Consider the following 72,089-nt stretch of genomic DNA (forward strand, 5'->3'; position numbering starts at 1 on the left):
ACGCAGACTCCGCACAGAAAGGCCACTGGGCGGAGTCCAACCCAGGACCTTCTTGCTGTGAGGCGACAGTGCTAACCACCACACAACCGTGCTGCCCCCATCTTCATATAGATTTAAATATTTGTACATTTCTGATTGTCACCGCCTCATACAATCCCACTTAAAACGATCCAAACAAACCTTTATTAATATATCCAAGCTTTGTAATGAAAGTAACTTTGTGTCCAGGGGTTCTTTTCCTGCTTTCTTTTCCTGTTGTCCTTTCTACGTGAGTCAATTTCCCCAACTTCATGAAATACAAGGTGGGTTTCTCCTGCTCTGAGGTGGGGGTCTATACAAAATAAAGTGAACTGAACTGAATATAATGATGAATATAACTATATAACATTGGTACCATAAAGGGACACCAAAACTCAGCAGAAGAATTCTAATAGGATTCACCAATATAAATAGTTGAAATCAATAATTGTTGAAATCAAAGTATTCAAAGTAAAAATCAAAGTATTTCCGTCACAAAGAATCAATCACTCTTGAAAATAAAGAGTAAAATTCACTGCAGCTGCAGGAGCTGATCTAACCCTGCCCACTGACTCTTCACGCTGTCAATTCAAAGGTTAAAAAACGACTTTGTGTTTGTCCTCACACAGCTCATGTGTGTGCTTAAGTGTCTGAATCCTAAATGAGGGTTCATGGTGGTGGGCGGGGGCGGGCTGTGTGAGTGTATTAGCTCATGTACTGTTTGTTTAGACTCTAAAGCTCTACGAGGGAAGCAAGGTAGCGGCACACTGGGTTTAGATTGTTTGTCATTTGGCATCTCAAGTGGAACTAACAAGCCTATAAAACGGTAACGAGTGGAAGACGCAAAGAGGCGGAGGGCAAACTAGGAGAGGGACATTAATGACATGGATGCGTAGAGACAACAAGTACGAGACAAAATGAGGGCTTTACGTATGAGAGATAGGTAGAGGTTGAGAGAGAGATTCCATGTGAAACTGTGATTTGGTGACAACGTTGAGGTTATTTCATGCTCACGTGGATGTGCATCCACTGCTCTGTGAATATTCTTTGAGTATGCTTGTTAAAGCAAACACTGAAAGGGTCAATGAGCTTTTACCGTGAAACAAACACCTTCATTTCTTGCTATAGCGTGAACTCAATCAATTTTCTTTTATCAAACAAAGGTTCCCCACACCCATGTTGATTTTTGTACTTTCTTACGAAGAAAAGTGTTCTCCAAAGCTACCCAAAACTTATATATGAGTAATACAGGCCCATGTCCGTTCCAATGCCCGACGGTGGGGGGGTGGCGCTGACGATCCGACCGGAGAGCGGTACGGTCGACGGGGGCGTGCCGTCAATTTATCAAATTGTGTGTGTGTTCTGTTAGTTTTCTCCGCTGGACACAGAAGTCGCCTTTGCTCAAGATGCCACTTTATTAATCACTGACACAAAGACTGATACCGTCAATATCGTCCCGAGGGACGCAATTGGCCCGTGGGCCGCGAGTTTGAGACCCCTGCTTTAGAAGATAGTAGAGGTTTCGATGTTCCAGCATGGGGAGGGGAGGTGTGCAGCATCCTTAGTCAGGGTCTGTCTACACTTAAAACAATTTCACCATAAATTAAAAGGTAATTTACCGGCCGTAATTTACCGTTATTTTACAGATTACAGTATGTTACCGTGCATTCTAACCAACTTTTTTCCATAAATTAAAGGTAACTGACGACAGCAAGGATGCCAGTAACTTGTTTTCTTTACAACATGTTACCCTACTTTGGATTACAGTATGTTTGTGTAGGATAACTGCTTTTGTGTAGTAATTTTACAGTATATGACAGACTATTACCGTTTTTTTTTACAAAAGTGTAATACAACCCAATACTTTTGCATTTAATTCCCCACAAATAAAACAAAAGACAGGAAAACAATTTCAACACATAACTGTTGCTGTTTATTAAATGACTTCAAAGCAAATATATCCAAGAACAAAAAAACTCCCATTAAATCCGTAGGAACTGGCCAAAGTTAATAAACCTTCAAATGACCACACAAAAACAGTTATCCCACAGTCATTGTGAAATAGCAGTAAAGTACTGGCGTCCCTGCTGCTAATAAGTTACCGTTCATTTACAGTGAAATTGTGTTATTGTACCAGAGCAAAACATTTTTTTAACGTAGCTTGTGTAGCAGGTACGAGATATACATATATTGTTTTCCTCTTTATCTATAATACTAATTTCCCATCCGTGCAGTCAGCAGCCAATCAGCAGGTTGGAATACAGGTGATGGGGAGACGAGAAAGAACGTGAGGTGCAGCTGCCTGACTCTGCAGAATTGGAGTGGGAACAAAATATAGCTTAAAATTAGCGACACAAAGTGATTGCCTTTTTGCCTTTGGAGACGGTAGCGAGGCACAGTGCACCGGCCAGAGGAAGAAGTTAGAATCGCGTTGGTTTGTGTTCGCTGTCCTTAGATCCTTGCCGCCGCTGAGGTATATAGGAATATACATGGGCGTTATGTTTTAATGATAATTTCCATTTAAATAGCTGAATATAAGCTCACACATTACATACAGGGCTGTAGTGGAGGGTAAACGCACGTAAATGCCGTTAACGCACCTCTAGAATTTTGGAAATAGCGTTTATGCACCTCTAAGTGGCGTTTACGCACCTCAAAGTTCCCTGCGCCTTGTATTCTTCCGTTGGAATAATCCGAAATAAATTTGGTGTAATTTTAAAACAGCTAAGACTACGTTTGCTATTGTTGAACATATAAACGCCGTAGTCTGAATCATTTTCATCTGCGCTGTATTACGGTCTGCAATACGCTCCTCTGTCTAAGGCAGGACCTGACATGGAGGACAAGGAGGCCCTCTGGGCACTACTGTAAAAAGGAGATTCCGTATGTAGATAGTTCTTAATCTGCAATTGTGTTGTTGTGTTGACATACTTTTCTTTACTGTTTTCTTAAATTTAATAAACTACAAACTACAAACACATTTATCCATTGTCATTGATTGTATATGACTTTTACTGATAACATAATGCAATATAGCCAGGACAGCCTTACAGAGTCACGACACTTTGTGTTGCGTTGCTTCGCATCGCGACGAGGTCTGTATGATCACAAAATTCAGAGTTTACCCACCTCTAATTTTACCACTACAGCACTGATTACATACATTGTCTTTCAGTAATCCGGCTGACAGCTCATATGTTAGAATTATCACTTTGATGTCACATTTCCCCATTGAGGCTTGTTAAGGGGCAGCATCACCAGAACAACGTGCCAGCCCAGCTAATTGTTCTCTTTCCATCCAAGTCAAATGTGGTTGTTTTTACTGTTGCTTCCATTACGCAGGCCCCAGCTCCTACCCTTTATGATGGGTGTGATGGGACCAACGGTGTGTCAGCACCAGCCGGAAAGATGAACAGGTTAACATGTGTACACATGGAAAAGAGGTAATGGAAGGTTAAGTGGAGGGCAGGCAACAGTTGCGTAGGCAGACACATTCAGTCAAACTTTATCTGATGTCTCATTCCATAGTGAGATGATGACATCAAGGCCTTGTGCTTTTGCACTTGAAATAAACCCATACAAAGAGAGAGGTAGTATTTAGTCAAGAAGTCTCCATGCATCGCTTTCATTTACGTTATCATCTCAGTAATTATCTGACGTTCAGAACCAACACCATGCTGTGATTGGTCAGCCGTGTGGAGGTGAGAAAGTGGCCAGGGTTTGAACTGTCTCTAACTCTTTTTTTACAGTCCACTATTTCTGTCACTTTTTAAAAAATAGGTCTGTGATAAAATTACTCTACTTCCCTCATCTCTAAATTCAAGTCTTCTTCAATACAGCATGATGTTCATTTAGCCAATGATGGTGCATAGGACATTAAGTAGGGTAGGATTTGGGAAAATATTATAATGTGATTCAGTTCATTAAGTCAATCGTAACAGTTCAGTTGTGTGTTGGTTGTGCTTACGGCTGGGCGGTATACCGGTTCAAACGGGATACCGGTATAAAATTTTCGTACAGTATGAATTTTTCACGTACTGTTCATTCCGGTGTTACATTACGCCGTAACGACTGACGTTGCTCTTCAGCAGGCGGCAGAATTTTTTTTTACACGTCATCCCGGAGCACCCCGCGGTCGCAGCTACTTCTTACGTTGAGAGTCACGGTAATAACTTTATAACAACAACGAATAACCCACAATAAACACTCTAACGGTAAAACAACACGACACAACTGCTCGTGACACAAACTATTTGTTAAACTAATAATTATCAATAATAATAATTATAAAAATGAGCCCGCAGTACTGCATGCTGGGTACAGCTCACAACAAGAAACTAACTAACATGAAAACATGGAAAAGAGCAACAACGAGAAATATGCACCAACACAACGTGTGCCAATTGAGGAGCTGTGTCTGAAAGGTTTTTGGTTTTGGGAAATTCAACGTAAGTTACAATAGATCAGAAATCGATTCACTGCAAAGTCTGTCAAGCCTCTGGTGGCAACACAAGCAGCCACAACAAGCTAACTAGCTAACTAGCTAACTCACCGGCCAGTTAAGAGCAAGTTGGCCAGCTAGCGGCGAGCAGCTGTTCGATTAGCCGGCGGTCCTTTTTGGGGTCAATGAATTAAGATGTTTACTTGAAAAAGCTCTACTGTCATACCATACCATCAGAATCTTTCTAAATAACGTGATATGGATTTTTGGCCATACCGCACAGCCTTAGTTGTGCTTTTCTCCGTCCTCTTGTGTGACTTATGAGGCAAAAAACAAAACTGCAATGGCAAATAACCAATACAGCCACCAATGGGTTTACCCGGTAGCAAAATTCACACCTTACAGCCTCCCTTTTGTTTTAAGTTTTAAAACATTTGTCAGATTTGCCTTTTCTGTTAATAATGAGTGTGTTCTTCTAATGCATGCTTGTAATTGCGTTTGTTAAGATATTATAAGGACTATTATTCCAAACTATTTATTCTTCACCAGTGCCATTTGCAGGAGGACCGTGAAATCTTGTCACCAGTCAAAGCCGCGCTCACCGGCTTTCCAGGCAGCTAAATATAACATTTGTTGAAGACAGCAACATCATCAGCATTTATAAATATGTACAAATCCATTAAAATAATTGCATTAAAATGATTGCAGATGATTGCATCCTCCGTGTCAGTGGTTTCTTTGTTGCACTGTGAATATTAGTCAAGAAAAGTACATTGCAAGGTCATTACAAAGACCATTAGCATGAGGTAACACTGGCACATTGACACTGATTGTTGATTGAATTCCAGCAAAAACTTGATCTCAGACAAGTCAGTTTAAAATTGCCAAATAGCCAAATTAAATTACCAATTTAGAAATAATTCCACTTATGCCATGAAGTGTAACTATAAAAAATCACCCACCCTGTGCCCTCAAATGCAGCGCCTAAAAATAGATAATGGTTTTCAAAACGTTTTCTTTTCCCCTCTCTTAATTAATAATGTTGCAAAAAACGATGAATGGCTGAATGTTAGAGAGCTAGAAGGAGAATCAGTGTATCGGAGCAACACTACTAGGAAATAGCTGTAGTTGCATGAGCATTCACACTAAAATGTTACTAAGGCCAGGTGTAGATAGAAAACAGGCTAAAGTCAGGTTCTGCTCATATCTGTACCAACCTCATGAAACACCTTGTTCTTTTTAGACTACTGTTGTCACGCCCCGGCCGCGCTTCCTGTTCTCTCCCCACTTGTGTTTTCTGTGTCTGTAGCTGGGTCTCATATAGCCGGCTGCATCCTCATGAGGACCCAGCTTTCTTGGTCTACGTGGTGTTGATAATGGCCTCACACGGGGCATTATTTTGTACGGGCAAGGTGTTGGTTAATAGCTAGTGTAAAATTAAATCATTGACATCAATAGAATTATTAATAATCGCTAAGATAATTCACAAAATGAATAAATAAATAAACGGAGCACCACCCTAAAACGGGACTAATAACCAAAATATAAATCAAGTCTCATAATTGATATTCAAGGAATTGAAAGTTTGAATTCGTACACTGGCTATGATTCCAACCAGCACTACAGTACACATATGCACAGAGAAATCACAGAAAACTGCTCCTTAAAGTATAACAGGGTTCATTAACTTACAACAATACCAATCTGGTCAATGCCACTTGAAATAAAAAAAAAACTATTATACATAGTATATATATATATATAATATCCTAATATCTAAACAACAAATAAAAACATTAATTTATGCATGTGGAGAGGAAGGTGTGTGTGTGTGTGTGTGTCTGTCAGGCAAGGAGGGGAGCTAGCTGGAAGCTAAACTACTGACCACATGGCTGAGCTGTTGCTAGCAGGCTGTGTTTGTACACCACGTGTGTTCCTCACATAGTTAAACCTCTGTCTGTTGGTAACTCTATATGTGTGGAGGGACAGGTGTAGTTGTTAGTAACTTAGAAATCAAAGAACAAGGGAAAGACTAAAAGCAAAGGAGAGCTTATTCGGAACAGTGAGACACAATAGCAGTTCATAAACATACACAATCTCTCATTAAACCATATAGTAAACAGTAAAACAAAAAAAAGACTCATGCTAATCTAACTTCTGCCCAGATTTAGCCTTACTGTGCACTGATAGGGTTTTCTGTGTTTGCTGGAGTCTCGTTTAACTTCCTGTTTGCGTCGTCAGCTTTTCCCTCGCTGCTGTGCTTGACAGTGAAAGCCTTATAACTTAGTAAATTCAGATATAGATTGTAATTTCATTATTTAATTTAGGAAGATAGGTTTAACCTCCAAAGCAGGATAGGAGCGCAGCGGCTCCGGGTAACGTGAACTTTTTATACATTTTAGAAACTAAGATGCAATGTTATATCGTATATTGTGATGTCTATGGGCATACATTCCAGTAAATTCCAGTACTTACATTTAAAAGTGAATTCCCACTTTCCAAGCTGCCGATTCTCCAGACAGAAGGACAAATTATCTTTCACAAGCCTGACAAACAAAATTAAGTCTGGGCTCAAGAAGGGCTACTCAGAGACTGAAATCAGAGAGGCTGTGATTAAAGCAGTAAGCCCTGGCCTGAACCATACTGACATGCTATTACAGAGTAGGCTCAGCATCTGATATGCTTCATAGACTTATTAAAATATTCCAAGACACCAAAGGAATGCGCAAGGGTTTTATTCAGGGCAATAGAGCTAAGAGAGAAACCGCTCTGGAAGTGTGGTGTCGAGGGTGAAGGGGAACAGTCCAGCCCAGATTTAATCCAGCGTAAATTCTTGCGCTCATAAGAGACTGTTTTGCTAGATGACCCAGTGACGTTTCAGTTGAAACCTCACCTTAGCAAAATATGCTGTGTCTGTCTCCACAAAAAAAAAAAAAAAGAAAACTAGGGCAGGGTAAAATCCCTGATCCTGAAACTGTTAAGCTTTATCAATGCCTCCGGGCTGATGTTCTTTAAATGAACAAAATGTTCGATAGAACAATAGAAGCAGCAAAGCCAAGGCCAAGTGTAGATCACCAGCAGCAAGACTGTCTAGACTCTAGAGGATGCCAGGTATGCAGAGAGGCTCACGTCGGTGACACATGTAAACACTGCTATTGCTGTGGGCAGGAACATACATTTGAAAAGTTGTTAAAAACAGAATTTATAATGTGGAAATGAATATAAAAAAAAAAATGCGACAGCAGCGGCGCAACTGTCTGCTTTGTGGGTGGGCGCACGCCTGAGGTCGGGGACACGTCACAGTGTGGCACAGCATTACTGCATTGACTTGCGTGGAAGATGGCAGAAAGTGCAGAAACCAAGCTTGACCGCCGCAGGGAAAGTGTTTGTAACCCCCAAAAAGAGTGATATCTGGAAAATATTTTGGATTTTGGTCAGTTGATGGTAAATTTATTGAGCCCACAGCTAAAGTAGTGTGTAAGCTGTGTATGCTAGAGTTAGCTTACACAATGGCTGCCACGGTGCTTCGGTGCGCTTCGTTTTTTGTTGTTTTTGTTGTTAATTTCTTTCTGAGGCAGCTGAAGAATATGAACCTGCCAAAGACGATGATGGTGCACTTTTACACGGCCATCATCGAGTCCATCCTCTGCTCCTCCATCACCGTCTGGTACGCTGCAGCCACAGCCAAGGACAAGGGCAGGCTGCAGCGTGTCAACCGCTCTGCAGAGAGGGTGATCGGCTGCAATCTGCCGTCCCTGCAGGACTTGTTCGCTTCCAGGTCTCTGAAGCGAGCTAAAAAGATCGTAGCCGACCCCTCTCACCCAGGACAAAACCGGTTTGTGCCGCTTCCATCTGGCAGGAGGCTGAGGTCCATCAGGACGAAAACCTCCTGCCACACGAACAGTTTCTTCCCGTCGGCAGTCGGGCTCATCAACAGAGCCCGGTCCCCCACTGTCTGACTCTGACATTCCACGGGTCACTTTCTTTCATTCTGCATATGTCACTTTAACTGTCATTTTTCACTCGTCACTTTTGTCACATGTTCGCTAGTGCATTTTATTTTTTCATTTCTTTAAATATTTTTAATTTTTAACTTTAACTTTATTCTCTTATTTTAAACTAACACACAGCCTTTCTACTAACCCATAGCATTAGCATTTCATTTTATTTTATTACTTGTGCACTGTTGTCTATTGTTATACTGTCTACTGTTATGCACCAACCGCCAAGTCAAATTACTTGTATGCATGACATATTTTGGCAATAAATGTTTCCTGATCCTCCTGATTCCTGATTCAACAACCAGCAACTTAAGGCTGTATCTCCAGAATGTGCACCCAAGTGAACATGGCATAATATGCGAAACAGCCTTTTTTATACAAGCGCCAAGAATGTAAGTAGCCTCTTTCATTTTTAATAGCCCTCTTTTTTTTTTTAATGAACATTCTCGGAATTGTGTGCCTCATTTTATTTAACGTTAATAGAATCATTACTAGTGTGGGCTAGTTGCTACTGCAATGAGTGTATAATGCATGAATAAGACTAGGCTACAACAGCTTCATGCACTAGTGTGATTATTTGCCATTTCATGCAAAGGAAAAGTTCCACGTTTACAGCTCGCTCGGAGCGTTCAATGTCGGTTATATACTGTAAAACTTCAATTAATGTATTTGTTTAAATATTTGTTTCAATCACTGAATGAAGAATTGCAACCTTAAATTGCTTGCGCAAAACTCTTGATCATATGACTCCTGTCTTTTAATAAACTTTAAACCTAAAGTGGATTATAACTCATTTGAAAGCTTGGTTTTCAGTCTTTCGCAACCAACCTGTAAAATAATCCAGCCGGTTCTCTTTGTAATAGTGTACAGGGCCCCAGGTCCTTATTCAGTGGATGTCGACAACGGCAGCCTTAGTACTGCATTTCTTTCATTGTTAGATTCAATTGGTTTCTGTCAGTGTGTAAATAAACCAACTCACTGTTTTAACCACACTCTCGACTTTGTATGGGATTGTGATTGAACATTTAACAATTTCTCCACAGAACCCTCTCCTGTCGGACCATTGTCTGATAACCTTTGAATTTCTACTATCGGAACCACCTCCTCCTGCCAAGGGTTTCTACAGTCGACGCTTATCGGATACCGCTGTAACCTCATTTAAAGAAGCCATTCCTTCTGCTCTAAGTTCAGTGCCCTGCCTCAAGATACAAGAAGACTCCTGTGTCATATTGTCGATGCTGCTACAGAGCATTTGAGAGTGGCGGTGGACGCTATTGCTCCTCTGAAAAGAAGAATAGCAACAAGAAGGAAGTCTGCTCTTTGGTATAACCCTCAAACCCGGAAACTAAAGCAAACTGTTCGGAAACTTGAACGAATATGGCGTTCCACCTTATCAGAAGGATCTAAGCTAGTTTGGCAAGACAGCCGTAAAACATATAAAAAGGCTCTCTGTAAGGCAAGAGCATCTTATTACTCATCATTAATAGAGAAAAATAAAAACAACTCCAGGTTTCTCTTCAGCACTGTAGCCATACAGAGAGACAGTCACAGCTCTGTCAAGCCGTGTATTCCTTTGGACCTCACTAGTAACGACTTCATGCATTTCTTAAATTGTAAGATTCTGACTATCAAAGAGAAAGTTGATGGTCTCCTGCCTTCAACCAGTGCCGACCTGTCCTCAGATGTAGGAACCTTGGATGCAGCAGCAGTGGGCCCTGATGCCTGCTTGGATGCCTTCTCTTCAATCAACCTTGATCGACTGACTTCTATAATTTCGAAGTCTAAATCTTCTACTTGAAGTCTCTTGGATCCGATTCCGACCAAGCTGCTTAAGGAAGTTTTCCTTTAGTTAGCACATCTTTACTAGATATTATGAATCTGTCTTTGTTGACTGGACATGTACCGCAGTCCTTCAAGGTAGCTGTAATTAAACCTCTTCTTAAGAAACCTACTCTTGCTCCAGAGGTGTTGGCTAACTATAGACCTCTAATCTTCCCTTCCTCTCTCAGATCCTTGAGAAATTCGTCGCAAATCAATTATGTGACTTTCTACAAAACAATGTTTTGTTCGAGGATTTCCAGTCAGGATTTTGAGTGCATCATAGCACAGAAACAGCACTGGTGAAAATAACGAATGATCTTCTACTTTCATCGGACCAAGGACTCATTTGTTTTCTTGTCTTGCTGGACCTCAGTGCCGCATTTGATACCATAGACCAGTGGTTCTTAACCTGGGTTCGATCGAACCCCAGGGGTTCGGTGAGTCAGTCTCAGGGGTTCGGCGGAGGTCAAGACACACACCCGACTCATATGATTCGTGATTACACGCCCCCAATATGAATTCACATGTATAACGGAACGTGATGGGAGTCAGCGTCCTAACTGCATGATTTGCAATGCCAAGTTGAGCAAGTCTAGCACCGGCAAAACTAAGAGAACACTTCCTTAAGCTGCATGGAGATGGACAATACAAGAACACAACGCTCGCTGAATTCAAGGTGAAGAGAGCCAGATTCGATGAAAAGGCTACTCTGCCTGTTCTCGGCTTTGTACCCATCAACAAACCGATCCTCACAGCATCGTACGAAGTTGCTTACCTGATCGCAAAGCAGGGCAAACCACACACCATTGGTGAAACACTCATAAAACCAGCTGTGTTGAAGATGGCGAATATCATGCTGGGAAAAGCGGCTGAAGTTAAGTTATCCCAAATTCCTCTTTCAAATGACACAATTAGCGACAGAATAGAGGACATGAGCAAAGACATCTTGGCTCAAGTAGTTGCAGATCTGATTTCAAGCCCGGCAAAATTCAGCCTTCAACTGGACGAGACCACAGACGTTTCCAATCTAAGCCAGCTTGCTGTATTTGTGCGCTATGTGAAAGACAACGTGATAAAGGAAGATTTTTTATTTTGTAAGCCTCTTACGACAACAACTAAGGCAGCCGATGTGAAGAAACTTGTGGATGACTTCTTCAAAGACAACAATCTTTCGTGGGATATGGTTTCTGTAGTTTGTTCGGACGGAGCTCCAGTCATGCTGGGAAGAAAGTCTGGTTTTGGTGCGCTAGTGAAAGCCGATGCACCACACATCATTGTTACTCATTGTATTCTGCACAGGCATGCGTTGGCAACAAAAATCCTGCCTCCAAAACTGGCAGAAGTATTAAAAATTGTTTTAATGGTTTTGTTCTTTGAACACTGATGTTGATGAACGGTTCATTTTGTGCACCAGTAAAATATATACCTATGTTTTGAATTGTATTTTTCCAATTAAGAAGGGTTCGGTGAATGCGCATATGAAACTGGTGGGGGTCAGTACCTCCAAGAAGGTTAAGAACCACTGCCATAGACCATTGTATCCTGTTGCAGAGACTAGAACATTTGATTGGTATCAAAGGAACTGCACTCTTTATTTAACTTTAAATCTTACTTATCGGATGGATCCCAGTTTGTGCTTGTAAACGGTGAATCCTCGAAGACCACCAATGTTGGTCACGGAGTCCCACAAGGTTCTGTACTTGGACTGATTTTATTTACCCTCTACATGCTTTCTTTGGGCGATCTTATCAGGAAACACTGCATAAACTTCCATTGTTATGCAGACAATACTCAACTGTATCTGTCAATCAAACCAGAAGAGACCGACCAGCTTGTTAGACTTCAAGAATGTCTTGGAGACATCAAAACTTGGATGATTGGCAACTTCCTGATGCTAAACTCAGTAAAAACAGTAAAAAGTTATCTTGATAGGCCCAGAGCACCTTCGAAGTCAGCTGTCACGTGATACACTTTTTATGGATGGAATTGCTCTGGTACCCAGCAGCACCGTCAAGAATCTTGGCGCTCTCTTTGACCAGGATATGTCCTTCAACTCTAATGTAAAGAAAACTTCAAGGTTCGAGTCCAGGCTGCCCCATGTTCCATGTCGAAGTGTCCCTGAGCAAGACACCTAACCCCTAATTGCTCCCCAGGCAAAATGTGAAAAAGCCATGGGTTTAAAGTGTAATGTAAGTCGCTTTGGATAAAAGCGTCTGCTAAATGACCTGTAATGTAATGTAAATCTCTTCAGCCTCTCCAGTTGATTCAGAATGCTGCAGCACGTGTATTAACAAGAACTCAGAAAAGGGATCATATTACTCCTGTATTAACTTCTCTGCACTGGCTCCCTCCCCGGGTGGACCTTGGCGATGGTCCGGTCAACTGAGGGTTGCGCAACTTTCCGCGCCCGTGGACCCCGCCCCTCCCCCCGCATGACTTAAAGGTGGACACTATGTGGCCCCCTGCCTAAAATAAGTTTGACACCCCTGTTCTATAATAAGAGCTAATTCATCCCGACTTGCCAGCTTTTATTGCCGCGGCGTGAATTACCGTAAATATTGTAATGTTCAGTCATCAAGTCTGATGTGTAGAATGAACATTTAGATTTACATTTAACATTTAGATTTAACATTCAACTATTAGATTTATATTTACATTTAACAACTTTGTGTTACTGCCAAACATTATTCTTGAAAAAGTTATTGCATGAATTTACATGAATTCCTCTCTAAATGGTTTGAAAAAGTGACATATGGATATGGTCGTGCTTTTTTGTTCATATGATAATGCTAAACGTAGCAAAACTGCGCAGGATTTTAGACTGTGCAACATTTTACAAATGGCGCCCCATATCAACCAGCCTCCACTTCCAAACACAGTCAAGCCCGCGGTGCGCATATTTATGCCGTTAGCACGTAGCTAAATCAATGTATTTTAGGACGCTAAAATTATAATGTCACTCATTTATCTTTATCAGTACTGATAAAGATAAATGAGTGACATTATAATTAATCCACATTATAATTTGTTTGGCTAACTGCTTCTTAGACTCTCCCCCATTGGGAGAGGATGTGCATGAAAAGCATACATTTTGCGCAGATATCTTAATTTACAAATATTACCGGGTATATAATCCAAGTTTCACAAACACATATACACAAATATTGACTTTCACGAAAAATACCGATCATGAACGAGAAACTCAGATCATGGAAGTCACATCATCACCAGCAGACTAACATCACTGACATGCGTCTCCCATCGCATCATAACTACAGCGGAGTACGCGGATGTCTTTCCCTATCTCCCCATGAATTCTACTAACCATCTATCCTTGACCCGTGACTTTCCACAGAGGTCAAGGATTAGTGTTTATGAATTGCCGTTAGGAGGTATTTTTTACCAGACAGCCAGACAGTCGAGAGATGGAAGTGGAGATTAATTTGACTGCCATCTGATATCCACAGAATAAACTCATCTGGAATGCTGTTGTTTTTATTGACTGTATTGACGGATTTCCTCTGCCTTAAGATTGCAATATTTTTATTATTTAGCTAAAAGTTCAGGGCTTAAGTGGTTTGAGTTATGAAGCTTCATATACTGTAAAACTTAAAGCTACGTTTTTTCGGCTTTTAAGGCTTTTACTATCTAGCTCAGCAGGTTGCTAGGCAACAGAGCAGCAAAGGAAACGCCAATGATGCAAGCAGGAATCCCCCTCTAACCCCCCCGTAGAACGGACCATTCCATTTCAGGGGTGGAGAACCTGTTGGGAGGACCCAGCCGAGGCTTGGTCCTCATGAGAACTTACAGTATCATTCAGTTTGCGAAATGTTACATATATATTTCAAATGTCTTATGAGATAACTTCTCCAAGTATCCTCAATACTACTTCATTGTAGCAGGTTCGAGCTACCACCTTTGGGGTTCGCGTAAGGTTGCACGGAGACACGATTCTTCGGAGCAATATGTTTTATTTTATTTCCTTGCAGCGAGCAGGTTTTGCGTGGTTGTCCTCGTCGGCTCTGCTCCGCTCCTCGGCCTTGCCCCTGAGCGCCTGCTGCAGAGTCTTTTACTCTCCAGGTCCTGCTCACTGCTTTTCAAGAGACACACAATCAGTTCTGATCATTTCCACCTGTGCTCCTTACTCTCCTGCCGGCACCCTCCCCTGAACCACTCCCCCGCTCTCCCCCCTGCAGCTGAGCTAACCACACCCCGCCACCACAATCATATTTCATCATCTATCTTTTATGCAGTGTTTAGGTGTATTTCTCTTGTTGCCGAGCTCGCTTGATTTTTGTTCAACATATTGTACCCTTCATACTTCATACAACTGAACCCAACATGTTATCTCTTCTCCTTGCCAGCCTGCTGTCCCTCTATTCCTTGCAAAAAACAAAAATCCATATATCCATCTATAACACACAACAGATTGAATTGATGCTGCAGCAACGGTTGGTTTAGTCAGGAACTTCGTTTCATGGGGATTCTTGTTTTTTTTTTCAAAAAAAGTCGCTGGCATATTAAAAACATTGTTTCTAACTTAAGCCCTGGATGCCTGACAGTGACGATGCCACAGCAGTGCGGAACATACATGTGTACTCTCCTCTAACCTTATGGTCGTATAGACCAAACAGCAGAAGATCTCCATAGTGGAGCCAGATGTGGTGACAAAGAAATCCATGGCGCCTCTGCAATGCCTTTATTGTGATGTCACAGTATTTGTTATTCGCTGTGATGTCACAACGCTGCTCGCCATATGTCTCTCCCTGGAGAGATGAAGCTCTCCTCTGATTAACAGAGCAGCTTGTTGCCCAACAGGCCATGAGGTTGAATGACCTTTGGGGGTTGATCAGAGAGCCATGTAATTTCCTTGATGGGACAAGGTTGAAACACCTCTGTGTGTGTGTGTGTGTGTGTGTGTGTGTGTGCGTGCGTGCGAGTACATATGTTCGTGCATGATGCCATTAAAAAGGACTTGCTGATTGCAGTGTGGGATTTGTAAGTGGCACTGAAAAAGATGTCAATGCAGGAGGGTCTGTCCTCGTCGCTGTTCCCTCTGTGTTGGAATGTTGTCAATACAGTGTGCGGATCTCGTGCTCATGATTCTGTGTAAAAGAAAACCAAAACAATCTGGTTGAAAAAAATGTTCTATTATGGGGTTTTCCCTTTTGTAAGTGAGACTAATCTGAGACACTCTTTGAAGATGCTTGCCCATAAAACTGTGCGCTATCTCCACTGCTTCCCCCGCTAGTTATAGACGCTGGCATGCAAGGAAATTTAAAAACATGATGGTACACTGTGTGTAACCATGTGTAATTGTTATATATGCAGTATGTATGTGTTTTTGTGACTGCTATTTATGGTCGGCAAGCCTTAAAATGTCTCCTTTGCCCCTTCCCTCCCTAATTGTTACAATCATCTAGTTCGGCAGTGCACCCGACAACTTACACCACAGCAGTGTGCACGAGGAACACGCCACCATTTACACTCCCAGCACTGAAGACAACTGAAGAGCTATAGACACAAAAAAAGCATCTCTTATACCTGTATATTTCCTCAATCTTGAGAATAAATGACAAAAATACCTGAGCCATTTCAAAATTTTCAAATAAGGATAGTCTCTTATGATGAATGACATTGTATTTGCATCAGTCAATTTGGAGCCATGCAGTGAAAACACGGATAACAGAACGTGTTACTTTAGTTGAAATGACTTATCTTGCTTTTTAGAATCCTGGAGCAGATGCTTAAGGGACTTCATAAAAGACGGAGACATGACACTATGCCATCATTCACCCATTCGTACACTGATGACAGGAGCTAACATATAAGGGGCCACCTGCCCATCGGGATTCAAACTAACCATTCATACTCATTGATACAGTATCAATGAGTATGATTGGGCTGTTTGGGCTTAAGTGTCTTGCCCAAGGACACATTTACATGGACTGGCATAGCCAGGGATTAAACTGCGAGTCATTTAATTGATATCCCTGACAGTACTGAGCCACAAACCCGGGCTAAAATCTTCAAAATGAACGTGTTTTTGCTGTATTTCTTCTATGATTTTCCATAAGGAAAAATAATGTAATCTTAAATACACTGAATGAAATCACATCTTGTCACAAGAAAACACATTCAACCAAAAACACAAAAATATATTTGAGAATGTTGCAAGCGCTGTCTGTGATCCACTGTGCTGGGCTGTCCTTTGACATCAGTAATTGGAGCTTAACGCTAACTTTCAATCGAGCATCCTTGTTAACAAAACCAATTACTTATTTTGTATCTTTGTTTAATTGAAGAAGGTTTTGGCACATCCAGTTGGTGATTTGTTCAATGATTTTATCCAGTCCTTGCATTGGATTATAGTCCCCTGGTGATATAGTTATGTATATTTGTGTGTCATCTGCATAACTATGGTAACACACTTGCACACGCTGTTATTTTGTATAATCTGAGCTAATGGGATATAGATGACAGAAGAGGCCCCAGTATCCTACCTTGGGGAACGTCATCTCACGTGGGTCACAAGGCAGGGTGGCGAAAGTCAGAAGCAGAACTCAAATCCAGAGTTTTGACAAAAAAGCACTTTTGACAAATCCCAAAACTCAAAAATGCCAAAGGGGAAAAACGCACACTTTTGGAAGAACATTCACAAACACGAATGACATTCAAGGTACTTGGTAGACTTACAATGATGCAACAATGATGACCAGAGACAAACAACAAGGTTCATTGGTGAAACCAAGTCAGGACTTGATCATACGTAAGTTACTGAGGCTACGTAATGAAAAGATGCGTAGAAAACCTGGTCACTTTTTAACCCATATTATCACCTTTTAGTAAACCTAACCAATTAGTTTAGTGGCCTGGACCTAGTGACTTTGAGGGGTCATAACAAAGCGCCTCACGTACTGAGTTGGGATGCTGAATTAAGTGTTACAACCAAATTATGCTTTAATCAAAGTATGCGCAGCAGAAAGAAAAGATTCATCTGTTGCCATTGTGCCATTCTTAGAAAGTTAACAGTTAAACTCCAGCTTCATTTTTTATACAATGGTAATATGGTGGTATAGAGCTGTATTCTACAAATTAACATTAATACTATTCTTTTCATCATCAGTTTGAAGTTAGTGCCATATGAATTCCATTACACCTGCAAATGTGTTTTATTACTTTTGCACAAATTGTAATGACCTAATTGACTCATTATTACACTATATGTATTTTTTTTGCTTATACAATACCAAACATTTCTTTACATATCTTGCAGATCCCTAGACACGGATGAATGTAAGTCCAATATTCTCTCTCCTGTGCTCTGTTTTCGGTCGACCTGCTCCTGAAGGAAATACATGCTAAACCCTTTAACTGCTAAATGCTCCCTTGACCCAGAATCAAACTGTGCAGGTATGTGTTTATCACAGCTGCCCTCTGGGGGCAGAGGAGGTTGATGACGGAGTGAAACAAAACCGTCGGGGGGAAAAAGTAGAAGCCAATATTTCAAAAAAGCTAAAAGAAATTATTAAAATGCTCAACAGAGCTGAGGGGAAGACGGCGCCAGAGGATTATTCACTGTGAGTATGCCATACATCTTTTGATTTAGAATTAGAATTATAAGATTAGATTACATGGGAGTGAAATGATAAACACTGGCAAAGTTAAATTAATTAGAATATATTATATTCTAATATAATATAATAATATATTATTATATATAACATAGGATAATACTCCTCTGTGGAAACAACACTGCTGTTTTAGGTTGATGCCAAAGGAACAGTTTATACAACTAATGACCACAATTCACTGCTTATTTTGCAAGAGAGTTCGACTTCTCTGTAAAAAATGTCTGTGTCCTAACTATTGTTTAGCATGCTGTTCCAAATGGCCAAAAGCTCTCCAGATAAGTCACAAACTATATAATAATTAGCAACGCAAAACAGACTTTGCTCTTGGGCGCTGATTTCAAAAGCTAATTGGATTCCCTCAGATGGCAATTATTTTAGGGTTACATGACTGTTTAATATTTCTTTTTTTGAATCCAAAATGAATCAGTTATAGTAAACTAAAGGTCTAATTCCATCCCTTACTGTCCCTGAAGGTGAGTATGCTGGTGATCTAAGGAGGGGGAGGAGGAGGAGGAGGAGTGGGGATATCGCCGGTTAATAACCCCAGCCTGTCCCTGCCAGAGCATCATAATCGCAGAATGTTCCGGGACCCCCCTGACGAGCGGAGCTGCGTGGCGATGACTGTCCGCGGCCACGGCTGCATCTCCTGGTGACACTTAACACGTCCTCCATCCAGTAGTTGTGATCTTCTTTTCTTTCTTTTTTTTTTTCCAAAACAGCACCGCGTGAGGCTGGAAGCCTTTGGCACCAAAAGACGCACTCACAGTCAATAGCTGCCTCCACGGCGCGCCTCCTTTCCCCCGACGCGCTCCTCGGTGGAGGATTGGAAACTTGAGCGACCTTTGTGCAAAGAGCAAAGAGCAAAGGGCGAAGGGACGCGTGTCGTCGGCGCGGTGAATGTAGCGGCGGGTTTGGGTTGTCCGTCTGCGGCGCGCACGGCGGGGCTGCTGGAACAAAACGCACCAAGTCTCTCGTTCCCGTTTTGCCCGTCGGCGGTGTCCCGAGCACCAGAATCATGTTTCTCATCGGGAGTGTGCTCGCTCTCTTCTGCGCAGGTACGTGCACTGATTTGACTTTTAAGATAGTAAAACTGAAGAGAAACTGTCTCGTTTGATGGAACATTAATACGCAGCCGTTTTCTGGATGGTGCTTGAACTCAGTTGGATAGAGATGAGGATGGTAAATGTTTCAATGAGGTGGAGAGATATTTCTGCGTCTTCTAGTCAATTTCACGGTCTCGGAGCCAAGGGGATGTACGGGAATAAGAGTGTGTTTGTGTGTTTTCTCCTGCCAACTTTTCAGCAGATTAAAAAAAAGAAGAAGTATTTTGCAGATATCGAATGTTTAAGTCCTGGGAGTGTATTTTAGTCTGAAGATGTTCCTCTCTTCACTAGGAGCCAGCAGGCTACGCCCTTCGGGCCCGAGCTGCTCTCAAACTTTCAAAGGACCACTGAAACAAACCTGACAAACCCAACGCAGCTACGGCACCATGCTTGGGTTGTTTGCCTTACAGCTCGAAACAACTCCTCCGTTTTCTTTTAATGCCCTTTTCATTTTAATTTGACATTTAATATGTTACCAAAATGAGCGTGTCCAAATTAGTTTGTGGTTTTGAAGCAATTGCAGTTTGTCATCAATGTCATATTTATTTGTAAATTTTGTAATATTTTGCAAAAAAACTAGAGAGGGAAGATCTGCAGACACCGCGAAGCACTGATGTATTAATTGATTTCAGGAACCCGTTGTTCATTTTTGTGGCAAACGAGAATTAAGATCAAGTCATTTAAGAGGTATCATACCTTTAAGACTAATTTATACACACTGGCAGGGTATTTTCTTAGTTACTGTAAACGTATCGCATTTCCTTCTATTTATTTACAGTAAATGTTCTATTACAATTCACACGAACCGTTTGGATCCATAGACTTAAAAAACAATCCTCTTCCTCCTCTGTTTTACACAAACACCATATATCATATACAAACATAATTGAAGATCTTAAAAGAATATGAAAACTTACTTATGATTACCTTCTTTAGTTGATTCCTTTGTGATTTGTTTTGGCGTTAGTGTCTCTAGGAGCCTGTGTGTAACTAAATTAAAAGAAATCAGAAAGAAAAAAGGGGCGTCTTTATAGAGCACCATAAACTCACTCGGAGAGAACGTCTCTATTGTTTATAGCACAATAGCGGCAGGGTGGTAAAGCCTTAAAGTGTCATGGGCAGGTGTTTAAGCCAAAGAGCTGAAGGGGCATTTTAGCGAATGTCCAGTGCTCTTTATCACATGCTTGCGTGTATGGAGGCAGAACGCCCAAAGCTGGACAAAGAAACTGAGGCCGATGCATTTTTCTCTGAAGCTGGCAGTGATAACAGCTGAATAGAGGGAAACAAACTGCTGATTACTTGTTGAAGATTAGATAAGAGCGGTGGATTGGTCAACGCATTCTACTCGTTACGGCTAGAAACAGGGAAAGACAAGTTTGAAAGTGATTTAATCTGTAATCAATGTCCAGACAACCCAGGGAGGTGGTCTATTCAGAGTTTTGTCTGCTACCGTTGTTTTATGGAGTGAGTGCTTCTCTGTAACAGTCAGTGTGTTTACATGATGGTATAATTGGAATCTTTGCTTAGTCGGACTATGCTATCATTCGGGGCAAGTGCTATTATCCCAATATACATGGCAGTGAATAAATCGAATCATTGGCCGAAAGCATGTCAAATACGATACGATAGGTGGCGCTGTTTTCATTCAACTAGTTGTGATACAGCCATTTCCGCTTGACCGCTTCACCACTACCAACAACAACAACATCAACATTACGAGAAAGATGGCGAACGGAGAGCAAGGTGAAGCCACATCCCTCTACTATGTGTGCATGATGTTAATAGGAGTACAGCGGATGCGAATGGCGCTATCGGCTGATTTGATAACGGAGAGAAGACGCCGTCGGGATCTCAAGCATGCGCAAAGACGCAAAGTTCAGTTCCTTATCCGATTCACCGTTACATGCCGCAATAGTCAAACTATCAACTGGATCGGATCGAGTTATCCAGGGGTAATAGTCGGATCGTAGTCGGGCCGCACATAGTCGGACAAAGGTGTTTACATGAAACGGGTAATTCGATTTCAGTCCGACTAAGCCAGTTATTCGAATCCATGTAACCACGCTGACTGCTTCAATGCGGCACGGCGATATCTGGCTGTTGCTGATGTTTTTCTGCTCAGTCTCTGTGGAAGGTCATCTGACCTACTTTAAAAGGTGGAGACCAAAGGATGACCAATCAGTTTCTCTTCCAGCTGAACTTTGCAGTCCCCAAAACAGCCAGTGCTCACTCCAGTTGTGGACTTTGTTTATCTCTTAAATTTACAGCATGTTTTTTTATTCAATGTTATTTCTTTTTGTTAATGAACATCCATGCATAATGTATAATCGGTCAGGTTGGATATGAAACAAAAAATAATGCCAGTCTTTGCTTTTATTGTCGAAGCTGGTGTTGTTGTCTCTCCAGGAGATAATGTGCTTGGTGGTATGTGTACATGTACATGTCTGTCCTCAGCTAATCGCGCATTCAGCTGAACGTTTTTTTTTGTGCCCATTTACAACCATGAGCAAAACTTTACAACCACTTCACCCGGTTTCAGTGATTCACGCTGAGAATTAGTATTCATAAAACCAGACATAACAGCAGTGGTTGTTGCAGACACACATGGTGGAGACCTTTTCTAGTTTTGGCCTTTCCAGTTTGCACTTTATGCCACTGGAGTAGCATAAATGAAAAGTTTTAACAACACTTCTACTGGCAGGCGTTAAAGTGACTCGGGTTGTTGTAAGATTGAGACATGATCATCATTTCTGCAAATAGATTTCTGTTACCCCCACTGGTAACAGTAGACACACCTCCTGGTTGGGAATGGGTGGATTATATCACTGCTGTTCCGCCACAGCGGCTTTAGGTGCCCACTCTGCAGCACACAGCCCATTGTGTTCATTATCCCTGTTAATCATTGTCCAGCTCGTAGTGACACTGTAATGTTGAGTGACAGGCTCATATACCTCCCGGTCTCCCTCGCCTCAGCTAACCCCCCCTCCCACCTTTTCGCTCTGTCTCTACTGCAACACTCTCAGGTCGCAACACGCTTTCCTTTCTTCTTTTTTTTCAGGCTCAATCTAAATTCACTCTCGGACTCGGATTTAGCGGCATGTCAGAATAAATTGTTCAAATCATTCAATGAGGAAGTGCAGTGAACCGACACCAGTGTGCAAACACATTCGGAGCTCCGGTGGCTGACGTCTTATCGGTGCGCATGCAGGTGTGCGTGTTTGTCTGTATTTTTGGGGTTGGGAGGGTGCGTGACAGAGCTCCTTTTGCTCAGATGCCAGTAGTGCGTCTTTAAAGATATTGATCCTTTGGAATCAAGTTGTCTGCAGGGAGTGTTTACCTTCTCGTCTCAGGTTCCCTCTTAACGTCCACTTTCCCCTTTTGGTTCCTCTGAAAGGGCTTGATAACCATTCTCAATCAGCTTCAGACTGTATAGGGTCTTATATAACATTTTGGTTATTAATGGCACACTTTAACATGTGTTTTAAGCTAAAAGATGAAGGATATGACCGTATTGAAACGAGTGGGGCTCAGGTCCAATTAGCAGGCTATCTGGAGTTTGCATGATCTTATCGTCCAGGGTTTTTCACCGGTTCCCCGGCTGCATGCCACAGTGCAAAGATACTACTAGTTATTTGATGACTCTTAATTAGTTAATTGAGTCATCTATTAGGTAGAAAGTGACAAACACAATATCCCAGTTATACTACATAGGTCGTTTTAACCATTGGTCCTCAGCATGGAACACACCTCTCAAATGTTGTATCCAACATGATCCATAATGTAACCAACGTTCATCAAATGGACTTGTGTGGTAAATCTTCACGTCTTTCAAACTCCACCCCTCCAGTTTGTGACGCAGGCTTTCTGAGATTGTCTTATCTGTATTGATTTCCGGGCGATTCAGACCGTGACGTCTATGAAGAGCAATGATGTCCGAGAAATGAACATCATAAACCTGCTTTGATGATAAGTGTGAAAAGCTGCTCAGAATGGGAGCTGTAATGAACCAGCAGCCTCAGTCGTGGGAGTAAACTCTCAAACATATCTACAGTTCAATAAGCAAGTCCTTAAGATCCACAGAAAGAGTCCAAACCTTGGCAGAGCTGGGAAAATTCCCACTGTCGCTGCACACGTTTATAGAAGCTGTCCAGTTCCAGGTTCCCTTGGCATGAGCTTATTTTGAGTACTACCATCATGTGTGAGCCTCTGCCCAGCGACAGAACCTCCATGAATAACCAAGAAGCTCAGCTCAAACACAGAGAACTCCACAATACATCTGAAAACACACAATTGACGTGGAAAATAAATGCAGATACATTGAATATTGGCAAGATAAAAACAAAATCCGTCACCAGAGTGCAACCTCACCATTTATTGAAAAAGAGAATGGCACAATACCTTTTCATCATTAATGTAGAGACTCGCCCGCCATAAACTAGGTTTGACACAAGGTCCATTATGAGGATTAGAAATCCATAAAAGAGAGATCCCTGCTGTGTGAAGGCATCTAAAACAGTGATTCCGAAACCAGGTTAACGGCAGGAACAACATGAAATGAATAGAAAAACAAATGGTTAAATGATTTTTTTCATAATGTTTTTGTAATTTTATGGAAATGATAATATGTATATTTTATGTCATATATTGTTGATTGTTCCTCTTTACCAACATGTCATTAAAGCATGTTGAATTGAATTGAGGGAGGGGGAGAGAGAAGAGGGACGGGGAGGGCAAACAGATAGAAAGAGAGAGATGGAGAGGGTCAGAAGTGGTGTGAGATTAATGATCTTGGTGAAAGAAGTGAGAAAAACTATCTTTCTTCTTCTGTCTCATTTAATAAAAAGGTGAACATGGTTCTATCTGATCTGGTTGCAGAGGTGTTTTTGTTTGTGTGTGTGTGTGTGTGTGTGAGTTTGTGTGTGTTCATCTCAAGGGGAATGGTGTATCCAAGAGGGTTAGTTTGGAGGTTTTCTGTGTGTTTTGTTGATAACTGGGATTTTGAACTCAAACACTGAAGCGACAGATGGTGTCTGCTTCTGCTTCCAAGGCTGTCTGTAAGTGTGTCAGGTATGCAAAGGCTTTATACTTAGCACATGTGTGTTGGTGAGTCCTTACTCAAAACTTGGTGTCGGACTCGAGTCAGTTGTCCCTGAAGGTACCGCTGCTCTGTTTGGTCAGAGCTGGGTGTGATCCTAGGTCAGCTGTGACATGACCTCATTCGACCGAAAATCTTGTTAAAAATGGTGTTTTGACCATTCCGCATCCAAGTTAGGTAACATCATGGGCTCACAACATGTCGATATGGCCCAGCATCACAACATCCAAGATCTTTTCTTATTTTATTGATTCCATGGCGGTGGATAGGAATGCAATTAATAACCTGAAAAGCTCAGAGGCGTTTCAGTACCTCCATTCCGACAAAGTGGGCTGTGTACTTTTACACGATATGGGCATATAAAGGCCGATGTTTCACCAAGCCAGTCCGTTAACAATTCAGCGCATAACGCCTGGGTTTTGGTTACCAAGACGGGAGATGTGGAGACTGCAGGCTGTACCTGTAGCCATGCAGCCGCCGTGCTTTGGAAGGTACGTTAGCCCATCTTATGCTTGTATTAAGATGTTTGTATGAATCCGTGTGTTAATATATAACAGAACACGAAGAGTAATAAAAAGAAAAAGTAATCCCCTCTAGCCTGCCTGCACTAAAAGCATGCTTTAACCCTTCAAAGTCGACTGACGAGCGTCAAAGTGCGCACCCCTGACATATCTATTAATAGCTTCTGAATGGATAAAGGTATTAACTTACTTTTTTTTCTATGAAAAAGCTGACATTCGTCTGCGTAATAATTAGTAGACTGTGTTGACTTCCGCGAATGATAAGCCTTCCGTATTTGAGTGCAAATCTATAGCATTTTACTCACTTGTAGATGGTTGATGGTCAAAACATTCTCCTTCCGACCAAACATTCAGCAATCGCCACGAGTTGTTGCAACCGTGAACAGCACAATATGTCCCGGAGCCGTGTCGGCGTGTAACACCATCCATGGTTTACTTTTCTGCACGCTAACCAAAGGCCGTAAAAGACGCTAACTCGCTAACCGGAAGTGCTTTGCAGACACAACTGGAAGTCGTTGGCAGAGTGAAAGGCCAATGGCGGCCCGCTTATTTCACTCATGAAACTTGTCTATAATAAAGTGGAAACTTCAGTCCATGGGGAGTAGATCATTTTCAACGAAATGTATATTATTTTATCTGAAGTTTAGAGATAATAGTGTTTAAGTTGAGAACCACCTAAACATAGATCAAGTCATAACTATGACCAGAGTGTATCAAGACCGGTGCTTGACATTAACATTTCAACCCACCAGCCACTGTGGCTAGTAGTTACTAGTCGCAATTTCATTAGCCACAATTTAGCCTACTAGCTAAACTGAGACAGCTAAGTCGCCGAAGCGTAAAAATAGTCGTCATGGTCCGCAGTTGGTGCACTGAAACCGCCGCTGACACCAATGTAGCTTAGCGCTCCGGGTTAGTGGTAGAGCTACAACGATTAGTCGACATAATCAACAACGTTGATTATTAAAACTTTTATAGTCAACGTGTTGCATATTATAAAATGATTCGGAGCTACCAGCCTTTTTCCTCCAGCATTCCAATGCACTACAGGAAGTGCTGGGGGCGCTATTGCTTCCATTGTCTACATGCACCAAGGAAAAGAAGAAGTTTATCAAGTTGAATGTGGGAGACGAAAAGGTCTGGGAGTATTTCATCAGCGAACCAAACATTGCAACCCAGCTCCTGCAGAACAGAGTTGTCGTTTCACAGCAGCACGACGGCAACGCAGGAACATTTAAAACGCGAGCGTTCTGGAGCCACCACGTCTTCTCCTCATGGGTAAGTTTAGTTAACAAGGCTAACGTTACTTTAGTTAACTAATCGTAAGGTTTACACTTGCGTGTTGGAAAAAAGAAGGTCTCGTGGAGGATGCTTCTAACGCAGTTTCAGTTCGGTTAAATATCGTAGCTTGTCTTTTCGTTCGTTCTGAATAGTTAACGTTAACCTCCAGTTAGCACTCTTCAAACAAAAGATTGTGGAAACATTTGGGGCCATTCAAGAGAAAGGGCCGTGACAACTATAGACCGGCCTCTCTTCTTCCCTTTTTGTCCAAAACCCTTGAACGTGCGATCTTTAACCAACTCTCCTCCTATCTCTACCGTAACAATCGCCTTGACCCCCACCAGTCAGGCTTCAAGGCAGGCCATTCCACAGAGACTGCTCTCCTTGCTGTCTCAGAGCAACTCCACACTGCTAGAGCCGCCTCTCTCTCCTCTGTCCTCATCCTTCTGGACCTCTCTGCTGCATTTGACACAGTCAACCACCAGATCCTTATTTCCTCCCTTCAGGAACACTTCAGGTGTCTCAGGCTCTGCTCTCTTCTCGCGTCCTACCTCGACAGCCGCCCCTACCGGGTAACCTGACAAGGATCTGTGTCGGAACCTTGTCCTCGTACTACTGGAGTTCCTCGGGGTTCCGTCCTGGGTCCCCTTCTCTTCTCGCTCTACATCAACTCTCTCGGCGCTGTCATTTGCTCGCATGGCTTCTCCTACCACAGCTATGCTGATGACACCCAACTAATTCTCTCCTTCCCTCACTCGGACACCCAGGTGGCGGCACGGATCTCTGCCTGTCTGTCTGACTGACATCTCTCAGTGGATGTCCGCTCACTATCTGAAAATCAACCCCGACAAGACTGAACTATTTCTATTTCCGGGAAAAGATTCTCCGACCCAGGACTTGACGGTCGACTTTGGGAACTCTGTGTTAACGCCCACTTTGACTGCTAGTCAACACTTGGCGTGACACTCGACAGCCAACTTTCCCTGACTCCCAACATCACTGCGACGACACGATCCTGTAGATACACGCTCTACAACATCAGGAGAATACGTCCCCTTCTCACTCAGAAGGCTGCCCAGGTACTGACTCAGGCTCTTGGCATCTCACGCCTGCACTACTGCAACTCCGTCCTGGCAGGTCTCCCTGCTACCGCCATTCGACCGCTGCAGCTCATCCAGAATGCAGCAGCTCGACTGGTCTTTAACCTTCCGAAATTTTCCCACACTACTCCACTCCTCCGCTCTTTTCACTGGCTACCGGTGGCTGCCCGCATCCAGTTCAAAACATTGGTGCTCACGTACCATGCTGTGAATGGATCGGATTCAGCTTACATCCAACCCTACATCCCCACCCGCACTCTCCGCTCTGCAAAACTGCTTGTCCCTCACTCACTGAGAGCAAAACACTCGACTAGATCACGACTCTTTGCTGTCCTTGCTCCGAAATGGTGGAACGAGCTCTCTGAAGACACCAGGACCGCAGAGAGCCTTCACATCTTCCGCCACAAACTAAAGACACACCTCTTCAGACTCTACCTCGACTAAAAGACTAACAAATTGTAGCACTTAAATTGTACTTATAACGCCACTTATCTATAGCAAGATAAGTGTTTCTTGTTCTTCCGAGTTTGTATCCCTATGGCTGAATGCACTTATTGTAAGTCGCTTTGGATAAAAGCGTCAGCTAAATGACATGTAATGTAACCCTGGTGACATGTGGGGTAAAAAGTGAACATGTGAGAGATGTTATTGGATGTAAATAAACGGCAGACATTGTTGCCAAAAGGAATTCTTGCCTCTTTGTTTGTTTCCACACTCCTACACTATGGTAAATAATTGTTAGATTACTCGACTAATCAAAAAATTAGACGAAAATAATCGTTAGTTGCTGCCCTAGTTCGTGGATGATTGATATACAACGAAATTCTGTTTGGTAGCCCTAAGTCAGCCAGTAGCAGCAAACAACAATAAACAATGTACAAGATAAAGGAATAAAATAAACGTTTTTTTGTTAGTGCAAATACAGTATGAAGTGTCAAGTGTTTGTATGCTTCTGAACCTTTTCCTTGATGGCAGGAGGGCAAACCGACTGACCTGGATGCGTTGGGTCCTTTCTGATGTTGCTAGCCTTGTGTAGACGACTAGCATACACCGAGTCGGGAGCTTGGTGCCTATGATCCTCTGGGCGGTTTCGATTACACGGGTCAGGTCTGTCCGGTTGCTCTGTCGTGTAGCTGGTGTACCACATGGTGGCGCAATGGCAGAGAATTGACTTAATGCTGCCCCTGTAGTGAGTGAACTGTGAGTTTGGCGAGCCTCTGTTGGGCTTTCTTCACCAGGTGGGAGGTGTTGATGGCCCATTTCAGATTCTTTGTGATGTGGATCCCCAGGAATTGGATATCACTTGCACTCTCCACCTGCTCACTGTTTATGTGGAGAGGGGGAGGTACGGCCTCCCTGGTTCTCCTCAAATCCACGATGATCTCTTTGGTTTTGGTAGTGTCAGGACCAGGTTATTGTCAGAACACCAATGTGTCTCGCTTAAAGCCTGAAATCCCAATCCCCTGCATTTATTCGACAGACGGATCCCGGTCCCACATGCAGAAACACATTGATGTAGCAGCTCATTTAGGACACAGGGACACAGCATGGGCTCCTTTGGAAAAGGGACAGAAAAAATGGAGGCATTCATCACTGACTGAGACCTTTGCAATCATTCAGACATTATCCATTATTCAGTCTTTGATCACAACTACACTAATAATGGCTTCTGTTACCTCCGTTATTCATAAACAAGGAAGTAAGAATATAAAAGACTTTAGAGGCTTAGGGATTCAGAGCCTCTGTGCGTCTGTGAAATGTGATTAGAAATTTGCAGGTTGCACACTATCTTTTGCACCAATGATTCAGGTTCATTTTTTAGGGGATAGAGTGCTGGCTTTCTGGCGCGAAATGGAGCAGGGAGCCAAACCTCAACTTATATCGTTGATTTTCTGCAAAGTCTCCATGTTCTTGCTCACATCATTATTGTTATTGTTATTATTAGATTGGTGGACCTAGCCTGGTGCTACAGAATTAATTTGACCAATGTGATGAAGTTTTTCTCTGTTAAAAGGCCACTCAATTATTGGCTCTCAACATGAGCTTTTTCAATGGAAGCACAGGATAGGAAGCCAAAGTCCATTCAGCGGCTCGAAGGTGTCCTGTATTTACAGGCTGCAAACACGTAGTCTGTCTTCTCTCTGCTGCAGTCTGCCTCTGCTCTGTATTAATCTAGTTGAAGGTGCACTTTCATATTTTGTTTATTGGATTTGAGACAAAAAAACTTTCAGTTGCCAATTAGCCATAGGAACTGACATTCAGCCAGCACCATCTTCAACACCTGGGGTCTCCTCAAAACATCCAATGCTGCTACAGAGCTTGATTCAAGTGGGTTTTTTTGACGGGCTCTCTCTGTTCACAATTTGGTCCAATTTTGAGTTTTTGTTCTTTTTTATATTTTGAGGATGTATTTGAAGAAGTGAAATGCTGACCCCTATTTTGTAGTACTGTATGTGTCACCCATTAGAAACACTTCCTTGCCCTGTTACGTCACCACTGTCTTTCTGTGGCAAGTATAAAAAGAGGGTGATATTTGTACAGAGAGATGGACAAGTGGTGATACCAGTCAGTGTATTCTGACCAGGATGATCAGCAAGACAAAAGCAGGCAGCCTACAAGTTGAATCCCATTGTGGGTTAGCTTCGGTAACGCACTTTGGGCTGTAAATGAATCCAGCAGGTTTCACATCATATCCAACACTATGGCACAACGTGTTACCACCATGGGATCAATGTGCTAAGTGAGGTGAGGTTGTACGGTATTCACCTATATCATACACATGAAAGATTTTAATACTAGTGAATGTAGATTTCATCATATTCATTATTGTATCAACAACAGCATATTCACAACTTGTTTTTAGCTTTTGGTCATGACTTAAATAAAAGAGGATTGTTGTATTACTTTTGAAGTAGTTGGGTCACATATTAGACCCAAGCGGAGCACATAGTTCAGAAACACATCAGGGTCATAAGCCTCAGATTGTAGATGCAGTCAAACTGGACACAGTGGCCCTCTCCTGTCATCCCTTGCGTAACGTTTGACGTTTGCTCAATGAGGTGCCTCCGAATTTTATTTTCTTGAATTACTACGAGGCACTCGTCGCATATCCATCATATTGCTCTAGCTCTTGGAGACGGCAGTAAATGAAACAGCTGGTCCAGGAAGGGTCGAACTGACTGGTTTAATTTATCAGTAGGGTACTTCCCAGCTTGTGACTGTCCATCGCCAGATGGTTTGCAAAGCTACTTAGTGTGGCGGAAAACTGCCGCACGTGAAGTGTTTATTGAAAGTTGCATTGCTCTCACCTTTTTCATGTTGATAATTTTAGAAAATATTATTTAATGTGTTCAGAATTATACTAGACAGGGATATAATGACATGACCAAAAACGGTGGCATGCTAGTACTATTAGCAAAGTAAACACAAAGCTAATTTTGACCCTGTATTATTTTTAGGATCTGGATACCTAGAGATTTTTTCCACGGCCTGTTTTTATCCGCTAATGGACCAGCTGTGCAGATGCTAGCTGAGTCCAAATGGAGCGTCACATTGCGCTTGAGACCTGGAGCACCTGTTAATAAACGAGACCCGTTGGTTTGCTGGTTCGAGTGAATGTAAAACAAACGGCCACTCGGTCTGAATTGTGATCTTCCTCCAAGCAGCGCTCCAGACTCTGTGTATTCACACAGAGCGGTGTGCAGCAGATGGCATATTGTGTGCTCATTGTTTTCAGTAGGAAAACAAGGATAAACTCCATCAGCACTGATGAAGGGTGCTGCTGCCACCTGCGGACACCTTTCCCTTTTGCAAACTACTAATGGCAAACAGGTTTTCGGGGAAATCTTGCCGCAATAAAGGCACGTATATTTATTGACCAACATTAACTTCCCATCAGTAGGGAGCTTTCTCTCTCTTACTGAACATTTTGAGGTCTGGGAGGAAAAAAGGCTTGCTGGCAAAGTTAGTTTTAGCTAAACAATTTGACTGTTCTGGCCCTCTGGCTTGGCAACATAACACACTGCAGCTTGGACTTCCTGTGGGAACACCGCTTCACAGACTCCTAAAGCGGCCTACGACTACAATTACTAGGCAACAACAACACTGGCCACCTTATTCACTTTAGTGGCACTTCCTTTGCCGCAGAGTGTGTGTGTTTATGTGTGTGTGTCCGTCACAGAGCAATCAAGACCAAAAAGGCAGAGTAGTACCCTAACAAAACAAGCATTACTTTAACGAGATTGAGAAGACGATAATGTAAATCCTCCTTCTAAGTGACAGTTGTAATAATTCTATAATAATGATAATGCACTAAAAGTGGTCCCTTTGTTGTACACATGAAGGCTCAAATGATTTTTTGAAAAGGTGCAATAACAGAACTACAAAGACAACGTCCCATCAAAGCAAATCTATAAAAATGGGTGATTTAAAAGAGCTCACTGATTTCGGCAGACCTTTCCCTCCCCAGGCCAGTTGCTCCAAAGCCAAACGGTCCTGATGGCAAAAACATCAGTAATAGATTTAAGCCTCGACTTTGGAACTGCCAGAAGGGCCCCAACTGAGGATATAAAGCTGAAAACTGGCTCATATGAGTAAACATTTGCGCTGTATAGGGTTCAAAAATCCAGGAATATTCAAGTTGGAAACTTTCCATTTTTGCCACCCTACGTGGACCCCATTATAGTTTATTTATTGGACCGTGGAGAGGCAGTATATTGTTTCTATTAAGAAATGTATTGCTTTTTATTCAGCTTTCATCTGTCTGTATTACCTGGGTGACTGAGCTGAGGGGTTGATGAAGGGAGCGCAGCCGTGACAAAAAAAATGTTTTATGAAAGTTTGATGATGCAGCGTGAGACAGGGCAACCTTTGGTCGGAGAGAGGTGGTCGGGATCGAGCCGCAGTCAAACGTGTGGATAAAGTGAGTTGCGAAGGAGCGTTGGGATGCGGCGCTCCACAAAGGCTGTTTGTTCGACCGACAATGTTTTATGTATGTGGTTAGTCTTTCATCAGCACACTCAGTATTCAATTTACATACTGTCTACTGATCCGGCACTGAATGTTAAGCTGTTTATGCTCTCTCAGCCACTTTATTCTGACAACGAGATACGTGCTTGTGTGTGGAAGCCTATGCGAGTATGTATGTGTGTGCGTTTCTTACAAAGATTGCTTTGCCCCCCCCCCTCCTGTGGTTGTGCAGTATTGTGTTCTGGCAGTAATAATGGGTTCTGTGCCTTGCAGTCTTCCTCCCAGCAGGACACACACATAAAAGGGTCCTTCTCAGGGGCGCAGTGTCCGCGCACATTTGTGTGTGTTATTTTTTTAAAATTGTGTGTGCGTGTGCTTGTGTGTGTGTGTGTGTGTGTGTGTGTGTGTGTGTGTGTGTATCCGTGTGTCTGTGCGCATCTTTGTGTGATTTTAAGAACATCATTTTCTGCGGTGCGTGCTGATTGTTCCTCCTACTGTGCGCGTGTCCAACCCATCAAGGTTCACATCGGTACGCTCGCTCTCCGGCTCTATGTCTCGTCCCTCTCCCTCGCCTTGCACCTCTCCATTTTCCCGTCCGTCTTTCTGTTCCCCCACTTCTCGTCTTTGGATGACATTTCCGCTGCCCTCAAACAACTCCTCTGCACTCTCCCCCTGTAAATAGATAAGCTATTGGATTTGTACCAGGGGGTGCCTCTCGTCTTTGCCATCGCCAATGAAAGCAGACACACTACACGAAACAACAGTTCCTCCCGTGGAAAAAGTTACACAGTGCAAAAACTGAAATGAAAACTAGTCGACTTCAGGGTGACTGGGGCTGAATGTCTCGGCTGAAGAACATCTAGTAAGGTGTTCTATTAAAGGAAACAGAAAGGTTGAAAATGGGATGCACCTCATTTGAAAGTTTGATGAAAGGAAGCCGAACTTTGTCTGTTACTATTGTCTGGTCTACATTGTCCCCTCGACTGTCCCCAAACACCTTGACCGGTTCAAACGATCTTGTCACGGGAATGTCTGGGATGGGGAGACAGGAGGACTCAAGCACTGTTTTAACAATCACAGAACGCTTTATCTCTAACCACAGGGCACGCAGACCATCCACACGACTCACCGACATTGACAATAAACCTACAAAGACCGAAGGGCTACACATGGGACGGTGCAGGGGATTGGTCAGGATGAAACAATCAGGGACACGGCAGACAGGCTGAATTTGAATAGTCAAAACAATTACGTCTATTCCTAACCTCTCTTGACCTCTGTGGAAAAAGATGGTTAAGAGAATTCATGACGAGTTAGGAGAAGACAACAGCTGTGTTCTGGGGATTTGGACACTTTCACTTGCATGCTTCTGACAGCTGAATGGCTGCTCAGCTGTCCTAGCTTTGAATTGATTCTTTTCTGCATCGAGTTATTATTGTTCAAAAGAGAATTGCAATGCATCTAATAATCAAATAAATAATAACTAAACTTCTAGAGCCATATTATTATTATTGTAGGTGTGGTGTGTTCCAGACATGTTGCCTTGCCTCTTTAATCACCTCTCAATGTCTGTTTTGTACTAGGTGTGTTGCCATCTTCAGCACCAGTGTACCCCTTCCCTCCCTCCCACACCGACTGTGTTGAAGCTCATCGTGTATGCTCCGCCGACCCCCGGTGCGAGGCGCTGTACCGGGGCCTGGAGCTGTGTGCGGCCGACGCAGCGGTGTCCCCGCTGGGGGAGCAGGTGGCCGCCGAGTGCCTGGAGGGACAGGACGCTCTGCTGGCAAACCACCCCGCTCTGCTGGCCTGCAAGTGCCAGCGCGGCTATCGCAGGGAGGAGCAGTGCCTGCGCATATACTGGAGGGTTCGCCTGCTACCAGGTTAGTCAGACCTCTGCTGGGGCTGGACTGTGGGGAGGGGGACTAGCATGCAAGTCTGGTCCGGGTCTTCCTCCAGCCATTCATTATCTAGTTCAAAGGACTTCAATACTGTGTGTTGAGTGCATGGTTGTGGTAAGGACCAGAGAAAACAAGGACAAACGGCTCTTCGGGTCATATCTAACTTCTTGTGTGTGTGTGTGTCATTGATATCTGTGTGGTTAACAATAGAGCTCTATGGCAGTCTTTCGATATAAAGACAATATTTGTTTGTAATAAAAATCTATTTATTGCCTCTTTTGCTGTTATATTCTGATTTGTTGACAGCTATTCATATAGCAGCAACAAGCTGTTTCCCTTTGTAAAGATATAGTGGAGTAATGTCTAGTTGGATAGAATGTTTTGTTATGCTAGCTTCCCCTTGCTTATGTAACATTGGAAGGCTAGCCACAACGGCTTTTAGGACTTTAAGGGCATGTTTGTGCACTGGTTAGCTCACAATTGCTGCTCTCAACAGCCTTTCTTATGGGTGTTACAGGTGCTTTTCGTAAACACACCCTCAGTTGACCTTTCAGGTAAAGACTGTTAGCACTATTAGCTAGGAGCCATTGAGAGGCCATTACAAATGCTTTAAATTTAGTATTATGCACTTTTATATTGCAAGTTCTTGTCCCTTCATTTAAAATGATTCGGTAAGTCTTTTCAAATTATATAAAAAGAAAAAAATAACAGTAAACAAGTGTACTGAGGAACATCAGTCTCAGGCAAATGTTCCACATATAGCCATACAACCAGAACAAATATGCTTGAGAAGACTATAAAAATGATCATGTTAACACACAACGGCCAGTGTAGTGTGATATCTAAAACACGTTAACAATTAGCCTACGTCAAACTTTGTAGATACTAATGCACATTTAGCCAAAACCCTCACCTGAACTTTTTGTCTGCATTCTAATCCAGCCTTGTGTGTCTGTGTGAGTGAGGACCTCACACAATCGGTAGTGTTGTTGTCATGTGTGCATCAGACTCCTATTCCCCTGTGGCCTATTAGTCAGCAGAGCATTAGTGTAATTACACACTCCTCAACTCCTAACGCTGCTTGGCCGCTCTAGCGTGTCATTTCCATAAATATATAGTTTAGAATAGGATTTGCGTATATAAACCCTTTACATGCTATTACCTTCTTGATTAAGTTTGAACTTTTAAAAGGTGTTTTAGATGTGCAGGGCTCCGTAAACGGCTCGTCCAGCAATTAGGGGTTAGGTGTCTTGCTCAGGGACACTTAGACATGGGAAATGGAGCAGCCGGGGTTTGTTATCACTTGTTTACATAAAGTCGGGGGATTTGAACATTGTTCAAATGTAATTGTTATATATGAAAATAAAATGGCAATACAATTTATGTGCATAAAAAAGTTAAATGACATGGTTCCTCACATTAAACATCTGCTTTTGTTGACATGATTATGTTCCGATGATCAGTCTGGTGGGTTTCCCAGCGTCTCATCAGTTTAGTCGACCTCATACTGTGTCTCGCCAATTTCTATTTCTTAGGTGCAACCATATGAACTGATTACTATCTATACAACTTGTTTACAATTGTGTTTGTTATGATCTTACTTTATATTGTGTTGTGTGTCTGTGCATGTGCCCCCCCCCCCTGTAGTTCCACTATCCCCCAATTTGTGAACCACTGTTGTGTTGTAATGTTTCGGAAGCCCTGAGATATGAGATGCACCTTTACGCATATTCTTTTTTGAGTAGTTTACTACTGCAACGATTAAGAAAACCTTTTCCCCTTTGGAAAAATTAAACCAACGATGGCAGTGAGTATTACCCAATACGGGGACGGATAGGATGCTGCATTGACGACAGCTCGGAAAGTATGGGACAAACCCTGTCCCATATTGATTCAAAACGAGACGCGTTATTTTATTCTCAAATACGGGGGACGATTCCGTATTTTAAGGGACGGGTGGCAACCCTACTGAAAAACACCGCCGGCTACCAGAACTGGCCAACTAGTTAGCTTGTTGTGGCTTCTAGTGTTGCCACCAGAGGCAATTAACCCCGAAAAGGACCGCCGCTAGCAACAGAGTTACTTGTTGTTGTGAGTTGTACCCAGCATGCAGTTCGGCGGGGTCATTTTTATAAATGTACAATTATTAGTGTTACTTATTTACGTGTCACAAGCTTTTGTGTCGTGGTGTTTTACCCTGTTAAAGAGTGCACCGCCAGTATACTGTTTGAACCGGTATACCGCCCAGCCCTACTGAATAGTTATTGTGATGTGCCCTGAAGTTTAAACCTAGGCCTCAGAGATTTAGCGCCTAGCAAACCCTCTTTTCAAAAAATGTCCACATAGTTTGACTCATACACTTTAAAAATCAGCCTCATTCATTGTCTGTTCCAGATTAAATTGATTATATCCTCCTTTTGTATTTGAAGGAGTTCACATTGAGTTTCAAGTTACCGTTTTCTGTCTTTGTGTTTATCTTACAATTGTTCCGTCCGAACATTTGAAGAGATCACTCAATTGTTTGCCAATGCTTGTGTGTTCCTTCTCTCCAGGGGAAGATGAGCTGGAAATATCTCCATATGACGACACGCTAATGGATACTCACATGGCCTCCTTAGTGGCTGGTAAAACACACTCTGACACACACACACACACACACACACACACACACATACACAGAGTCACTAATGGCTCCTTTGTCATGAGTTTGAGTCGATGCCGTCAAACATGGAGTCATACAAGTAATGAGTGAATAACTTCTTGCTGCACAAAGAATCACAAAGCCTAAGAAATGTTCATCAATATGTATCAATCAATGACGAAAGAATAATAGCTAGCTGTTGATTTGTTAGCTAGCTAACTTGTTTTTCAGTCGTTTGACTGATTAAAAGAGGTTGACAGGTTTACGGTTCTCAACGTTTATGCTCTAGGCAGGATTTCAACGCTGCAGCCAATGAGCTACCAGGATGGAGTCTGTCAATACATTTATTTTCCTCACTGAAAATGTTGCCCAAGTACCCAAGCCAACACTTGGCATTCTGCAAATGGTGAAATGTAATACTGTTCTTCGGTCAATTGTTCTTTTTTTCTTTTTCGCTTTTATTATACTCTGGCTCTTCCAATTTTGGCACTCCTCCCGACTTTCTGCTTTACGTTCCGCTAATTCCGCTTCTCATTCACCCTTTAGCTTCCTCTGTCATGCAACTGGATGGTGAAAACCAGTGCCTGAAGGCGGCACAGGACTGTGGCCTGTACGAGAAGTGCGGCTCTCTCCGCTCAGAGTACGCCCTGGCCTGCACCAAGCGGGTCCCCGGAATCAACCGATGCAACCAGCACAAGTGCCACCGGGGCCTGCGGCGCTTCCTGGAGCGGGTGCCTGAGGAGTACAGCCTGGGCCTCCTCTTCTGCCCCTGCACCAACACCCTGTGTGGTGAGAGGAGGAGGAAAACCATCGTACCGTCCTGCTCCTACCAGGAGATGGAGGGTCTGCAACCTAACTGCCTCCACCAGCAGAGCTTCTGCCGCCGAGATGACCTTTGCAGGTTAGACTTGAAGCCCACACCAATGTATTGGGCCGATGCTGAGACCAATACATAAAGTTGTATTAGGCACTTTTAGAGTAGCACCGTTTACTGGTTTCTTGTCAGATTTCTTTCCTTGTTTTTATGTTCTACCAAAGAGCTATACTTGACAACATACATGAAACCTTGTAGGGAATTTTCTTCATGGAACATTTTCCAGCCCGATACACTGGTCAGCTACAGTGAAGTTTGTATATATGTTAATGTGTGATAATAAATGTATTTGACAAATGTCCGTTCAGAAACTGATAAATCGTGTTATTGGAGTATTGGGATGTTATTGGGGCCTGTTATGTTACTTGGATTAGAGCTCTGCCATGTTACGATCTGCCACTTTGCCAGTTAATATTAGGGCTGTCAACATTAACGCGATATTCTATGCGATTAATGTGGCCGAGGTTAATGCGATAATATTATAATATAATAATTCAACGCAGTTAACGCAACTTTGTTTAATTCTGCATCAAAGATGATCAAATGTGTGTAGCTTTGTGTTTAAAATAACAACAGTGTATAAAGCAGGCTTTTTAAAGTGATTACTCATAACTTCTAAGATTTAGTCTTTAGAAGAAGAACATTCATTAACAACAACAACAACTTCAAATTAGATTTTTAAGTGTGTGATTAATTAGTAATTAATCAATTGACAGCCCTAGTTTATATGTACTTTTCTTCTATTAATAGATTAAAGGATTTAAATAGCATGCAGTTTCCATTTATTTCAATTTGCTTTTATGGTTTAATTGGCTATCCCATTCTGTAAAGGTAACGTACAGAGAAAACACAATATTACAAATGTATGTATATTAAAAGTCGGCACAGAATAGCAAGCCGGTATTTGCCCTCAGAAATGCATCTTAAAAGTGTTTTATGATTCGTTGTTGGACTGAAAACCCTACATCTCTTGAACCTGAATAGATATGCACGCAAACACACCCTAGCATGCACATCTAGATGTCCTGCCCACTTCCTGTGTTTGATGTTCGGCTGTTGTTTGTGTTGTTGCCAGGTCCAGACTGGCAGATTTCCTTAATAACTGCCAGCCATCTCCTTTGACGCCCAGCGGCTGTCTGAAAGACTCAGCAGGCCTGTGCCTCCGAGCCTACGCTGGACTCATCGGTACGGGATGCAGGGGGGGACGGTTTGGAAAGGAGGAGTCATGCGAACTGCCTTTTACTCCCACAATAAGACATTGCCTTTTATGCTAACCAAGGATAATCAAACCCAACCCATAAAAAAAGTTAATTCAGACATGACAATGGTATTTAGCACACCACCCTCCTGGAAAAAAGCCAAACACTTTTACACATAAAAGTGGGATGGTTTTGGAGTGTGTGTGTGTCGCACTCAGCTATGGTGTTTGCCCCCTCAGCTTCATTCAGACTTCAATAAATTGTCAAAATTGGGCTTTCTGCATCTAAAAATTGGCATGGTGGCATTGAGCAGAAAAAAAACAAAGTCAGACTTTAAAATGTCCCTTCAGCTCCCGTAGGAGAAGTCCCAGAGTCTACATCATGTTTTTCTACCGGCTGTTTCAGCTCTAATTGCAGTAAAAGAACTGCTTCCTCTTTCTGTGACCCAAAAAATAAGCCTGGAAGATTTTGATCTGCCGATGCTGTTAACGTCTTTTGATACTCATTTTGTGTTACTGTAATAGATATTTATTAACAGTAAAGTAAAACTCCTGGTTCCTTTAACTTCCTTGCCCCCTCTGACCTGTAGGTACCATCATGACACCCAACTACGTCAGCAACAGCTCTGCAGACGTGTCGCTGTGGTGTAACTGTGAAGGCAGTGGTAACCAGTGGCAAGACTGTCTGAGACTGGAGCGCATGTTTACCCACAACGCCTGCCTGCGTGAGTCTCCACACACACATTACATGTATTGGTCTTTTCATATGCTACGATATACCATCATTATTTTCGTTGTATTTCAGTTGATGTTTTGTCAACATATCACTTTTGAAACAACCTTTTCGTAAATCTAAACAAATCCTGATTATAATCCAAACTGTTATTCTTTAGGCTACACTGTAACAAATTTCCCGTTAATTTACAGTAAACTACTGGCAACGACACTTCCTGTATTCTACAGCATACCTACTGTAAATTGAAACAGCAGCATAATACTGTAAAACAACACAGTACAGTGCTGTATAGAAACAGCAGTATACTGTTATTTAATGGTTTCTACCATGATGCCCATGAACAATTAATTACGGTCATATGTTTTACTGTACTGTAGAATGTATATTGACAGTATGTCACTGTTATAATGTAATAATTAAAAAGTGTTACGTTTCAAAATATAAAATATAACACCTTATAATTGCTAACATCAAAAGGACTAGGGATAGCCGTTCAATAATATACTTTTATTTAAGTTAAAGCATTGTCAAACTCACTTAACAGTAATCACATTTTTGAAAAATACTAATATGAGTAACATAAAATTGGATTTATTACAGCAAATGCAAACATATTCAACAATAACAAACATTCACGGCCACATAAAGCCCCACTCAAAGTCCAAGAGTTTTTTTTATCAGTGTGGCCACATAGGGATTGACAGTTGCTGCCTTCTTCTGGACCAGCTTCCCTGTCCTTGTAGACACCACCGTCCCTTGGTTGTCCTTTGTCCCTCTGTCTGGGTTCAGCCCAAGGAAACGCTAGAATACACATTAGGTGTTGTATGTAAAGAGTATTTGCACTAGTACTGCTGAACCCTTATGAAATCAAATTAAAAGAAATACTTGTTTTTCACTTTTTAATTATAATTACTAATGAGAGAATATTATTCTCAACTAACATAGGGTGACCAGACGTACGGATTTTCGCTGTCGCTGTGTCGCTGTGGCGCAGGGGTAGAGAAGGTGCGCTGGTAACTGCAAGGTTGCCGGTTCGAGCCCGACTGCTCCGTGTCCTGTGTCGAAGTGTCCCTGAGCAAGACACCTAACCCCTAACTGCTCCCTGGGCAAAAATGTAAAAGTCATAGGTTAAAAATGTAATGTAAGTCGCTTTGGATAAAAGTGTCAGCTAAATGACCTGTAATGTAATATGGTCACCCTAATCTAAAATTTAACCCAGGAGCAAGAGAGGTATGAAACAAAATTAAAACAGGAACTGAACCCACACTTGTCACTCAGTACTGACACTGAGTCACAAGAGAACAGGCGCTGACCAAGCTGCTGTTTGAATTCGGAATAAGAATAAGTTGACCTGCTAAAGTGGGCAACTGCCAGTTCGATTGTGGTAATTTCATTACTTGCAAATTAGTTGGCAGTATGCAACGCTATAACATAACATCACCTGAATCAGGATTTAATGAAGTTAGCACAAAAACATTTGTAGACCCGGTACCATAGAAAGGGGAGCTGGTGGATGTCTGGGACTATGAGAAAAATCTAATTTAAATGCCATGTGGATTCTGCTACATGTACTTCATCTGATAGGAAGAACGGGGACTCAATAAGGGCCTTCTGCTCATTTTTATTGTTGTTTTTATTGTGAAGTTATTAAAATGTCTGAAGACGTACAGACAAAAAAGGAGCCACCCAATAAAAAGGCGATGAAAGTAGTGTACATATAAGTGCATTAATCTACCCAGATAAAACTGATAAAACTAAAAAGGTTTTAGTCTAAAGCAACAAATATGGTGAGAAATAATTGCAACAAATGGCATATATTAACTCTGTTGTCCAGTAGCTAGTTGAGAAAGCTAAGCCAAGACAAGAGGGAACGAGGGAGCGTAACTGATCAAAAGTTTACTTTAAAGGAATAAAATAACATATCTTTTGTAACGTAGAAGAACGGTCTCTGTAACTTAAATAAACCAAGCAGGGTAATCAGGCCATGGTTGAGGTCTGCATTGAAGAGCAAGAGGTGTAGTCCGACCAGGTGGGGCTTTATCACTATTGGCTCACCGCTCCCACGTGCACCAGTTCTGCCATGGACTCAGGACAAAGATGGTTAATACCCGCGAGGTATCACTCCCACAGAGTGGCCTCACTCAACCACACAAAGGCCGCCACAACGTGTTTAGTTGGATATGGTAAACCTAGCTTACAGATTTGAAGTACCTTTAAAGCTCACAGAGTTGCCATTTTGAAAGAAAGGTATCTGCTGGTATTATTTTGTGGCATACAACTGTTGGGTACCATGACTCTTTTCACAGTGAGGTTGCCAATTTTAGTACCAATATGCCTGTGCAAATGCCAAACCAAAAGCTGTGCTCAAAAATAAGAAAATTAATGTCATCTCTATTTTGGATTTCATATAAATTTAAATCATCAGCTTAGCTTTTCCCCCCTGATTCCAGTCTTTATGCTAAGCTAAGTTAACCACATCCTTACTCTACCTTACTCAACCGACTTTTTTGTTTCATTCCTCCTTAAAAAACATACCAACAATACTGCCATCCATATTGATCTAACAGTAAGTAATTGTTATGTATTTAATAATGTATCGGAGGACTCACATTATAAAAACTGAAAAAAAAATCACCATCAAAGACACTCTGAGGAACAACTCAAAGGGAATACATTTAAAAAACCGTCTGCGACACAAAAGTCAGCCGACTTACACAGCATGACCCAAACGCTGCCTCCTTATGTGTCAGGTGCATGCTACGGCCTCAGCATTCATAAGAGTCTTTCAGTGTATCTGCAGCTCCGGGCCTCAGGAGGTGTGAGGCGAGGAGCCCAGAGGCTTAGGCCCCTCCTGTCACTGTCACTCAATCACAACAGCTGTCGATGAGGCCGTCGATACACACCAAGCTGGTATGTCCAAACACTAAAGCCAGGATCGATGCGTCAATGCACTTCCCATAAAACTCAGTGATTTATCAAGCAGCCAACAGCTCGGACAATAAAGCTGCCAAAAAGATGTGTAGGTTCACGCCCACTCAGCACGGGGGGCAAGGAGGGTTCAGACACACACACACGCACCCACACACACACAGGCAGTCATGGGGCTGTGTCTTCATGCAGGTAACTCCATCAGCTGGATGGGAAGCCCTGACTCCCTGCCTGCAGACATCACCCCCCCTCCGGCTCCGAGACCTTCCCCGCTGGTTCGGGAAGACGAGCTGCTGAGAAACAACCACCTGCCTGAGCACAACAACATCGTGAGTACCACCTCAGCTCGCCGCGCACGCCGCCCCTATTTCTAATCACCTCTCGTTCCAGGGCCTTATCTTTTTCCTTTGGTTTGAGCTCATTTTGTCACATAGCTTGTTTTTGACTCAATGGCTGGTGCTCTTTTTTTTTTTTGAATCAGTAGCATTACTTTACTGTTACTATTGTTTTTTGACAACACTACAGCGTCAAAAGATCTTTATATAGTTGCCGCCTTTAATTCACCTATATTGCAGATATCTCCTACATATGCACAGTTGCGTTGTTGGTTTAGAAATTATTCTGTTAAATTCCTCTACTGTTTACCTTTTATTTAAATAATTTAAGTGGCCGTGGGGCATACACCGTCTCAATAGGTTTTATTGTGTTTTCGGTGGGTAACTGCTCGGATAGCAGCGCAGAGTGTGTAGTTCCTTGTACGTGGCTAACTGAGTTAGCCGGATCATTTTCAGGATAAAGTCAGGCTTTTCGGTTCCACAAAGCAAAACATTGTTTTAGTATATGTACACACCAATTCCACGTCAGCCAGCAATTTCTGACATGTTGACCGCTCTGGCTCCGATATGACTATGGTCCCTGGCTTCGCTAACATCTCGTTTCTCAGAATAGCCCTACATATCACCAGAGTTGGCTTCTCTCGCTTCTGAGTGGGGAGAAGTGGTTTGAAATGTGAAGTGGTTAGTGGGGAACCGTGTGCTTAGAATTGGAATTATAAGTTCAAGAAAAGAAAAGAGCAACTGCAAAAACCTCCCTGGAACCTGAATCCTTCTTCATGCTGCAATGTGTGCTAAATGTAACCTGTCGATGAGGACTGAGCCAGATGAATTAGGAAAATGTTTCAAATGTGAAACAGGTGATCCTTGGGTTCAAACACTCTTGGGTGCTTAGCAGTGCATGTGGGTAAGGGGGGTTGAGGGTCACACCTCAGCCACAACCAAGGTTCATACCGTCCTGACTGCATTCATACCCTCCCAAACAGTCCGGCTCCACACAGTGTGCAGCACTTAGACAAGTAATGGCCCGGACGTGTTTTGGTTCTGGTCCCGTTGGACCAGCTCTGAATCTGCCGGCCCTCTGATGTGCAGACGGCAGCAGCTAGCTGAAATACGTAGCGAACACAAATGTGTTTTTTGAGCGCTCCACGTCAGCTTCTGGCTTCCCTCCATCCAACGCTGACCTTTATACGCCGTCCAATCCAATCACCACACTGGCTACTGTAACCTTGGCCGGACCACAATCTGCTGCGGCTGTGGCTCCCCGACTCCCAGCATGCCTCGCTGTCAGAGATAATCTGGGCCGCCAGACAAGAGAGGATTCCAACTCTCTCACTTCCTCAGTAGGCCTCCTCAGCTCTCTTTCTCCCTCTCTCTCCGTTTCGTCCCGTGTCGCTCTCAGTGAGCGGATTAGACGAGGTGCTGGTTGGAAGCAGTGCATCAGTCAGTCTTCATTAGTATGAATTGGTTCATGCCCAAATGTGCCTTTCTCTTTTTACCCCAAATCCCCAACTTTCCTCCTCCTCTCCTAAATTCATCCAATCTTACTTTGTCTTTTTCTTCTCCGTTCATTCATTCCCCCCATCCATACACGCTGCACATCTCCTCAGCTCTCCGAAATCTCAGATACAATGTACTTTGTGCGTCTTTACACTACAGACACTCTAAAACCTAAACCACCATATTGGTCAATATGCTTGTATTTTGGTGGTTCCATCTTAGACCATGACAATTTGTCCTTGGGCAAGGCACCCCAAGTTGCTCCCAAAGGCGGTGCCATTTGATGGCTGTGCGGTGAATGTGATAGTCCTTATGCCTCTCCCATCAATAGTGATGTATCATTCGTGAACGATTCCTTCCTTTTGAACGAATCCTTACAAGGACTTGGGAGTAACTCATTTTCTCGTGGCCGCTGACTTCACTGCTAATGAACATGGTATTTTTCACATCCCTTTACAAAAGTGGGAGTGGCTATGTGTTTTCTTCACCCCAAAGGGGAACAATACAACTGGCTTGTTTACTTCTGCAACTGTCACGCTGGATGATGAAAAGTTCCAAATGAGTCGAAAAACATCTGAACACAACAAAATGAGCAAGTATCATAGGCAGCATTTCAATAAAATGATGCAGCGCTGTATTATTATCAACAGAAGAAAAACCTGCACACAATAAGCCAGCACGAGCCTGGGGCTCCTCCAGATGTCAGGGCATATCATTGAGGCTGAGCAGCTGGGCCTCCTCGACAGTCAGCGCCCATAACACTGTAGTCAATCTTATTTTATCAACAGCGCCACAGTTTTAAATTAAGACGCGTCTCAATTGGCAAAACATTAACAGTAAAATCAAACTTACTCTTAACGTAAGATAAAAAACATGGCATCACATTTCTATTTGCATATCTTTGCTAGAGCAGATGTTGAACAATAATCTGTGTGGGTTTTGTTTATTTTTGAAAGGAAAGGGTTTGACAAGAGTGTTGATGTTATCTGTATCATTTTGTCATTGTCATGATCTGTTTGAAAAAGCGTTTCTAATCAGCAAAATAAATTATCTGTATGCCATTGCTAAAAGTTGGTCTGTCTAATGATTTTGGGACACTCCTGTTATGGTTTAGTTATCGAAATTTGATTTTTATTTGGTGGCCCACTAATATGTGAACATCTGGGGACCCCCGAAAAATTAGCCTAATCATTTTGAAAAGATCTCTATTATATAATAATTTGAAATAAATGCAGTAGTAATGAAAATATGTGTTGCAAATGATATGACATATGCAAACATAGTCCTTATTAACCAACAGAAAAAGATCTCAGGTTCATGTATGCATTTGTTCAGGGGGAAATCTCAAATCTGCAAATCTGCTGGCATGAAATCATTTGGAAGCATCCAATATAGACATTATGCCGATATGTACACAATGCTGGACCGGTCTGTATACTAATATCAAACCTTTTATAATCTTCATGCTGAGTTTTCTAATACAATTCCCATGATTATTACAAATTAAATTTGATGTACAAAAAAATAATTAAAACTGATTCAATTAAAAATGTGAACTTACTGCTTTTGTATCCCAATATTTTATCTTTAATCTCTATTAGATTAAAAAATAAATTAAAAGATCACTTTATTTCTTAGTATTAGAATAAAGAACGCAGGACAGATTTTTTATGATCTGTGCTTTTCAATTAAATGTCTCAGAGAGATGGCTTATGCCTTACATCACTTCTATTTTTCTATATTCTTGATTCTTATTTAAAAAGGAAATTGGTTTCAATTTTTAAATCGAAAAGAATTCATTACAAGTAAGTTTTTGATCAACTTTAGTCTTAAAACACTATTTCAAAGACTAAAATACAAATCCATTGTTCTATCCAGAACTTCATCTACGCTATTTGACATTTGAGAGTGTAGGAGAACCATTTCTGTAGTTGCATGTAGCTGTGGCTTCTTTTTATGTATAAGCATTGTTAAATTTGAAAACATCTTCTCGTTTCTCTGATAGGAAGTGGAGAATGAGAAAGAGGAGGAACAGACACAGACAAAGGAGGTGATCGATAAAGGGGGCCAGTTTGATGACATCAATGTCCCACAGTACTCAGAGAGGGCCACCGTCTCCAACCTGGGCTCCAGCGGGACAGGTGGGGCTTCTTCCCTCACCGCCGGCTCCCCTCGAGCCATCCTGCTGCTCTTTCTTCTATCAGCCTCCTTCAGCTGCGGGTAGAACAGAGGATACAGAGGAGACACACACAGATACATACACGCACACACACACGCTCACATGTGATGGACCTGCCAACAATCCTGGACTGATTGCTGTAAAGTTATAGGAAACAGTGGAGAAATGGACTTGACATTGTGTCAGTTGCACTGTCTTGATTCCTCACTTTGTCCTAGCTTTGTTCCTTTGTTCCTTTAAAAAATGGCCTTTTGTTCGACGTTGTCTGACTGCAGCTGCTGTGGTGTATTAACATCCTGAGGTTAGAGAGCCATCAGCATTAGGCAGAATGTATCTCCTCTCAATGGTCCAGGAAAATATATATTATTAGAGTGGCTTGTTGTTGGTTGTTAGCACACCAATATTAGGCAAATATGTTGATATATATATTTTATATTGTAAAAATAACTACATGTAGCTGTGTGGCAACCTTTCGGCAAGAAGCTACAAATGTACCATGATGAAAGTGGCAAGCTAGCTAGGCTAAATTTTGATTAATCAGGTGTGCCTTAAGCGGAGGACCTAATCATTGTAGAAAAAGGTCCAAACTCTCCTGAATCATTGCGCGTTTCCCTACTAATTCCATTCCGCACAGCATACAATGCACTTATCACATTACTGTAGCATATGTTACTATGCCAATGAGTTGCAGTGCTGACAAACATTTAGCACATAAATACATCTACAATATGAACTAGACGTTTACATCATCGTAAACCTTTTTTGTAGTAGTTTATTGTAACTGACAGTCCCCTAGTTGTACCTGTATCAACTACTAGATTCATAATGAGTTCTTTGCTGGTGATGCAGAAACAGTCGAAAGTCTTCATGTTGTCTTCCTGAAATTGTCTAACATGGAAAAAGGTCTCTAAAGGATAGTACATTATATGATTATATCCTCATGCTAAACAACTTACTATAAAATGTATAGACAAAAATCAACTTTAGGATAGGCTCTAGCTAGCTAAAAATCTTCGCCCGCTACGCGGAAGTTGCTGCGTTAACACTCTGAACTCCTTCAGTTGGCCTATGGTCCATTTTAATTTTCTGGTCATTTTAATAATAAATTACAGGGAAAAAAGCAAAAAGATGGTACATTTTGGAGTCAAATCAGACCATGAGCCAGAAAGCAGGACAGACAAAGTATGCGAGTGGCAGCCTAAAGCAGCTGCCAGGATATGAACACCTCACACATAAAGGAACGCCCATCGGCTGCAGTCGGATCCTGTTGTTATTTATTATTTCTAACCTCATTGATGGATGATTGTTTTTCACACTTGTTGCCACATACTTTTCCACAGGTCATCCTAACGATGATGAAGGGTGGAAAAGGGGCTAAGATATATGACGCGTCAGTCTAACTTCATCACGCTGATGGATAGAGGGCTACTCGTCCACAGAGAACATGAGTGTGTGATGTGTGTGTTTGTGCGTGCAAGGATCCGGCAGAGAGATTGCAAAGAAAATTGGATGAAGCTTTTTGTCATAATTTGAGTCTTACACTTTCCAACTAAGTCAGCAAAGCCACGCATATGAACACACATGCAGCCCATGTAGTGAGCTCTTTCTTGCTTTATTGCTCCATCCCCATTCCTATCTCCCCTCCTTGGTGACTCAGGGCCGGGACCCAGGCTGCCACAGGCAGCAATATGAATAAAACCGTCATAATGAAAACAATACACCAGAAATAATATGAGCTCTAAAACGGCAGAACAAATCAAATATCTCTCCAGCAGGCAAGAAAACACGCCCTATACTTGTGATACCGACACAGCGTCAGAATGAACAGAGTTAGAAAGAGTGGAGGAGAGAGAGATTCATAAAAAAGAAATTTGGAGATAAAAAAATAAGGCCACGTCCCTGTGTGGTCTTTTAGTTTGATGTTTTACTTGCTTTTAGTTGGGAGGCTGGTAATCAGTCCCTGACAACATCTCTTTATCATCTGTCAGGCTCCTGGAGGGAGGAGTGTGTGTGTGTGTGTGTGTGTGTGTGTGTGTGTATTAGGCAATGATAGAAATAGCGCATATAGCTGGAACATAAAAAACCCTGGAGCACAAACATAGCAGAGAGAAACACCAGCTCTTGATTTTCTATGTCTTATAAATCTTTTGCTGACACAATATTTTTATCTTCTTTTCTACTTCTTGGATTGTGTGAAATCAAATTCTATCTGCAGGGGTTCCAGCGAAGGTGGAGATGAAGGAACAAGATTAGAGGAAAGGGGATTGGAAAGAAAGGAAGAGAAAAAAGAGTGAGGAGACAAGAATAGAGGAGAACAATGGAAGAAAAGGCAAGGAGATGATAGGAGACAAAGGGAGGAAACAAACAAGTAGAAAATAGACAAATAAGAAAGCAGTGAGAGAAAGGGGTAAAAGTAGGAAGAAAATGCGGACAGGAAACTGAAGAGAGGACGAGTGAAATTGATAGAGGAAGGAAAGTTGAGCACTGAAAAAGGAGCAGAAGAAGGGTAGCAGAGGAAGAAAGAGACAATGTCACAAAGAGGGGACAGACCAAACAAACCAATAGTGAAAGGACACAAATTGGAAGTTGTTTTCCTTCGAAAGGATGAAAGAAGAAAGAAAGAAAAACAGAGTGAAGGGGAAACAAAAGGACAGGAAGGACAAAAATAAAAGAGAGGAAGAGATTTGTGCTTTTGTGTAGCCACAGAAAACAACCTGCAAAAGGAACGAGAGGATGAGGGGAGCGATAGAGAGAGGGAGGACAGGTCTGCAGTCTACTTTGACCTCTCTTTTTCTTTGTGTGCAACTGCTGGTGAACACACACACATAATGTCCAAGTCCTCTCTGTCTGAACACACCCCTCAGACAAAGGGCCTGTCCATCCATTCTTCAAACATTCAGCAGGATGAACAGAAAATACTCCCAACAGCAATCACAAGACACTGATGACAAAGACACATGCGTTCATAGTAATGGCTGCAAATGTCTCTTTCTCTGAAGGTTTTTTTCAGGCTTCATCAGAGGGATTATGAAGCACATTGTGCACCTAAGACTTCATAGTTTAGTTTAGTGACTTCAACACTGTAGAACGGTCAACAAATCCCTAACCAACACTGAAGGCTTTTTTCCTCTCAGAGTCTGTACATCCAGACTGCTTTCCTCGCTTCTCGTCCTCGCGTCTTAAGCCTAGTTTATGCTTCTGCGTTTTCAGAGGGGCATGCAGGTGCAAGATCTTGCGTGTCCCTTGCGTCCCTTTTCACACCTCCTTGCTTGCTTGGGTGCGTCGACCCATTTTTCTAGACTAGCGTCAAAAGCTACGCAAGCCTCACGCAGCCCGCAAGGTTGCGATTGGTCTGCTAACTGCATCCTTTACGGAGTCTCACCGTTTTCATAGCACAATACCTTCATTATTAAAATGGAAGAAATGCGTAAATATGACCACTTCTACAACCCGTCATTGGCGGACTATAAGGACGCGCGGATGGCCTCCGATTCATGGAGGCAGATCTCAGCAAACGTCGGTTTGCCGGTTGCGGGGATCAAAGTTCTGGAGGAAATTACGGGATAAATGTGTCGGCGATGAAAAGCAGCAGTGGGGATGCACGGGGCAATAAAGTCTATGATAAATAAACTTACACACACACAGACGTGACTCTCTAGGTCGTCTTTGACAAAAAACGTTACTCTACATATTGTTCTGGCGGTGAATTGCTTTGTAACACGCGGAACCTTTTGGAACCATGAATTGAAACGAGTGCGCCGACGCAACTGCGCGTAAAGACGCAGAAGCATGTGCCGGCCTTTAGTCCCGCCCATGGGGGCGAGGAAGGGACAGCAGGGGGACAGAGGTCCAGGCGTCTAATAAGTGAGACATCCGTGCTGTGGAGCGATGTTGTGCCGTGTTTTACTGAGCCGTCGTATTTTATGATCAGATGAGCATAACTGGGCTCCTGAAAACTTGTAGCAAGCTAGCTAGGCCTGTTTGTTGAATTGACAATGTGGCATAATGTGACACATTTTTATGTGAATTCTGGAGAATGTTATTGATGCAATAATGTGTCGCTAACAGCTGTTGGCACTGGTAAACATAAAGTCATGATTAAAGCAATGGAAGTGGATCCAGCCTGTTGCAGTGTAATGTCAAGGTGAACTGTCACATTGCTTTCTAACAGGAAGTGATTTGTGCACTGCTCGCCACTGTACATTGGCACGTTGCCACTTTGTACTTTGCCACGTTGAAACTTCAAGTTTTCAGCCATGTTATAGATAATGGAGTACAGAGCACTGCTCTGGGAGGTACACAAACTTTGATCAATTTATCAGCTAACTAAGTATAATGTGACACGCCCACTTATGCCGTCGAGGAAAAGATGCTAAAACAGGTTTAGAACCATTTCATGTTGGTTAATAACCAGTCATAATCTGACTGGTTTTTGTCCAGTTCTGTAGTATAATCCAACATTTCCAGATCAGATTTCCTTTCTTTGGTCAGTTTGATTAGCAAGATTATTATGACTAGAATCATGGTCATAAAAAATGAAAAATTGAAAAACAAATTTGTAAGATTATTTCATTTCTATAAACAGGTTCTGGGACAATATTTTTTACTTTTCTTGGATTTGATTTACAAAGTAACGGAAGTACCTCCCGTTGGTTTGTCGGCGATGTTGCTTCATATTAACTACAATAAATAGATTCCTGCATATGAGTGACTCATTCTCTCAATTCCAACTCCAAACTGCAGCCTGTCGGAGGTCATACACAGCCTGAGAGGGAGCTCAGTCTGAGGGTTCTGTTTGATGTTGGATCACAGCACTATGAAACAAGGTCATTACAACCGGGGAAAAAGAGAAGGGATCAGGGCTTACGACAAGTACTTGATACAAGTCAGCTTGGGGGTGATTGAACCACTTTCGAGGTGGATTCCAATGCCAAGGGAGTCTGAATGCGCTAAATCCCTGAAAGTGAGGAAGATTCTCCTAAATTAGCTCAAATAGTGAGGAGCAGTTTCCTCTGACCTCAGCATCAGTACCTCCATCCATCTTCCCCGGCATTACATTGAAGTAGCCTGACCCCCCCCTCCACTAGTGGGGGTTAATTGGGATCAGCAGGGGAGGGCGGGCGTTAGATCGGTGGGGCAGGAGCGCCCAAGCCATTTTACCCGGGAGCCGTTGTTCCTTTTAATTGTTGTCTCTGCTGTTTGTCGTCAGGCTGACACCCGGTGGCAGGCCAACAAGAGGGACGGAGGAAGGGAGAAAAAGAGGCAGTGAATGGGAGAGATGGAGGGGGGGAGGACAGGAGTGGACACTGGTGATTTACATTAATATGCACTGAAATAAACAAGCGGAGAAGCCATGCGTTAAATCAACTCAGGAGAGAGAGAGAGAGAAGAAAAGCCTCTAGGGGGACTGGAATAGAGAAGGAGCATGTGTGTGTGTGTGTGTGTGTGCATGCTTGGAAAGAAGCATTCGTTTTATTGTTCTATTAGCGTCCCTTAGATTTACGTGCACCAAAAGCGCACACGCGTGCACAGATGCACACATGCTCAAACACCATGTCAGCTTTCAGCGTCTTGTGTGTCTGCTTTCTCTCTTCCTGATATTTTTGTATTCTAATCCGTCAGTGGCCTGAGATGCGGATGCTCTCTCTCTCTACCTCTCTCTCTGTCGAGGTCTCTCTCCTTGTTGCTGTGCGTACACAGCATCCAAACGCGAGATAAAGGCAGTGTGTGTGGGTGAGTGGGGGGGATCAAACTCCTCCACAGTGGGAAGAGCTTTATCCAGAGAGAGATAAAGCGTGCAGGAATAAATGAGCGGTACAGAAGAAGTTGAAGCGATGGAAAGAAGGGTTGGAGGGTAAAATTGAGGAAGAAGCAGAAGGAGAAAATGAAGAGGAGAAGGGGTTGGAGAGAGGGGCCGGGGGGGTGGTGCGAGTGGGAAAAGCAGGGAAGCAGAAGGAAATTAAAGGAGAGAGTAGAGGACGAGGGGTTGGTAGCACGGGGCGAGGGAGCCAGTGATAGAACGGAGAGAGAGAGGTATGTGTGTGTGCATGCGCGTGCGTGTTGCAGTGTGTCGCTGCTGAAGCCTGAACCTCTCTGCTCCGTTTCACACCTGATCATTTTTGCTGGCAATAAAAAATAAAATTGACGGTGTATTTTTCACATTTAAAATTGTTTCCATTAACTGGACTGGATGAGAAATAATCCCAAACTATCTGTCTATTTCTTTGCATAATGAAGTATTTAACTATTGCCAAAAATCTCTTTTTCCACACTCAAAACAAAAATATTTAAATGAAAACTTTATTCACAACTAAGAATTCTTGGTTCCAAACATTACATTAAAACACCCAAAAAATAGATACAATCTGTGTTCATCAATTATCATATAATCACTGACTGAAAAAGACAGGAGAATATTACAGTGTTGTTCTGTAAACAAAACGCTGTATATTTCAGTTACAGTCTTTCCAATCTCTCTCCCATTGTTCACGCCGCAGAGCAAACTTCATCTATTTTATGGTTTCAAGCTGTGGCGTTTTGACAAGTGCATTCTGAGTGGAGGGGGTTGATAATCAAACACACACAGGCCTTTCGTGTTGAATGATTGTCCAACGGTGGGAAATTAAGTCACATTTATTACTGGAGGTTTTTGGAAACCACATTTTCACATTTCCAATATTTATTATGTGTTATTTACCTTATTGGTCAAACAAGTCTGATACTAATCTCAAAAAGCACAAACCTGTTAATTTCCTAATCCAATTGCAGTTTCTATCTTTACAAAATGGGCTGCGTCATACTATGCGTGATGAGGGATTTGTGTGCAACATGTTGTCATTTGAAAGTCCATTATCAATGTTCCAGACCAATTAAATATTTTTTGTGCTATTGATTTGGTATTTATTTGTAAAATAGTCTAATTTGTCTACATTTTATGACTGGAATGATATCCGTTTGATTAAATAACTTTCCTAGACCTTCCCCAGGGAAGCCCCCTACGGACTAGCGGGACCTCCTGGTCAAATTGAGAACACCTTCTTATGTTCGTTTCTGTCTGGGGACTTTTTTTTTTTTTACCTACTACAAAGCTGCAAAAGATGTCACCGTCTGCATGCGTTGGCATGGTTACCCTCACCCGGGGATGGTGCACCCTGGGTGATCCAGAAAGGTAAATGGAGCTGAATAATTTTCAGATGTCTGACTCTTTTCAAAGCGTCAACACCTGGCGAGGAACGGAGGCCATTTTGATGCTTTTTTCCCCTGCCCCCCAATTAGCCTAAGCCGCCCCTCTCTCATCCCCCTCATCTTATCCTGGCAGGTTCCCGTTTGAATGGGACATCATCACCGTGGAGATTGCGGCAACGACAAACACACACACACACACACACACACACAGAGTCACAGACTGGGAAATTAGTGTCTGTACAGTCTGACTCAAGGAAAAATCTCCCTCTGAAGGGGAGACAGCGATTGAACTGTCACATGAAGTGAACTCCGCTCTGCTCCACTCCCTCTGTGTAAGAATGGTTTCTCTCTTTCTGCTTTCATTCCGTCATACGTAAACCTTTCCTTAAGGTTACTACAGCTATGGAGACAAGAGGCCCCCGGAGGAGATAAACGTGCTGCATTATAAGGACACTAACTAAGGCTGAACCCCCCAGGCTACCACACACGCACACACACTTCCCGTCTAAAGCATGTCTATGTTTACAGTGCGAAGTGGGGGAGTCACAGCACGGCTCTCCCCCCACTCCTCCATTTCAGTGTGTGACCCTCTTGGTCCTGTGCTTTCTGCCTGTTGGATTGTCGGTTATTAACACGTGAACTCTGGACTCTCTTGCCCACAAAAAAAGAAGAAAAGATTACAAGTTGATGAAGTTGATCAGTGGTTTACTGGTTTCAAGCTGTGTTTGTCAAATCAACTGTTGCATCTCGTGGGGTCGTATATGCGGCCCCGCATTACACATTTCTATTTCGATTGTACGTTGACATTTCGCTGTGCTGAATGTTCCCCGGGGACATGAAACACGCAATGCCTCTGCTGTGTTCACCTGTGAATAATAAAATAAGTCTGAGCTGATGTTTCCATATCTATCTGGACTTTCGGTGTGTCTACTTTTCTCCGACAGCATGCAGGTTTATGCAACCTTTTTGTTTTTGCCTTATCAACAGCAAATTGGACTGGATAAAAAAATGTCACTTTTAGCTTTAATGAAGGTTCTTCACATCAATATCAGATGACGAGTTGTAGCTCTTCCTGTAATATTCTTGACCAACTCCTCTAAAGTGTTGCATACAGTGTTGCGCAAGGGCAACGTACTTCTTGGCTGGGTGAGGGAAAAGATTGTGTTTGGAGTTTAAATAATAGGTATGCATTAAATAATTATGTAAATTACATAACAAAGCTAAGGTAAAATTAATTATTGATTGATTTGATTTGCACGGGACAGGAAGAGCAGTCCCTGATTTATCAATAACATGATGATGAGTTTATTTGCCAATGTTTTATCAGCTCGATGACATTCTCAAAAAACAGATGTTATGTCACACCCCGTCTATATTCGACACACCACGCTTTCATTTGGAACAAACAAAACATTACCAACAATGAGACCAATCTGACAAACATTGCTGTGAAACTACAGTATTGTCAAGAGCTTTAATCAGTGTGGCGGCATTGACGAGTAATATCGACAACAATGGAGAACGCAAAGAATGTCTTTCAGAAATTTAGGATTAAAAGCACCAAACAGCACTCTGCTGTGAGGTGTGGTATTACATTACATTACATGTAATTTAGCTGACGCTTTTATCAGTGCATTCAACCATAAGGATACAAACTCAGAAGAACAAGAAACAAGAAAGTGCAATTTCCTCAAATAAGCCAATTTACAATTTGCTATAGATAGATAGAAGTACAATTTAAGTGCTACAATTTGTTAGTCTTTAGTCGAGGTAGAGTCTGAAGAGATGTGTCTTTAGTTTGCGGCGGAAGATGTGAAGGCTCTCTGCGGTCCTGGTGTCTTCAGAGAGCTCGTTCCACCATTTCGGAGCAAGGACAGCAAAGAGTCGAGATCTAGTCGAGTGTTTTGCTCTCAGTGAGGGAGGGACGAGTAGTTTTGCAGATGCAGAGCGGAGAGTGCGGGTCAGGATGTAGGGTTTGACCATGTCCTGGATGTAAGCTGGACCCGATCCATTCACAGCATGGTAGGTGAGCACCAATGTTTTGAACTGGATGCGGGCGGCCACCGGTAGCCAGTGAAGAGAGCGGAGGAGTGGAGTAGTGTGGGAGAATTTCGGAAGGTTGAAGACCAGTCGAGCTGCTGCATTCTGAATGAGCTGCAGAGGTCGAATGGCGGTGGCAGGGAGACCTGCCAGGAGGGAGTTGCAGTAGTCCAGGCGGGAGATGACAAGAGCCTGAATCAGTACCTGCGCTGCCTTCTGAGTGAGAAGGGGACGTATTCTCCTGATGTTGTAGAGCGTGTATCTACAGGATCGTGTTGTCGCGGTGATGTTGGGAGTCAGGGAGAGTTGGCTGTCAAATGTGACACCGAGGTTCCTAGCGGTCAAAGTGGGCGTTAACATGGAGTTGCCCGTCAATGTATGTCAAACTGCTGTGAATGGAAGCAGGTGTTCTAGGTATAGGTATAACTACGCTTCACTTTTAAAACACCAGCACATCGTGGGGTGTTGTTGCAACACCTGTTGACTGTTAATAAAATCATACTTAGGCTGACCCCCCCATAGAGTGGAGGCAAAGTCAGAGAGATGATGGAGACGGAGTGGTTCCACAGTATTGACACATTGGTACGAGCTGCACCTTTTGCTCTTTAATCTTTGAGTAAAATTAACCAACTGGATAACTTTTTCCATGGAATTGAAAATGCTATTGAATACCAATAATTGTCAAGGTGTTGTATGAACCGATGAGAACATTAGTCGATAAATAAAAGATTGGAGAAGATATTTTTACCTCAACTCATATTTGTGAATATAATTGAATGGGAACCATCCATGGATGGATGGATGGATAAAGCGGAACGTCATTTTTAGACGACAGGGTTGTTGGTTCTGGGTCAGCTGTTGTCAAGATGTTGTTGTTTCATGTGAAAAGCTTGCATCTGAACATTACATAGATCTGAATGCTTTCACATTAGCTAAAGAAAAAGATGTTCCCTTATTGTTGGAAAACAGAGTATGTTAAAAACCCAGACTTCATAGGGCTTACCTTGGGGATACAAGGATTTCAGGGGACAAAAGCAATGTGTCACACCCCTGGATGACAATGACAGCCACACTAACTGTTGCTCTGAAGATTTGCACGTGGTGCATACAGAAGAACGAAAAGGGGTAACCTTTCCTGTTCATGTGAAAAAGTCTGCTTTAATCAAGTCTCCAAACTCCAGAGGGATATTTCAACTCGGTGGGGAGGGCTTACGCTTGAACATATGGCCGCAGCAATAAGCACGCACGTGCATAATGATACACACATACGACATGCAGTGAGAGCTGTATTTTTAATCGACTTTACAGGCGAATAGATTTTCCTTCAGGCAATAGTTTTAAATACAGGACAGATTGCAGCATGCACATATGACCTGAGACAGCAAGATCCAAGTCTCAGTAACAATACCTACATTCCTGTGATCAACTCCCTAAAAAGTCTGGTATATGCTTAGTATATGCTGGAGTAAATAAATCAAGTTCAATGAATATACGTTGAAATTGGATACGTATCAGCCGGAGTCTGCTCTCCATCTCGTCAGTGTGCTTGCCCTGGGAATTACTCCCGTCAAACTGGGATGAGAATGAGTCCAAGGGTGTTTTTAATAGAGCCTGTCAGTGTTGGACTGATGAAGACACACCGATATCTAAAAACTCATTCCATTTTGGCCTAAAGGGAAAGCACACACACACACACATTGCAAACAATGGTTGTTTTGCTATACTTGCAATACCTTTCCATTGATCACGTCCCCTACCCTAATACAGATCACATTAACAGTTAATGGACAAAAAACGAGAAAATATAAATGAAACCCTCTTGGGCAGGCAAGCCTCCTGGAAGTTAATTGTCATGAAATAACGTATACTCAAACAGTGATTCCCATGTATTAATGTTTACTGAAAAATAGTAACATGTGTTACTTGTCTCGTGCATTTGATCTTTTCGAACCAAACATCTTTTAGGGTCAAAATGAATACTAAAGTGGTGTTACTGAAGTACAGAATATATGTAATAAAACATAAAGATCCATGTTCCGCGCTGGAACAATGGCCGTTGTCGCAAAGCGAATCGTTTTCAGAAGGGAAATCATTGCTAATTTTGATCGAAGTTACGGTAAAAATAACATTTATATTGTTACTAATATTTAGGTAGTACATAAAAGGTAGCAATTCACCAGTAATTAAATCCAGCTCGCTTTCATTATGCAATCTGTGTTATGTCATCTCATAATGTCAAATACTCTTTTAATTAAACTAAAGGTGGAAATGTCATAGTAAGATATATTGAGTGGGAATTTATTTATATAATATTAGATAGATGTAAGGGTTCGCATTGAAAGCACCCATAACATCTACAGCAATCCATGTCTGTGATTTGAATTATGTTCATGCACAGAATGTGCTGCAGTGCATGTATAGACATATACCACTATTAATTCCCATTCGCTACATTTAGCATGCGGTTCCATTATGACTTGAGCAACACAGTAACCGTTCTGTCTCATCAAAAGCTAATTCATTCAAAGTGCTTATGCTTTATTTGAAGGGAAATATTTCAGGACAATGGAGTCCAACTTGGTCAGATAGCCCCACTCTGCTCTGATAGTGTTCTGCTTTTACTGGGAGGGAAACAGGAGTGATATGATTGGCCAGTGCTACATCAGTTGTTAATGTAGTCTGACTAATCCCATACTGTGCACGAATTCTGCTGCAGTTATGCTGTGCACCTCGGGCCACAAAAATTACCACACATCACTTGCCACACTCGATGCTGTGCGCCATTGGTTTGCAGTGATATGAGCCTCGGGTGATTGGAGAAGGAAAAAAAGCGTTTGCAGTTTTTGGTCGAATCACTATGTGTTGTATCCATTAGTGATGAAAAATAGTTGAGTGCGCGTTTATTTGTATGTCATGGGTTATTAACTTAACTTTAAAGCCTTAAGTCTAAACGCCGGACAAACTAATGGACATTAGGCTAATGAATTGTCATTGCATGGGTCGAAAACATGAACAGTCCTCACAACCTAAAAACATACACACACACACACACAAATACATACTCACAAAGCTCCCTGTGAGGTACATTCTAAGTCCTATTTAACAATCAGACAGGTTCCTTCCCCACTGACAAAAATAAACCCAATCGACTGTGAAATACTGCGTGTGCCTGTTAAGTGTTTGTGACAGAAAGAGAAGGAAGGATCCTTCAGGGGTGGGGGTGTAGGTATGGATGCACAATTACAGATGTCTATGTTGTTTGTCTGTGTTTATGTGTGTGTGTGTGTGTGTGTGTGTGTGTGTGTGTGTGTGTGTTTGATGAGCAGCTCCAGAAGTAGCGGTGAGTATTTTCAGCCTCCACGGCTGATCTCTCACCAATGACCTTGTTTGGATTCAGGCCTTAGCTTCTCTTTACCTCCAAGTTCACTTCCATTCCTTTGATCTCCTAACCGCCTCCCTCTCCCACCCACGCCACACACTTTTCCTGAAACATCTTGAACTCGCTCTCATTGGTACTTCCTTATGTCCCTTTCCCCTGAATAAATATGAGTGATTTGGGAAAATGAAGCACAATCTACGTTATGCCTTGGAAGTATACATACAGGATGTCAAACAAATTCAGCAGTGAACGCCAGTTAAAAAAGATAAGTATCATTATTGCACATTCAACCAGCACAGGCTTCAAATCAAGAAAAGTAGCCTGAAAATGAAAGAAATTCCAAACCAGTGAGTGAGTCTATGAAGTAGGTGAAGCAGGTGAATGCTTATCACACCCTGGTTTCGAAGAGGCTGATGCTACGCTTTGATTAGCAGGACTGACTGACGGGTCAATTGTGTTCGTAAACAGAATCTACAGCTGAAGAATGAGAGTTTCTACATAAAAGCAGTGTGAAGCAGGTGAGATATGAGTGGGCAACTCAAATTTTAACGAAAGTTTTTGTGCCCATAAAAGGTTTATGCACTTTGCTATTTGGAAGGAAGTTCATAAGGGAAACCCAGCATATCATCCAAGATGTCTTCTGACCAAAACTAAAGGCAAAAGCATGTATCATTAATAAAAGCCTGCGATCATGGTATATTCCTGAATGGACCACACACAGCGACCTGGTTATTATCCAAAAACAAGCTTTTATGTGTTTTTGTGAAAACTTGTTAACAAAAAGGACAATAAAAAAGAACATTTCCAATCACAATTTATTTTAAAAATGTAAGAGCTCGAATGTGATAATAATCTTGCGATGTCTAAGGCTGGCAAAACAAACGGATTTGGATAGCTGCGAATCGGACTCTTTTTGTTTTTAACAACAAAGATTGGTTTACATTATCTTTCAGTTCTCATTCTAAGCAGGAACCACCCTTCATTGGCTCGTATGTTCTGTTGCTAATAATTGTTAATTCTGTGACTAACCTGATCGATTGCATACATCCCACCCAACAACATTCAAACAAGTTATCTAAAAGCCTTTTCTTGCTTCAATGGTGTTTCCCGACCATTTGAAGGATATTTCTCCCTCTAGTCAAACTCTGGTTTACCCTCACACCCCCGAAGTCAGTGTTAATCACTGCTCTAAGGAGACATGTTTGTTAAGTTGTTGTGGTTTCTTCAAGTTTCAAACCATTTTGGATGCAGTGTTGGTCATGATGTAAAGTACGTAGAAACGACCAGTTGGTCCTCTAGTCCAGCCGAAATGCGATGATGAGGTTAATCCAGGATCAGATTTAGCTAAATCACCTACTACCATTAAACTATTATTACTAAAACAAGTTTATTCTTACTGTTGTGGTGATTATGCTCATGCTGCATTGTATAAATGGTCAGATCTGATCTAATAAAAATATTCAATCTGGCTGATATTCGAAAATAATATTTCGGTTCTTTTCTTTTCTCTCGTTGTCCCTCCTCCACTTCTCTTTCTCTGTCAAATTCTTCATCTAGCTAACTAAAACCGATTCTCCAGAGCCCTGACGGAGCAATGGAGAGTGGGGGATGATAGTCTGCGAGGGGAAGATGAGTAGCAAGCGGAGGAAACAAAGTAAAGCTTTTAATCTGTAAATGGAGAAGGGTAATGGTCATTTAAGCATTAAGATATCTCCCGTCTGCTCTGTTTGCGTCTTCTTAATGCCCCTTAAACATTTATGAAGGCTGATAACAAAGAGCCGTAGCTTACGCAGAGTAATCAAATCACTGCTTGTTATAGGCTTCTACTCGGAAGAGTGAAGAGTGGGAAGGGGAAGGCAAGCAGGGAGGGCACAGAGAGGGGGAGAGGCTGGAAATGAAGTGGGTAAACACAGATTGACAGTGTGAGAAATGGAGACAAATATATTATATATATATTTATATTATATATAAATATATGTGTCCCATAGTAAATTCATTTGTAAAAACAATGCAGTCATGGAATAGTACCAATGGCTTTAATGCCTTCTGGCTGTGTACAAATCAAAGCCAGAAATAGTGAAAATGGAATCCCTTTTTCGTTATGAATTATGCGTTCAGCGAGACAAATGTTTAATCACACACATTCTCTGGAATATTAATCCACTATGAATATGACAGCTGACAGTGTAGGATATTCTATTTAGGAGCCAAAAAATCCTCTTTATCTTTTTCTGCATTTTTGGACCTATTGGAAAACGGGTCTGCAGCTTTTCATTTTGAAACTGAATAAAAAATAAAAAATCAGATGTGGGCGTTGGGTGATGTGTGGCATCTGGTTATTGAAATATATTTTTCCAAATGTGATGATCACAATATATATACATATATTATATTATATATTATATTATAATATAATAATACTAATCATAATAAACAATTATTTAATTAGCTCTATCGTTCTCTTCTGGTTCTTCCTCTTCTTTTGCACCACTTTCTCCACTTTTCCTATCCAAATCTCCGTCTGTGTGACCAGTGATGAGTTCTGAATTGTGCTGATTCCCCGTTGATGTGGCTAAGTCAGCACGTCCAGGTAACAGCAGGTGGGTCAGGATGATAGAGACAAATGTCCTTCCAAAAGCAGGTAGAGATAACGCCAAAAGTACACTTCCTCATACACAATCTGTATGGACTGTAAGTTAGCAGGAGCTCAGCCAGTCATCCAGGCTGATGAGGAAGTGGAGAAGGTAGGGGTGGAGGGAGGGAGGGAGAGTTACTCGGGGTAAGATAGAGCCACTCAGAAATTCAGCATTACACACCACATTAGGCATCATCGCAATGCTCTCTCCCCTCCTTCCTCCCCTTCTTTTCTCACCACCCTCTCTTTCTCTCTCCCCAGGTGTGCAGACAGCTGATAGTGTTGGCTTTATTTACACATTTGCAGAAAATTCCCCAGGACTCAATACGGCTGATCGGCAGCTTATTACGGTCAACCAGCCAATCAAGGAGCTGAAATATAATAATAAGAATATGATATGGATGTGAGGTTGTGCGAGTGTCATCTATAAAGTCAAAACTGTTCTTTTTACGACAAGCTGACGTGATGCAAAATCTTTAACAACATCTCTTGGAAGACTGCTAGCTATACGTCAACTAAATACATTAATCCTACATTGCTAAGGTCAAATGAATGTTAATCAGAGATGGGCAGTATTTATATTACTTGCATTTTAGATTAGATTAGATTAGATTCAACTTTATTGTCATTGCACAGGGTACAAGTACTGAGGCAACGAAATGCAGTTTAACATCCAAGAAGCGCAAAATAGCAAAAAGTGCAGAGTATGTGCATATGTAAAGAGTAATAAGTGAATAAATAGATATGTACAGTAAGAAATAGATATGCAATATGAACAGTAAGAAATGCATATGCAATAACGTTCAGTGGCTGGAGGAGGGTGTGTGGCAGTCAAGCCAGGGTGGAGGGGCAAGTACAGTCACCGAGGGAGATGTGTGTGGGGGTGGGGGGCACAGTTCAGTAGAGTGACGGCCGCAGGGATGAAGCTGTCCTGAACCTGCTGGTCTGGGAACGGAGCACCCTATAGCGCCTCCCAGAGGGGAGGAGGGCAAACAGTCTGTGGCTGGGGCGAGAGCTGTCCTTTTCGATGCTGCGTGCCCTCCGCAGACATCTCTTGCTCTGGACAGCCTCAATGGTGGGGAGTGAGGAACCGGTGATGCGTTTTCACCACCCTCTGCAGTGATTTACGGTCTGCGACAGAGCAGCTGCCATACCATACTGAGATGCAGTTTGTAAGGATGCTCTCTATGGTACAGCGGTAGAAATTCTCTAGAATCTGAGGAGACAGATGGGCCTTCTTCAGTCTCCTCAGGAAGAAGAGATGCTGGTGTGCTTTCCTTAACAGGGATGAGGTGTTGAGGGTCCAAGAGAGGTCCTCAGAGATGTGGACACCCAGGAACTGGGCGCCGAAGATGGCTGCCACGGTGCGCTTCGTTTTTTGTTCTTTTTTGTTGGTAATTATGTCGAGCTAAAAAGATTGTAGCCGACCCCTCTCACCCTGGACAAAAATTGTTTGTGCCCCTTCTATCTGGCAGGAGACCTCCCGCCACACCAACCGTTTCTTTCCGTCGGGCTCATCAACAGAGCCCGGTCCCAAGTTAAATTCCTTGTATGTCTGACATATTATGGCAATAAATGTTTTCTGATTCCTGAATTACTTTTGTATTTTGTAATTGGTATTTGATAGGGCCGATAAAAAAAAATAGGAGTAATTTTGTTTTTACTATTCTTTCTTCTGTCAAGGTATTCAAGTGTCTGTTGAGCTTAAAATTCTATCTGAGTATGAGAGATATCAACTAGCTTGATGTATAATTTATGTCTGGGTCTTGCTACATAACATATTCTATGTATTCATATACTATGTATTTTCATGATAACCTTTTCAAGAGACAACCATCTAATCTTGCACTGTATTACAAGTTATGCTTTATCTTCTCAATGTGAATGTTATAATACCTTATATATTATTGGCAGGTAATATAGTTCACTTAGCAGGCTATAACGTTGGATTTGTCCATACTATCCAAACATACCTGGCCCTGACAACCGGTTGTCCACCCCTTGGCGGAAACAACTGTTTAGGTTTACTGTCTGCTCCTAGTGTGTGCTCCTGTTTCGTCCTCCGGTCTGTGTCTTGTAATTGAGAGCCAGGTGCTTACCTTTTGTTTTGTGTCAACCTATAGTTCCCCCCCCGTATTCCGCCCACTACCCCTCTAGTTGGCTCAGCTGTGACTCATCCCGGTATCAACGCTGACGTGCTAAAATGCGTGTCGTCAGTCTGTCCGGTTACCAGACTAGTCTCAGGTCACATATGTCACAACACCAATTTAGTTGAGTCTTAACCTTTGTGTGTTTGCTATTTCCCTATCGCGCAGCGCTGACTGGTTGATGTCTTCGCCCATTGCCTATTGTGTCAGACCTCGGGCCTCCACACAACAACGATGTTCAGTCCCTTCAGATCGTGCCCTGCGAGACACCAGTAGAGCCAGAGGAGCGTCTTGTTTTCGTTGGACAGTTTTGATTGTGCCTTGTTTGTTAATTCTTAGTTTTTTTCCTCTATATTGAGAAAAAAAGTCCATGGTTGCATTGAACCTGCTGTGTGTGCTGCTACACCATCACCTAACACAAGTCCATTAAGCATTCCATAGGCAGCCATAAGTCTTTCACATGGCTGTGGATTGTTTTCAGATTTGCAGGGACAATACCACCAGACTGTTCAGTGGATATATAAGGTCCTAATTGTACCTATGTGAAGTGTGCATGGCTTGAAGGTGCTTCTGTATGACTCCCAGCTCTATTTGTCTGCCTCGGGATGGAGAGATGCAGGTGCAGTGCCATGGTATCCATTGCGTTTTCGAAACACGCCAGCTGCTAACAACAGTATTGCTTTTGTCCTCATATGTAGCCAGTATTCAACCAACATGAGTGTAACCAGCGTACTGATTACTGTATTCAGAGTGCTTCAGTCAAATAGTAATTTCTCTTCTTATTGTGGAAGGGGCTTACAGTGCTGGGAACATAATAGCCCAAACTAGACATGCTCTCACTTGCCTCACAAAAGCCGCAGACACGGTTTTCTCACTTGGTGATTCATCAGAGCTTTTCTTAAAATATAAATGAACGGCACGGAACTGATTAAATCATGTCAGCTTGGCTTTCTTAACTGATTGTACGAAGCTGAACAGCCATATAAAGATACCTTTATAATGTATCACCTTATCACCTTTATAATATTTCAAGGATTAGAGGACTTATGTCAGGATTTGGAAAATACCCATGCATTCATCTTCAGTAGACTGGACTATTATAACGGTGTGTTCATTGGTGTCTGTAAAAAGTCAATCAGAAAGCTGCAGGTCGAGTCCTCACTAAGACCAAGAAAATGGATTACATCACCAGTTCTGAGGTCTATACACTGGCTTCCTGTCAAACAAATGATTTAATTTTAAATTCTGCTGTTGGTAACAAAGCACTGAATGATTTAGGGCCAAAATATATGTGTGACCTGCTACTTTACAATCCATCCCGACCCCTCGGGGCGACTGGAACAGGTCTCCTTCCAATTCCCAGAGTCAGAACCAAATTTGGAGAAGAAGCCTCAGTGCTTCTGCTCCACAAACTGTATCTGGAACAAACTCACAAAAAGATCCGCCTATTACCCTGGGTCTGCCACCCGGGACCAGGCATGTCTACGCCAATGTAAAGAGGGCCATCATAGACCGGATAGGGCTCTCACCCGAGGACCACAGGAGGCTCTTCCAGGAGGCTCAAAACAGGTGGCTGCAGTCGGGGGGTGGGGGTGGAACGCCGGCGGAGGTGGAGAAAATGGTGGTGGAGCAGTTCCTGGAAGGTCTGCCGCCTCAGACCTCAGCGTGGGTTCCGTACCACCGTCCGGCAGCACAGCCAGTCCCCACGCCGCAAAGGAGGTCCCAGCTGCCGGTCGTGGCTCAGGCCCTGCCGACCCCGCGGTCACTAGCCCTTCCCCTGGGTTGCCGATACCCCAGGCCGGGCCAGATCTGGCAAAGTTCCTCAACCTACAGGGCAATAGTGTTGGAGGTCCGGGCAGCCTGGCACTACCGGGTGGGAGTGCCCACTGATGGGAGGTGAGCCAAACGGTGCGGGTTGCCAGGCCCCCAACACCCTCCCTCGGTCACCTAGGCTATGTCAGAAAACAGACATAGCCTAGGTGCATGACAGTGTGGTCGTGGCCCCACCAGTATTCTGAACTCAAGAGGAAAATTGTTTGGAGAGAATTGGTGGCGACGCTGGAGATGGGGGTAATAGAGGAGTCCAACAATGCCTGGTGCAGCCCCTTTCATTCTGGTCACCAAGAGGGGTGGCTCTATACGGTTCTGTGTGGACTATCGCAGGGTGAATGATGTGTCACAGTTTGATGCATACCCGATGCCCCAGGTCGACTCTTGGACCGATTGGGCACCGCATTTTTTTTTTTACGACACTGGATTTAACCAAGGGCTACTGGCAGATTCCCTTGTCGCCGTAGTCCTGGGAAAAGACGGCTTACTCCACTCTGTTTGGGTTATACCATTTCACCACGCTTCCCTTCGGGTTGTTCAGTGCCCCGGCCGCTTTTCTACACCTCATGGACCGGGTGCTGCGTCCGCATGCTGAATATGCTGCCGCCTACCTGGATGATGTCGTAATATACAGCACCACCTGGGCGGAGCATGTGCAGCGGGTGGCCGCGGTTCAGCGGTGGCGGTATATGGTTGCAGTTATCAAAGAGGAAAACCTTAAACTTAATCCTAAATGAGGTGACATGAAAGTGAAAGCCGGTTACACAAAAGTGGAGGTGCATGACTGAAGGCTCTGCTCCCATCCTTCTATATCCATGGTCCAAAGATATTAAAAGTGTGTTAATTTGTTGATAACCGTGTTTCATGATCAAACACCAGCAAACCTCACAGTGCAGTCAAAATTAAGTTGACTAGTTGGAAATACTTGAGGAGTGAATCACAGAAAACATGAAAACAAAACAAACAGGTGCAAGGAAATCAGTCATGATAACCGGTCTCTACATTATTTAGACAAAATCAGACCTGGCCAGAAATACAAGCTATAAACAAGTCAAAAGGCACAGTTTTCTTTTCTATGTGGACACCTGATGCTTCTCCCGAGAATTATCCAATGAGATCACCTTGTTGCTGTTTTTATTATCCGATCAAATCATAAACACATGGGGAGTGGACTAGGTTTGTGCATTGTGTTGCTGATAGGACACAGAAGCTGTTAAAATGTTAATGTGTTGTTACATTAAAGGCTTGCACATTAATCAATGTTCTGCAGTCAGTTAGTGCTTTCAAAGGTCCATGAGGTAAACTGAACTACCTCACTCTAGATGTAGTCATCACTGGGTATTTACATTGATGGAGAGAGGGAGAGAAACGGCCTAATGAGAGCACGAGGCTGGGATGTCCCAATGAAAAAGTAGTTGGCCATGACTTAATAACCACTAATATTTGTTAGTGGTTATTACATTGTGTTTTTGTGACATTGTGCAATTTGTTCTGCCGAGGGATCAAATGAGAAGAAAGAAGGTTGGGGAATGTAAACTAACATAAAGACAGTCATTAAAAAGATAAAAGGGATAACGTTAAAAAAACAAAACATTTGTAGTGTACAATCAAAATTCCAAAATGTTCATTTAAAGGCAGCAGCAAACATACATTTTTAATCAGGATTTAAAAGGAGCTGAGGGACTGCAGACCTGCACCTGTCCCAGACAACCTAAAGGTTTGTGGCGGATCGTAAGGTATCAGTAGATCCGAAATGTACTTAAATCATTTAGTGCTTTATCAACCAACAGTGGGATTTTTATGTCAAATCTCGGTTTCACAGGAAGCCACAGTGTAAAGACCTGAGAACTGGTGTGATGTGATCCACTTGTCTTTGAGTGACGCCGATTGCGAAAAGTGGTCGGTTTCCGAACGGCATGTTTCGGTGATCGGTGGCAGGTTCCTTGTTCAGAACAGCACAAGCCAATCTCAGTTGGGTATCTAGCGACATGGACCCGCCTCCTCATGCAAATTCCATAACGCTTAATGAGTATCTTCATGACCATGGGATTGCCGTAAATGTAATTTCTAACTTTATTAAGAATCTAGCACAACATCTAGCGCGACTTGCAAGTAGCGCAGCATCTTAAATAAAGTGATGTATGTCTTAATCCAGGGCAAAGGGATAAAGCCCGAAATGGGTCATTTGGCCGATGTTTTGATAACCGACCGCTGCCAGTTCAGTATTTCCCCATCATTATAACAGGGTGCCCCCCCCCTGCCCCCTCCGCCCCAGAAAAAGTCTGCAAATAAAAAACAGCGGACAGAGAGCACCAGCGGACTGACTACTACCCCCTCCAGCCCCGTCGGGCCAAGCTGCTCACCAACAACGTGTGTCTACGTCCTCCGACTCATGTCATCAAACAGTCAATGGAAAATCGTTTTTCCAGTGACTGTTGAAGTTATATAGCATGCAGGTTGACATTCGTCCCTCTGTTGTTTTAGCGTTGCCTCTCTGAATATCGCCATCCGAACGGCAGTTTGCATGATCTGAAGGCACTTTCCATTCATATGATACGAAGGTGTCTTCGGATTTAACAACTTGCCGTTTATATTATCAGAAGGTGCCTACATATCATGTGACCTGGCGATATTCAGAGAGGTAACGCTAAAACAACAGAGGGACATAATTGTATCGACCGCGCATGCTATATATCTCCGCTGGTGCTCTCTGTCCGCTGGCTGCGGTCGTTATCAAAACATTGGCCAGATGACTCTGTTGATGAGCAAGTACAGAATCCCTTTGTGTTCATTTCTAAAGCCTTGCGCCATTTAACGTTACATGGAAATTGCAGGAGGAGAGATACCCAAAGAGGTATCGCTAGATACCCAACTGATATCGGCTTGTGCCGTTCTGAAAAAAGATCCTACCACCAACCACTCTGCACTACTGTTCTCTTGTTTTAGTGAGGACTTGAGCTGTAGTGTTCTTTACATCAGATGATAGTAAGACTAGAAACGATAAAGAGAAAGACAGAGACAGGACAGGAATAGAAAGAGAGCAAGAAAGCTGCAAGAGTAGGTTTTACATGAGGAATTAAAGACACCGAATAGGAAAGGAAAAGAAAGCAAAGCGCAGGTACAAAAGAGCAGAGAGGAAAGCCAGAGAGGTAATGAGGGGGACAGCAGGGAGAAGAACGTCTACAGCGCTCATTAAAGAAGAGAAGGGCTCCATTAACCACCAAACTGTCCGTGTGTGGGTGGGTGTTTGAGCATGTGCATCTAATGTGTGTGTTTGTGCACTTCAGTGGCTGCAGGGCTGTTTTCTGTATCTCATAAGTATAATGATGGCACATAAAAAAACTTCATGGCATAACGCACACAAACATCAACATACTCACACACCCACAGAAGGCCCAGACTGCAGTGGCTCCTAGCCTCTAATTACATATTGATACAGCATACAACACAAGTTAGTGTCATCAATGAACAGAACTAAAGCTGTACAATGGAGGAAAACAGGGTGGTCAGCCACGCACAAACCAGAGGTATGTGTATTACAGTTACCCAAATGAATTATTTAAATTGTAGATGTAATCTGAATATTGCTTCTCATCCTGACGAGGATCCATAAGAAATATGCTTTGGTTTTATTATGCTATGTTTTTATGAAGAACTGAAGCATTGCAGAAAATGTAATAACACTGTTTGGGTGACTGACTGGATACATGCCTGACATATTAGAAGAAATCAGCTTGAAATACGTGTATTCAATCACAAAATATGTTTTTTATTGTCTCCCCTAAAACAAGTGACACAAATTCAGAGTGAAAATGCTGCTGTGAAACGAAAAACTTCAGTTAATTTTGTCAAAAATAAACATCATTTGATTTTAATTAAACCATTTGTAAATTTTCATTTTAATGATTGATCTCGGGCGAGAGGAAGTTTATATCTACACAAATTTTTGTGTAGATATAAACTTCTATTCAATGTGGAGAATATAGAGTGTTTGTGTGGACTTGTTTGTTGGAGTTTAGTGTTCCTGTAGTACGCGTTTACCATCGGCTCACGCTGGTTGGCGTGCTGAACACCGCCATGGACCTGACCCGACTGACGCGGAAGCAGAGCGTTAAGGTTCCGCCGGGTTTCTCCTGCTCGGTGGAGGACTGCAGCCTGGCCGTGGGAGAGATGGTCGGTCACGGCAGCGTAAAGTCCGCCGCCCGCATGAACAACACGTGGTGATGTTCATAGACAGTGTGGACAAAGCAAACGTGGTGGTGGAGAAGGGGATTGTGGTCAATGAGATGTTCGTCCCCGTCCTGCCTCTCGCCACACCAGTGACCCGAGTCATGGTCTCTAACTTGCCCCCATTCCATTTCCACATTTATGGCAGACAGTCGTTACGTGCCTCTTGCTGCTGGTTTTGCTCTTGTTCCAGCTGCCCGTGCACGTTTGCCCTGTTGCTTTCCTTAAAGCATCTACTGAGGTGTCTTGGACAACCTGTGACATCTGCATCGCTTGTATTTGTCACTTAGCGAGCTCTGCTGATCTGCACGTGTCCATGGCTCCGCGCAAAGTGAGCGCATTATCACGCAACAGTCTCTCCTTCAGACGAATATCGTTTATGCGAAACACTCATTTATCCCAAATCATGTCATCTTCATTTCTGACAAACTCACAGTCTTTGCTCTTCAGGCGTAGCTCTGTGATGAATCTGTCCACCGATATTCCTGCTGACATCACGTGTGGCCAAAATTGATGGCGTTCGAAAACCACGTTCTTTCGGGGGCTGCAGTAGTCCGTGAAGGCTTGGAGAACTTCCTCCATTGTTTCTTCATCTCCTTCTGGGATGATGCTGAGCGTGTTATACACTTCTAGCGCCTCCTCGCCGACAGTATGCAGCAGAATGGCTATTTTAACCGTCTCTTCCTTATCCAACGCACCTGAAGCGATCATATACAGCTGGAAACGTTGTTCCCATCTTCTCCAGTTTTCAGCTATATTCCCAGTAAGTATCAACGGTGGTGGCGGCTTGAACTGCTCCATGTTCGCACGTGCTAGCACTTTTTTTTTTAGCTAACTTTTAAAATACCATCCTCGAATTATTCCGTAACTCCGTCTTCTGACACCATGTTGTGACTTCATGCTACATGTATAATTACTATTATAGTTCTATACTATTCGTGGGTTATCTAAAAATAACTGTTATATACAAATACCCGGAGACAAGGATGCAGTACAAGTTAGATCCTTTACTGGCGGGCGAATCTCTCAACTGCCAGGCATGAAAAAACTATCACAGAACTCCATAGTAGTGACAGACAAACACAATCGAGCACCAACGCTATTATTATATTAATATTTTTTATATGTCTGTGCAGTAAGAAATACGATTCTATCGCCAGCTTCCAAAACTTGGAAATTTGTAACCAGATATGCATTGTCTGTGGGATTCCAAAGTCACATGGCTACGACCAGCACAACACCCTATCATCTTATCCAAAAATGAAGCATGAGTGAAAATTGTGGCAATGAGGGCGAACTAAAAATATTGTCTGAACCAGATTGTAATGGTGCTCTTCACTCTAGCTTACAGTCTGCACTCTAGCCTGCCACATACACACCCATGTGCATGTCAGAAACTCATGAAACATAATGCTATTTCACCATCTGCTCATTTACTGGGATTTTCACACACAACCATTTCTAGGGTTTACAAAGAATGGTATGAAAAGGGAAAAACATCCAGTATGCGGCAGTCCTGTGGCCGAAAATGCCTTGTTGATGCTAGAGGTCAGAGGAGAATGGGCCGACTGATTCAATCTGATAGAAGAGCAACTTTGACTGAAATAACCACTCGTGGTATGCAGCCAAGCATTTGTGAAGCCACAACACGCACAACCTTGAGGCGGATGGGCTGCAACAGCAGAAGACCCCACCGGGTATCACTCATCTCCACTATAAATAGGAAAAAGAGGCTACAATTTGCAAGAGCTCACCAAAATTGGACAGTTGAAGACTGGAAAAATGATAAGTCTCGATTTCTGTTGAGACATTCAGATGGTAGAGTCAGAACTTGGCGTAAACAGAATGAGAACATGGATCCATCATGCCTTGTTACCACTGTGCAGGCTGGTGGTGGTGGTGTAATGGTGGGGGATGTTTTCTTGGCACACTTCAGGCCCCTTAGTGCCAATTGGGCATCGTTTAAATGCCACGGCCTACCTGAGCATTGTTTCTGACCATGTCCATCCCTTTATGGCCACCATGTACCCATCCTCTGATGGCTACTTCCAGCAGCGGCACCATGTCACAAAGCTCGAATCATTTCAAATTGGTTTCTTGAACATGACAATGAGTTCACTGTACTAAAATGGCCCCCACAGTCACCAGATCTGGACCAACTGCTAATCCTAAAGCAACTACGGTCGCTAAATAAGTCTGAAAAAGTTGTTTTTTACATGTTAAATGGAATCGAGCACAAAAAGATGATAGGGTAAAGGATGAAGGAAAGAAGAAAGCAGGGGAAGACCAAGAGGAGAGGAGGTAACAGAAGGAATGAAGACAGACAGGAGGGGATTAGAGGAAACATTCCGGGGCAAACACATGGAAGAAAGATGTC

The 72,089-nt window shown here is 42.6% G+C and overlaps 1 protein-coding gene across 1 annotated transcript; it reads left to right on the forward strand.

Annotated features, from left to right (window-relative positions):
• Positions 1-18,475: 18,475 nt before the first annotated feature.
• Positions 18,476-48,761, forward strand: LOC120817728 (GDNF family receptor alpha-4). The gene is made up of 8 exons (XM_040174213.2): positions 18,476-18,970; positions 33,567-33,863; positions 36,434-36,505; positions 37,069-37,423; positions 38,472-38,581; positions 39,185-39,319; positions 42,451-42,587; positions 46,096-48,761. Exons 1-8 carry the CDS (start codon positions 18,931-18,933, stop codon positions 46,312-46,314), a joined length of 1,365 nt encoding a protein of 454 aa, XP_040030147.1. The 5' UTR covers positions 18,476-18,930; the 3' UTR covers positions 46,315-48,761.
• Positions 48,762-72,089: the final 23,328 nt, after the last annotated feature.

Source organism: Gasterosteus aculeatus, chromosome 4 (genome assembly GCF_964276395.1).
Source record: "Gasterosteus aculeatus chromosome 4, fGasAcu3.hap1.1, whole genome shotgun sequence".
NCBI lineage: Eukaryota > Metazoa > Chordata > Actinopteri > Perciformes > Gasterosteidae > Gasterosteus > Gasterosteus aculeatus.

Coding starts and splice junctions, on each gene's coding strand:
- LOC120817728 (XM_040174213.2), top strand. CDS start 18,931: ATGTTTCTCATCGGGAGTGTGCTCGCTCTCTTCTGCGCAG. Junction 36,506..37,068: donor CATGGCCTCCTTAGTGGCTG/GTAAAACACACT, acceptor TTCACCCTTTAG/CTTCCTCTGTCATGCAACTG. Junction 39,320..42,450: donor TACCCACAACGCCTGCCTGC/GTGAGTCTCCAC, acceptor GTCTTCATGCAG/GTAACTCCATCAGCTGGATG.